Here is a 69090-nt window from a genome sequence, read left to right as displayed (position 1 = left end):
CCCGACCACTGGCTTTGTGAGCATGGACGCTGGGCAAAAAAGCCCTTCTGCATTTGCTACTGAAGCTCGCTCAGGGGCTGCCGGCGTCCAAAGGCTCTTGTAGAGGGCCTAGTCCACTTGATAGATGGGGAAACTGAGGCTCCTGGGTGGGACGCCCTGCCCGGGGTCCAGCGTGCAGTCCACGCCAGGCCACAGCCAGGACCAGGTCCCTGGGCTCACGCACGCTTTTCCTCCCGCCGCCTCCACCTATGCCGACCTGGGGCGAGAACTCGGGCAGAGGGCGTTCACCTGCTGCCCCCGTGTGGCCGCTGCGGGCGCTGCAGCCGGGTCGCCGCGGGGCTGCTGGGGATAGGTCGCGGGGAAGGGACGCTCTCGGGTGCCAGGACCCAGGTGGATGTAGGAGGCCGCAGGTCGAAAGATGATGAATCCTGACAGCTCAAAACACTCCAGCCTACGACTCCTAGGAGTTCCCTGAACGCGTTCACTTACAATAGGGCAATCAGGCATGCTTCCGGGAGGCGGTGTCCCTTGACCTCCCTGCCTTGTAGAGGACAAGGCCACGGCTGAGTTAAGTGCTGGCCTGAAACTTGCCAGGCTTCGGAACCTGATAGAGGGGGGGTTCCCAGCGCCCAGCAGCTGCCCCTGCACCTCACGGTGCCTCCTTTCTCTCCGGGTGTGGGGAGGAGAATTGGCACTCACACACCTGTCTGGAGGACTAACTGAGGCCATGTTTGAAGCATCCAGCCCAGCCCGTGGTCCTGGGCGGGTGCGCTGGGCCTCCCTGCGTCCGTCCCCTGCATGCATCCCCCGAGAGCAGAAGGCCACTGGAGGTCCGGGTCGGAGCGCCCAGCCCCACTCACACAGCGAGTGTTTCCAGCTAGTGCCTCCCTCGTCTGTGCAGTCGGCGTCCGTTTGAAGGTCCGTGGGTCGGAAGTTCTCCACGTAACACTAGGGAGCGGCCTCCGCTTCCACTCTCCCTCTGAAGGGGGCGGGCCTCAGACCTGGGTTCCCACCCGGTGCCCTGAGCCTGGCAGCGACAGGAACACCTGTGTGACTTCATTGTAGGATTTCTACCTTCACCTTCCGTGTATGGCAAGTAACACTGGCTTCCACCTAGGGTATAGGGAAAGAAAGTTTCCTTCTAAAATAAACTTGTTTAAGTGAAAAAAAGGGGGCTAATTTATTAGTATATTCTTTTAAAGTCAATGGGGTTTTCTGGGTGGAAAGGGCAAAGGGGGGAAATTGGGACAACTGTCATAGCATGATCGATAAAATATAATTTAACAAATAAATAAGTAAAGTCAGCACAGGTTTAGAGCTCACAGCCGTGACAACAAAGGCGGCGGTTGGCGAGAATGACGACAGCTGGGAGCGGAAGACCTCCCCCCTCCCTCCCACGGCTAGGCCTGAGGCTGGAGCCTCTCATTCCCGTAGCGTCAGCCCCCACGCTCAGACTGGCGGGCACCGTGTGCTGGAGCCATTGCCCATGCAGCCTCTTCCTCCGTGGGGAGACAAGCCCCATCCTGCATGAACGTCAAGGGAATTAATGAGCACACTGGGTCAGGGTGGGGCTGGGGACAGAAAGACCCTTCTGGCTGGAGCAGTCAGGAAGGCTGCCTGGAGGAGGCAGGCCTCGCACATAACGGCTGATGCAGAGAGACCCAGAGGGAGCATAGGGATATTGCTGGGATCTCCAACCACTATTGGGGCCCCTGAACACCAGGCCACGGGTTGTGGACCTTCTGCTGCAGTCACAGCTGCCCTCCCAGGTCCCAGGGAACCCCAAACTCCAGCCTGGAGAGATCTCTGCCTGAGAGCAGGGAGAAATAGCAAGTCCCCCTTCCTGTGCTCCCCTCACACCCACCGGCCCCACACCCGGCCAGTCTCTTAGAAAAATCTCCCTGTTCCCGTTGCCTCTGCTCTAGGCAAAGCCCTGTCCTCTGGAAGGAAACCAGCACTGATGGAAGAATCGTCCCCATATGAGACTCTCGGCCCACCCTGGAGTTGCTGCCCGGAGGGCTCGGTGCCACCGTTACTCCCGCTGCAGGTGCAGAGGGGGGCGCCCAGGGAGAGGGAATCCCACTTAACTCAGGCGTCTTGACTGCAGAGCCGCCTTTTACAAACTGGCTCCCCGTCTAGCGCGAGGTTCTGGGGGCCGGGCCGGGATCTCCTCCGTGCCTGGCGTGGGCCCACCATCCATCAGGCTCCTAGTGAATTTTGTATGTGTGAAACCAAGACACGAATGAATGACAGTCTGGTTTGTGAGTGGCCCAGAGACATCAGCCTAAGACTCCGTGACACTGTGGACCTGGGAATGTGCAGAGTGGCTTCGGTGGCTGCCCCTGGGCGTGGAGGTGGAGAACGAGAAGGGAGGGAACCTTACTTTTCTGCTTAATGTTTATGTTACATATAACAATGCGCATATGTTAGGACGTGTTATAATTATAATGTGTTACCGTGTGCATGTTCAATAAGTGAGCATGGAAGTAAATAATCACCTGGTGAGCTCCTCGAATTCATGGGCTCCTGGCCAGCGGCCCCAGGATGGAAGCAGCAGGTCTGGGGGTGGCGGGGGATCAGGATGAGTTTTCTAGGTAATTCTGTCCCAGGTGGTTCTGGACCACACCTTGGGAACAAAATCACCGGCTGGGCGTTCTCTCCACAGCGCCCCAGCTGGCTCATTTGCATGGTCTTTTGCATATATTTGCATGACTTCTCTGCATTAGCCCTTCTACTTGGTCCTGAGGAAAGCTCTTCCCGTTCCCAATCCAGGCCCGGGGCTGCCCATCATCCTCAGACCTGGACCAGCCCCGGCCTCCTCGTTCCCCGCCCTCCCTGGGCGCCCAAGTGTCAGTCTCCCGAGACCCCACCTCCACGTTCTCCTAGGGCCCCAAAGCCTGGCACACGCACCACTACCCCCAAAGGCCTTCCGCACCCGCCACTGAAGGTCTGCAGGGAATCCCACACTCCCCGGGACCTGCCCGCCCCTAGACTCCCCAAACTCTGGTTTTTCTGGCAGCAGTGCTCCTTCCTGTGTACTGAGCACCTGCCGTGCGCCCCAGGCTGAGCCCGCCACCGGCCGCCTCACCCCACCCTGTTAGTTCTCTGGAGACCCCAGGAGACCAGACTCCACCAGCTAATTTTACAGATGAGGACGAGGACGCTGAGCCTTCGGGAAGTCACGTGACCGACCAGAAAGGCCCTGCTCTTTCCATCTCACCAACTTGCTTCCGAACCTGCCCTTGCGGACCCTGGCGGTGCGGCTCAGTTGGTTGGAGTGTCGTTCTGTGGACCAATAGGTTGTGGGTTCAATCCCCGATTAGGGCGCATACCTGGGTTGTGGGTTGGATCCCTGATCACGTGTGAGAGGCAACCGACCGATGTTTCCCTCTTTCTGCCCCTGGGGGCAGACTTCTGACTTCTGCTCTCCCTGGGACAGGGCTGTTGAAACGGGGCCGGGCCGAAGGCCCAGGAGGCAGCTTCTGAATAAGGCAATGAGAGTGTTAGGGCCCCGACGAACAGGACTCTCAGGCTGATGCGGAGCGTCCGGAGCGTCCACGAGAATCAGGAGTTGGGGGCCCTGTAACCTGTCCCGTGCTGGGGGGGGGGAGTGGGCAGTGTTTTTGCGTCTCCACTGTAAGGATCATCGAGGCGACCCTCCAACCGAACCAGGCTGGTGGCAGTGAGTGGCCGCCTGTCTCTGCCCACAGGGCGTTGAACATGGTTCTGGGGCCAAGGTCAATCTCCCCACCTCACAGGTAAGGAAAGAGGTTTGGGTCCCACAGCTGCTGAACCAGGATTGGCCTGTCCCTCGTCCCCAACACCTGAGGCTGGAGTCTCCTCTGACCTCTGGAATGTTCGTCTCCAGCTGGGGCGTCAGTGGCCCCGAGGTCCAGCCCGTGCCGGGGCCTCAGCCTGGTCTGGCAGTGCAGGGGCCCCTCCTCCCCTTACTCATAGTAGGTGCTCAACAAATCTTTACCGAATGAAGGAATGAGCAAATGACCCAGGACCCTTTGAAATGCGTGTGGGTGGGCAGAAGACCAGGACCCAGGAGGGTCAGCTTTGTCAGCTGCTCCACCTGCAAGGCTGCCCCGGCCTCCCTGGCCTTCTATGGAGCCCCCGCCTCTGCTCACCACCCCCGGGGTTCTCCCAGGGACACCCCTCACTCAGAGACAGCTCACAGGAAGGGGTCTCCCGCTTCCCCTCTGCCTGGTTGGACACAGGCCTGGGATTTCTCCCTCCTGGGGCCCCCAGAGCGTCTGGCTGCTTCCCCACCCCCACAGATGGGCCAGGCCTTGGGGGAGACATGTCCCCCAAACCCAACACCCCTCTTGCTCTGCAGTCTGACTTAGTGAGCGAAGGCCTCCCTCCCTCTCAAACTCCAAGCAGCTGTTGTCTTGGTGAGTTCAGTCTCCTTCTTCGTGCCAGCCATTGTCTCTCCACCTTTCTCTGCCTCTGACTCCGTCACTGTCTCTGAGTCTCCCCCGCCCCCACCTTCCTCTCCCGCCCCCACATCAGTGCACAACACCATTTGCATCCTGTCGCCACTCCCTGAGCCCTCTCCCAACTCTGGGGACTAACCCTTGGCTCCTGGACCAGGGGTGAACAGGGAGGCTCAAAAGGAGGGGAGGGCCCTGGCTCTGGCTCAGTGAATTGAGTGCCGGCCTGCAAACTGAAAGGTCGCCAGTTCTATTCCCAGTCAGGGCACATGCCCGGGGTTGTGGGCCAGGTCCTGACTGGGGGCATGCGAGAGGCAACTGATCAATGTTTTTCTCTCACTCTCTTTCTCCTTCCCTTCCTCTCTCTCTAAAAGTAAATAAATAAAATCTAAAAAAAAAGGAGGGTGAATTCAGACAGGCCTCAGACAGGCCTCTGGAGCTGAGCGGGGAGGACAGTGAACAGAGTGGTGCCCTGCTTGGCAGGGAAGGCCCCGCATGCACGAGGGGCAGGTGTTGGCCTCCAGGCCCTCGTTCCAAGGGGACACACCCCAGAAGGGGGTGATCCTGGTGACAGGTGGGAGTCGGGAGCCTGGTCTGATGCAGCTCTGAACCGGCCCCCAGTGGGACGTCTCAGCCCTGGGCCCCTGGGCCTGCCTCTCCTCTGTTCGTAGGGTCCCCTTTCGGCCCCCCTACCAGTGTGGGCACCCGAGAGCTGACGACAGCTTCCATCCAGCAGGGGCCGGCTCTTGCTGCCCTGCCCTGTTGCTACGGCGCCCGCAGCCGCAGTGGACAGCTGTGGTGGCTGTAACCAGGGAGCCCTATCGGCGGCCCCAAGCTGGAGCAGGGAGTGACAGGGATCGCCCGTGGTCCCGCCTGGCGTCAGCAGCAGGGCCCAGGCCAGAGGCCCCAGGACCCCCTGCCGAGGGCTCCTTCCCCACAACATCACCCAGGACTGAAGGGCCGAGGACCGGAGCCCTGTTTAGCACTGAACGCCCTCTCGTCCTTGCTTGTAGTAGGTGCTCAACAAATCTTTACTGAATGAAGAAATGAGCAAATGACATAGGACCCTTTGAAATGTGTGTGGGTGGGCCGATGACCAGGACCCAGGCCTCTGGCTGGGGGCTCCCCACTGAGGCACGTGTTGAGATTTTACACCTAGTTTTAGGCGGTCAGCGAATGGAGTGAGGAGGTGGCCCTGGAGGGTGCCCGCGATTGCAGGGGGATGAGGGGAGAGTTGGGCACCCTCACGGTTTGGCCAAGTGCCAGTTCTGATCTCCCCGCTCTCTCCAGAGACCTCCTGCCACCTTCTAAAGGGCACGGGGGTAGGACCCTAGGTCCAGCGTCAAACTTTAAAGGAGGGGAAAAAGAGATGAGATTACCCAAGATCACACAGGTCCCTCTCTAGCCTCCCAGTCCCCATACCTGAGATCTATCAGGTTGCCCTTTTTGGCCTGGCCGCCAGGAAGCTCAGAGGTCAGTTCTCAAACTGTGTCTCATAGGATAAGCCCATCAGAATCCTTTTAATAAATAAAGAAGGCAGCTGTCATTGATTTGGGTCTACTCATAGGCCCTGCACTGTGCCTTGTCAGATCGCAAGGCAACCGGTTGAGCCCACACACTGAGCATGTGAGACAGACGAGGATCAGACTCAGAGACGTACATCAACTTGCGCAGAGTCATGCCATAAATGGTAGCAGCAGAATTCACACCCAGGGCCCTTGGCTCTCACCCCCAGACCTTTCCTCCATAAATATTCGTATGCACATGAATGAATGCCAGAGCTCTTGTCCGTGTGCCCTGGTGCCACCCCCGTGTCCCTGGGTGCCACCCTCCTCAACTGCACTTGCCCTCTCAGCAGACAGCCCCTGGAGAAGCTGTGGGGGTGGGGAGCTGGGCATTTCTGGGTCCTCGGATGCAAGTCTGACTGTCCTATGAAGAGACGCTGGGGCTTGCGCTGAGACAGAGTCTGGCAAAAAGTTTGTGCTGGATTTATTGGGGGGGCGTGGTGAAATTCTTTGCTTTCTCTTTGAATTTGGGTTTTGTAGGTGAAGTCCAACGGGGCATCGAGGTATGCACGTGAGTGGGGGGTTGACCCAAAGCCTTCCCTTTCAGTGCCTTCACGGCAGCGTCCCCGACCTTCGGACGAGGGGCACACATTCTCGTTCTGCAGTGGCCCCCGGAAACTGTGCGGCCGGCTCTGCGCAGTGGAGGGAAGAAGGGCTGGGAGGGGGGAGCAGTTCCCCGGGACTCCCTCTGCAGGGGCTGGCCCTCGGAGCTCCCTGCTTTTCCGAACACGACGTTGTCATTACAAACGGGAAATATGTGGACCCGTCGATGCCGGGGGAAGGCAGTCCCCAGGAAGAGCCGGCAAAACGGCCTCGGACCCCATGCCAGGAGAGAGTGTGACCAGGCGAGGCAGAGTTGAAGGCCTTTTCCATTTTCCTTCAGGCGAATTGAGTTCACCAGGGAAATATACATGTTTCGGAAGCGGGTGGGGAGGAAGCGAAGGTGCACCTACATGAACCAGGCCTGATGGTGGCATTTTAGGCAGGATAAGGGCGAGGTTTTCAGCTTCATTAAACCACACCCTCTTGCTCTGGGCGGGGCCCTTTGCTCCCTTCCTCCCACAGGAGATGCCCATCTTTCTCTCCCTGCCCCCCTTCCCTTCAGCTGTGGCTGAAGGGGGAAGCGGGAGGGCAGGGCAGGGATACTGGGGAGGGGCGAGGAAGGACCGAGGTATCTAAGGTTCTTACACCCCCAGATACAGCGATCCCCCTGTCAGCACCGCCTGGAGAGAGGGAGAGAGTGCAGGGGTGGGGGAAGGCGGGTGGGAGGGCTGTGGCAGGGGAACAGGTGGGAGCAGGAAGGTGAGTCAACAAGGAGCAGAGCAGAGCTGCAGCGAGCAGGCTTGCAGCTGAGCCTCCCAGCCTCCTTCGGCTGTGGGCTGCCCCTCCACTGCACCCCCCACCATGCCCTCCCCTCCCCCGCCAGGGTCCACACTGGCACTTGGCTGTGACATTCCAGAAAGTCCTTGCTTTGGGCTTTTGTCAAAACTTGCCTCTGCCTTGTCCCCCAGATCTGCCTGCAAGCTCACAAAGAGACAGGCCTGCTAGAGGAGTCACTGACACTAGCGACTGAGCAAGTGCCAAACGGGTGACCAGGAAAGCATTGGGAAGGGACCAGGAAGTGCCCCCGCATCGCTGCGGACGGGAAGCCCTCTGAGGTCCTGCCCTGCCCTGGTGGGTGGTGGGCAGGCGCCCTCTGTGGTGTGCTCCTGGTTGAGGGCTCCTGGTCTGAGCGAAGCGTGCCCAAGCCTGAGGTCGCTTTGCTCACTGCTGCCGCCCCAGGGTGCCAGCGCTCTGCTGAGAATAAAGTGGACTGGACAGCCTGAGACCCGGGGGGGGCGGTCCTCCCAGGGCCTGCAGAGCCGGGCGAGGGACATCTCTGAGGGGCCTCTGGGGTGGGGGTGAGACCCTGAGTGCTGTCACCTGGCAGAATGGTACCAGGGGTCATTCTGAGGGTCCTTCTGAAGGTCTTTCTGAGGGTCCTTTTGAGAACGTCGCAGCTGGGTAGCCCCTGCAGGGCCCTTGAGGCGCGCTCGAGCAGACCTGGATGGGGCGGGGAGTTCCGGAGGCAGCCCCGCCCCCTCACTCAGCCCCGCCCCCTCACTCAGCCCCCGCCTGAGGGAGGATGGGAGTGACGGGGAAGCTGGCGACGTTGCTCCGGCTCAAGCTGGCGCCTCTCTTCTGGGCCCGCGTGTGCTCATCTGAGGCCAAGCCCATGTCCCACCATCTCTTGGGGCTTGGTGGGAATTCAGTGAACTAAAGGATGCAAACGATGTCGTGCAAACCAGAGACATTAGGATGAGTTATTTGTTGGGGGACTTGGATCCCAAGGCAGCCTCTCTCTCCAGGGAAGATGCCTCGGGCCCTGTGGTGCAACTGTTAAAGCGCAGGGGATTCCCCATGGCGGCCACATTGCTGGCGCTGGTCAGCTGTGGTCAGTCTCTAAGCAGCCCACCGCACTTCTCAGCGGGGGAACTGGCCTGTGGGCTCCCCAGGTCTCCTGAAGCAGCCAACATGTTTGCATAAACGATTCCTGAGAACACGGAGGGTGCCCTTTTCTTGCGCATACAACGAATGTTCGGTGCCCAGTTCACATGCAGAGTAGAGTCAGAGCTGGAAGGAGCCCCCAGACCCAAAGGTTCTGTGGTAGACGGCCAAGCTACGGCCACAGCACCACCCGGTGCCCATGCCCTTCCCCATGTGGCTTCACCAGGCTCCCAGGAGCTGGGGTCCGACTGGCCACCCTTTGAATCTAGGTCAGCCTCGTGACCTGCATTGGCCAACAGGATGACCAATGAGGTGGTGGTATACAAGTTCAAGGTGAGGCTCCAGAAACCTTGTAGCTTCTGCCTTCACCATCTTGGGTTGCTGCCCTGAAACAGCATGAAGGAATCTGTGGGAGAAAAGGCCCCCAGAGGAGAGCTGAGACCCCCTGGCGAGGTGTGTGTGTGTGTGTGTGTGTGTGTGTAAGGGTAAACCAGTGGGCCCTCCCTGCTCCCCCTGAGTTATAAAGGGTTGGCTGGCATCCACACGGGGTTCTCCTGTCCGTCATCTCTGGGGGGACGGGGAGGGAGGGCTCATCCCATCCTACAGATGGTTAGACTGAGGCCAAGCTGATGGGCAGCCTGCTGACAGCCACATCTCGAGAAAGCAGCAAAGCTGCGACTCCAACCCACTGGGGCCTCTGAGGCCCACTCAGCATCCTTCCCACTGGCTCCCACGGAGACTGGGAGGCATCACAATTCTCTGCAGGGGCCAGTCTCTCAGAAAGGGGCACACACACACCACACATGTACCCACAGCACACACACACACCACATGTACATACCACACACATGTACAATGCACAGACCACATGCAGACACACTCACAGCATGTTGGGCTCTCTCTCTCTTCTTCCCAGCCCTCCATTTTCAACCAGCCTATCCCAATGGACCATATACTTTATTAAAAATATATAGTTACAAACTCCATTGTCAGTCTGGGCTGGGCCCAGGGTCCCGGAGGGACCACAGGAAGGGGTGGCCTTTGTCCTGCCCTTCGGGGTGCCATGTCTGCACCCAAACCCAATGCCATCCAGGGGACAAGATGGCTGGCTTTGAGGGCTCTGAAGGACCAGCCAGCTGGGCAGGGCCAGGGCAGGGGTGAGGCTGGGTGGGCGGGAGGAGGGGTGCACAGAGAGGGCTGCACCCCCTTGTCCTGCAGGTACAAATGGCAGAAGTGGATGCGGTGCCTCCATCCCTCTCCATTTAGAGATATTTACAACAGAAAGTCATGAGCAACAGGCCACAGTCATGCAAAAGAAACGCACCCCTCCCTCCTCCCCCCACACTAACCCCTGCCCACCCCAGAACCCCGTGATGCCCACCCCCCCAGAAGTCCAGCCGCCTTCCCCAAGGTTCTGAGAACAAAGGGGCCGTGTCCTTGAAGGGTTGATGGGGAGCAGAGGTGGGGGGTCTGGGTCCCCGAGCCACCAGCACGTAGGCACTGGGGGAGCTGGGGTGGCAGGGCTGAGGGTTCCTGGGACCTTCCCAGGCTTGGGTTCCGAAGCCAGTAGGGAGGGGCCCCCAGCTTTAAAGCCCCGCCTCCCTCTGGAAGGTCCATGGAGCCAGGGTCGGCTCTGTCCTGAATGTGGAGGGGGGGGTCCTGGCATCCCACCCCGGCAGCAGAGGCTCTTGCAGGAGGTGACGGGGCGGGGCCCGGAGGTCAGATGGCGGACTCCCTGCGGTAGGAGACGTTGTCCAGCGGGAGGGTGGACTGCATGCGCTCCAGATCCAGGTGGCTGCCGAACTCTAACATTCGGATGATGCCCGCCTCCTCCTTGGAGCCTGCCTCCAGACCCAGGCCTGCGGCCACAGCCGCCGCAGCCGCCGCCTCCTCCTCCATCTCCTCTTCCTCCTGGCTCATGAGGGCCAGCTCGTTCTCATAGCAGAAGGCACTGGGCGGGGGCGGGGGAGCGGGCAGCACGGTGATCTTGCTCTCCTGCAGTTCCCGGGCAGAGCAGCAGGGCGTGCCGGCCACCTCGTAGGTCTTGTGGAAGCGTGAGTAGTCCACCTTGTAGTGGCTCTTCTCCTCAAAGACCACGGGCTCGAAGCGGTGGCCCCACAGGATCTCGCTGGCCAGGTAGGAGCTGCGGGCCTGGGTGGTCATGGCCGTGGCCTCCACCATGCCCTCAAGGATGACCACGATCTCGAAGTCCTCGGACTCCAGCTCCTCCTTGCCCATGCTGTACAGCGGGCTGTCCTCGTCAATCTCGTGGACGATGATGATGGGCGACACCAGGAAGATGCGGTCCAGGCCGATGTCATAGCCCACGTTGAGGTCCCGCTGGTCCAGGGGCAGGTACTCGCCCTCCTGGGTCATGTAGGGCTTGATGAGCTGGGCCCGCACGTGGGCCTCCACGATGTGGCTCTTGCGCAGGTTGCCCACACGCCACATCAAGCAGAGCTTGCCGTCACGCACCGAGATGACCGCGTGGTGGCTGAACAGCAGTGTCTGTGCCCGCTTCTTGGGCCTCGCCATCTTGGCCATGATGGTGCCGATCATGAAGGAGTCAATGACGCAGCCCACGATGGACTGGACCACCACGGCGATGACCGCCAGTGGGCACTCCTCCGTCACGCACCGGAACCCGTAGCCGATGGTCGTCTGCGTCTCCACCGAGAACAGGAAGGCGCCCAGGAAGCCGTTCACATGCATGATGCACGGCTTGGGGGCTGCCGGCGCGGCCCCGCTGCTGCCTGCAGGGGCCCCCGCCGAGGCCACCGCTGGGCTGGCCTCCAGGTCACCGTGGAAGAAGGCGATGCACCAGAAGAGGAGGCCGAAAAAGAGCCAGGAGACAAGGAAGGCCGCGGAGAAGATCATGAGCATGTAGCGCCAGCGTGTGTCCACGCAGGTGGTGAAGATGTCCGCCATGTAGCGCTGCGACTTGTTGCTCAGGTTGGCGAAGTAGACGTTGCATTGGCCGTTCTTCTTGACAAAGCGGTTGCGGCGTTTCCGCCGGGGCACGTGGGCCTGCCCGTTGCGGCTGTGCCCGAGCATGTCCTGAAGCCGGCGTGGTCACCTGGGAGGACGCGGGGCCTGGTGAGGGGGAGAAGCCAGACACATGAGGTGCTGGGAAGCAAATGCCCGCCATGGGGGTGGCCTCTCCGAGGGCCCCCGGGAACCCTGGCTCCTGTGACGAAGCACCGGCCAAAAATGCTCAGAAAGAGAAGAGCCTGGACCGGCACCCGAGACTTCCTCCGCCCTGACAGTAACCGTGGCCCTGACAACAGGAGGGTCAGGACCTGAGCCGGTGCCTCCGGGGCTGGCCCAGCTCCGGGACTGGGGCCTGCCAGGCCAGAAGCTGAGCCACCAGGACCCAGGTCCTAGTCCTAGGCCCTCACGCTGCTCCCTCCAGCCCTCCTTTGCCCACATTTCCAAGCCAGAGTTTCCTGATGTCCATCTTGGCTGCACCCTCCCACCGAGTCCTGTGGGTGCTCTGGTCCTGCTCACCTCCCTGGGTTCAACCTCTGCCTTCTTAGGTCTTTTGGGGGTTGGATGTTCTCCTGTGGTATCTTAGATGACTGGCCACCCGTGGGTCTTTATACTAACTTGAAATTACATAAAAATTTAACTCAGTTTCACAGTTGCACTAGCCACATTTCAAGTACGAGTGCCCACGGCTCATGGCTACCCCACTGAATGGGGCTGCTACGGGACCTTCCCATCACTGCAGCAAGTCCCACTGGACAGTGCTGGGACCTGCAGCCTCTGCTTGGTTCCCGTCCTGTCCCCAAACTTCTTGGGAGCAGTGGTGGGTGAAGACGCCCAGGAGGGTCAAGACAGAGGAAGTGGGAACCTGAGCTCTGGCTCCTGTGTCGGTACTGCTATTCCCGTGGCACAGGGAAGGGAAGAGGAGCTCAGAGAGGGGAGGTGACCTACCCAAGGCCACACAGCTGAAAAGTGGGTCCAAACGCACGTGTGTCTAACTCTTCAGCCCTGGGAGCCGTCCGTCCACACGATAAGTTCATGGTGTGGAGACCTGGGCGGGGAGGTCACACACCCACTGCCCAGCCGTATCGCCTGCGGGCAGTGCTTCCCACTGCTTTGAGCCTCACTCTCCCATTTGTAAAATGGAGATCAAACCCTAACCCTCACAGGACTCAAGGAGACAGTAGGCGCTCGGTTAGAGCCAGTTGCTCTCCCGCCTGTGTGCCTGCTTCCTGGGAGCAGAAGGAAGCTGGTGAGAGGCAGGACTGGGCTGTCAGCATCCCCAGCTGTTTCAGCAGAGGCGGCCCCTCACCCCCTGAGTGGCGAGTGGCAGGTGCACCAGCTGGGCCCACGGAGGACAGACCCTCCCTCCTCCCCTCCCTTCTGCTGGGGACCCAGGAGAGAGACGAGGCGGCCAGGGCCCCAGCGGCTGGCGGGGCTGGCCTGAGCCTGGGTTCCTGGTAACATTTTGGCCCAGAATTATATAAGGCTGAAAGTTTCTATTTTCTGTTCTATTCTTCTTCCTGATCTAATTGTGCATCTGTGGCAATGTTTATACACTTCCCCGGTTCAGGACAACTCGGTTGCCGCAGCAACCGGTGCGCGCCAACGCTGTAATTTAGAGATCAACAGCTTCAGAGTCTGCCTCTTCCAGGGAGAAACGCCCTCTCTCAGCCCAGGGAGAGTGAGCCTGCCCCCCTCCTCCCCCATGGCCACCCCACCTCTGTTCTGGGTTCTTCTCCCTTCTCCCGGGCAAAGGAGATCCCTGGTCCCACAGTCCTGGATGGAAGTCCAAGATCCATCCTGTAACTTGAGCAAGTTACTTGGCCGCCCTGGACCTCAGTTCCCTCATCCGGAACATGGGATCGGGGACACCACTCAGTCTGCAGGCCTGGTGGTAATGTGGGTTCGTGATGCTGGCCCTCGAGGGGTCATGAGTTCACCGGGCATCCTGGGCTCTCTCCTGCTCCTCCCCCAGGGTCCCACCAGCCAGGGTGCCAGGTGCACCTTCTAGGCTAGAAACAGTTTTCGGGGAGGTCTTCCTTCACTGACCGTCTCTGCCCCTGCTCTGCCCCACTGTCTGGAATGGCTCCATTAATGCCACAGAAGGACCTTGAGCAAGGGGGATTGGGAGATTGCCGATTTCAGGACCCTCGTTTTACACCTGAGGCCAAGGAATTCCAAGTGGAGACAGACTTGCTGAGGGTCCCGGGGTGAGGCAGGCTGGACCAGCCCCGAACCCGTCTCCTCACCCCACTCTGGAGGGTCCGGAGGAGGCAGGAAGAAGACCCCGCTCCTGCCACCTGTCACATTCTCCCTCCGATTTGGTGGCACTGCAGGTCTCCTCCTGGCCTACAACTCCCATTGCAAAGCACAGCTGATAAGCGGCAGCAGCCCCAGGAGTCCCAGCAGCGGGGCCGAGTCTCCAGAGCTGCGCCCTCTCCGTGCGTGGGAGACACACATGGGAGACGGAATGGGCAACACGGGACAGCACCTCCTCAGGCGCAGCTGAGGGCTCAAAGTCCTGGCAGAGGCAGCGGAGGGTGGATCTCGCTATGGGGGAGATCGTGGCAGATCGAGGGCAGTAGGTGTCCCCTGCTGCCCACAGACCCCGGGAGGTCAGACTCTCTTCTCTCAGTGAACGTGGCAAGCCCACGTTTTCCCTGTCCCGGCGCAGTGGCTTCGCCTGCACTGGGAGTCTATCCATTTTTCTGTCTGTGTGACCATGGGCAAATTACTTAACCTCTCTGGTTCCTGAACCCCTCATCTCTCGGTGAAGCTAATGACAGCCCTTCCTGAGTAGGGTTGTGATTTAGAATAAACCGGACTGTGGATGCCACATGCCCAGAACACGGCTGGGGATGGAGAAGCGGTCACTCCTGAGGCTGATGGACCCCCCGGGGTTCAGTGCTCCAAGCCATTTCTCACGGCCCCGCCCAGTTAGTTCCGACACCAGCACTTGGAAGAGCAGTGGCCTTGGAGTCTCACAGTGCTGGGCTGAAAGTGGGCTCCGGCGGGGTCCTTGACACCTCTGAAGCTCAGTGTCTTTTTTAAAACACACTTTATTTTATTTATTTTTAGAGAGGGGAAGGGAGGGAGAGAGGGAGAGAAACATCCATGTGTGGTTGCCCCTCACTGGGGGCCTGGCCCACACCCCAGGCATGTGCCCTGACTGGGAATTGAACTGGCGACCCTTTGGTTCACAGCCTGCACTCAATCCACTGAGCCACACCAGCCAAGGTTAAGTGTCTTCATTTGAGAGAGAAGATAGCAAAGCCCACCTTGCAGGGTGGTTGTGAGGGCCAGGCACAGGTTGTCAATTGTCATTAAAGCACAGGCCACTCGGCGGGTGCTCAGGTAATGCTGCTCCTCCCCCAGACCCCCTTCTGAAGCCTGACATCCCACACACACCTCGCCCTCCCCCAGGGCAACGGTGTGACCTCACAACACCCACCCGGCATTTAGCACTGGTGTTCTGGGTGCTTTCCCAGGATCAGTTCTTCATCCTCACCGTGACCTCAGAGGAAGTCGCCTCTCTCACCCTACTGACCAAATAAGACACCCCGGGCACAGAGAGGTCCAGCAGCTGGCCCCAGTTCACACAGCCCATAAGCAGTGGACTCTGGGTTTGGACCCGGGCAGTCGATACCAGAGCACGTTCGTAAGACGCTCTGCTCTCCTGCCTCGGAGAAACGCTGTCACGTTGCACGTCCCTCCCACTTAGCAAACATTTGTCACTTTGTGCAAGGTTCTGTCACGCCAGTCCTGCTGGGAAAGGACAAACTGGGTCACAGGGAGTTGGAGCCAGGACCCAGGTCCCTGATTTCAGGTCCAGCCGGAGCCCGCTTGCACAGGTGACTCAGGCTCCGGGGCGGCTCTGAGCAGCGGGGTGACCCAGCTCATTCCGCCAGCTCTGCTCCCGGCCATTTGGCCTGCAGGTGAACAGGCTTAGAAAGCAAGTTCCCCAGAAAGTCCCCACAGGCCTTCCGGTCCTGGCCGAGTGGCCGGAGCTGCCGGCCGGCCGGAGGAACGAGGGCCACTCCTCCAGCCTGTAAGCGTGGCCTTGGCTGCGCTGCCCACACCCGGCCCCTGCCTGCGGGGAAAACTCCCTGCACCCCCCCAAAACTCCCCTCCCCCAGCGGGAGCCCCTCCTACTGGCTAGCCCACCCCACCCGGCACAGGGCACCCCGAACATCTGTGCCCCTCTTCCCTACAAGGGTTGGAAGGTGACAGGGGCTCCTCAAAGGCTTCTCTTTTCCAGACCCCAGTCTCTCACCGAGGGAGATTCGTTAGCCACCGCCTTGCTGCGAGGCTGGGAGTCTGGTCTCCTGCACGTGTCCTCCGAAGTGGCACCTTCGGTCACTGTTTCCCCACGCGCCTGACCCACAGGTCATACACGGCCTCGGACTCGCCCAGCCCCCTCGGCTGCGGAGAGATGCTCCCCACGTAACGGGCAGAGGCGAGCCCTCCCCCGCTGCAAGCTCTTGGAGGATGTCTGTCGTGATGTGAGAGAGAGGATGAGGGTCTCTGGTCCCGTGGGGGTCCCCAAAGGGCCCTTGGAGGAAGTGGCATTTAAACTGAGACCTGAGTGATAAGTGGGAATCAAGTTGGTCATGAGAACTGTGTGTCACAGTGTGAACGGTGGGGTGTAGAACATTCCAGAAAGAGTCTGGTGTGTCGCAAATCTGCGGCAACGCCAGGTGGCAGGAGTGGAGTGAGCAGGAGGGACTGTGGCCCAGGTGAGGCTGCAGGAGCCGGGGCAGGAGGCAGGGGGCAGGGTTGTGGGCTTCATCCTCACGGCTGTGGGCAGCAGGCCGGCCCTGTTTCACTGGGTTTGGGCATTTACATGGTCTTGGGAAACCCTTACGACAAGTGGGAATGAGGAGTAATGCCCCGTGAGCCCCTGTGTATCCACCACCATTCGTAAGAAAGAAAACACCACAACAGAGCCCCAGGGCGCCCCTGCCTGTCCGAGGTGGTGGGGACCCTGGAGTCAGGAGTGTCTGACACTACGTGGGGCCCAGTGAAAGCAGGAGGCCAGCCAGGGGCCCCTGCTGCTGCCCAGGCAGGCGACAGTGGCCGCTCGGAGCTGCCAGGGCCGTGGCAGTGGAGTGCCAGAGAAGTGATCGGATTTGGGACGATTCGGGACGAAGATCCGGGGTGGGGGACTGGATGGGGGAGCTGGGGAGAGGGATGACAGGGTTGGTGGCGGCGGGGGCTGAAGGAGGACCAGGTCTGAGGAGTGACACCTCCCAGTGTGCGGTGGCCTCAGAATGTCCTAACGAAGATGTCCAGGCGTGTTGGATGCCAGGTCTGCCGCTTAGGTCTCGGCTGCCCAATGACGCTGTCAGGGGCCAGGGCGGACAGGCCGGGGGCCAGACTGCTGGACGACTAGAGAGGAGGGCCCAGCCCCGGCCCGGCCCAGCCTGCAGGAGGAGCAGGCTTGCCCCAGCACCGGGGGCCAAGGGGCAAAAGAGCGGTGGGGGGGGGGGGCTCGGGGGGTATAAGCGCCCGAAGCCGGGGAAGGGCGTGTTTTAGCCGAGTTGCCCGGTGGGCCCTGACCAGCCCAGACCACCAGAGGCCACCGGCCCACCTCCCTTCTCCACTTGGATGCCCTCCCTCCCTCCCCCACCAGATGGGGCAGAGACTCCTCTTGAGCCAGGAGAAGGGGAGGTGCTGGGGTCAGGGTGGCTGTGCTGGGCCCGGGCTCCCTTCCCCAGCGCAGGTGGCCTCACACGGGCTTTGGCCGTTGTCCCCATCCTGGCACCTCAGCTAGTGGGGGGTAGGGGGCATCAGACATGAAGATCCCAGTCCCTTACCCTTGTACTTGGCCTCTCAGCAAAAAAGTCTCGGGGAGCTGGGGCTGCTGGTCAGGGGCCAGGGTCGCCCAGAGCTTTGGGTGGGTGCTGATGCCCCTCATTCCCAAGCACAGGATTCCCTGGATTTTCGACCTGGCCCAGAGGCTGCACCTAAAAAGAGGCGCGGGCAGGGGGAGGACTGGGGAAGAGGAATGAGAGCCGAGGGCCAGGCTCGCGCCCTCCCTTGCTCTGGGTGGCCCTCGTGGCTTTGGCGAGCCATGGAACTGCCCCTGGCACCGTGTACGCTCCTGGGACCTCAGCAGGCAGACAGCCGCACCCACGGGGAGCCGGGCACCTGGCTGGCCCTGCCCAGCCCGGAAGCAGCTGGCCGCCCGCCCTGAGCAGCTCACCACGCAGCCAGCAAAAAGAAGGAGGGAGCCCTGGAGGAGCGACGCGGGTCCTCAAGATGTGTTTTCAAGTTGAGAAAAGGCAGCAGTGGTGAATACCAAGTATAGTAGCTACCATTTGTACAAAGAAGGAGAGAAAGAAATTTATAGACACACATATTTGCTTGTCTGTGTCGTCTACGGAAGGAGACCCAGGCGACGGCGCCTCCGCTGCCTGTGGGGAGGGGAAGCGGGTGGCTGGGGCTGGGGCGGGAGGAGGAATTCTCACTGTAGTCCCGTGGTGTCTTTTTAATTTTAGAACCATATGAATGTATTACCTACAGAAAAAAGACACATAGAAAGTTTTAAAACCAGCGTGTACATATGTGTATGTTTCTGAGAAAGATCAGAGCTTTCATAAGGTCCTCAAAAGGGACAGCGATCCCAGAAAGCTTGAAAACGCCTCACCTACATGCTTTGCAGCCATGGGAAAGTGCCTTAACCTCTCTGAGCCACACCTGTAAAACGGGGAGGAATAACGCTCACGTCATAGGCTTGTTTCCAAGAGGGACACTGACACTGGGAGGTAAGGGCTTATGTACTGTAAAGGGCAGAGCCCTTCTTGGAGGGGGTGGATTCGAGTCACCTCCCATTCTCTCCACAGCCCCCTCGGGGGCTCCTCTGAAACACCTTCCCCCCAGCAGCTCTGCCCGGGGCCTGGCTGGCCCTTGCTTCCTCTGCGACTCCTCCAGGCCCGAAGGCGCCTCTCGGCTGCCCTCCCCACTCCCCCTGCTCCATCCTCTACTGCACGCCCTGGGCAGTGCCCAGGCTGAAAATGCCACCCGGCCCCTATCTCCCTCCCAAACAGTGATGAGCAAACTTGGCTCCCACTGCCGAAGTCTGCTGGATTTCTGTCTAAGGCACAGCACACTCGGCACCGACCAGTCGCCCCTCCCCTGCCTTCTCCATCTCAGTCTGTGGCGACCTGAGGGCCTGCTGCCCGGGTGTCATCCTTCGACCAAAGCCAACAGCAGTAACAGTGGTGCCACTTACATTTAGTGCTTGCTGGGGACTGGGTCCTGGCCACCCCTTTAATCCTCATGACACCCTGGAGGGGGGTGCTGCTGTTTTCATCCCTGCTGGGGGTTCGGGGGCTCCCCCAAGCAGGAGAACCCCGAGGAGTGGGACCTGGACGCCGGCCCCACACCCGGTCCGTGTCGCCTGCACGGGGCGCCCCGACGACTCCGCGGCCCCTCCCCGCACCTCTGTGCCCCTCTCCCGGTCCGCGCCTCTGCCCGCAGGCCCATCTCCACCAGCTTGGGACCCACGGCACTCCTCCTCAGCGTAGAGCTCTCGGGGCCCCTCGACTTCTCCCCTCCACCCCTCACCCCGACTCCCAGCCGCTTGGGCCTTTCTTCTTGTCCCTCGGACACACCGAGCTTGTTCGTGTCTCTGGCTCTTTACGTGGGCTGTCCCTTCTGGTCGAAATCCTCTGAGACACGGCTGCTCCCACCCTCCCGCCACGCAGGCCTGGATTCAAAGGCTGCCTCCTCCCGGAGAGACCCGCCCCGCCTGCCGGGCACTCTGTCTGGTCTGCGTCCTGACCTCCTTGCAGCTCCTGTCCCACGCCATCCGCAATCTCCTTAAGTGCAGGGACCTTGACGCTCTGCCTCACCCCAGGCCCCAGACGCCGAGCAGACATGTGATGACTGACAAAGCAACGAGATAATTCCAGCCGGTCATAATTCCCATAAAGGACCCGAGCAGGGCGATGTGGCAGAACGTGACCAAGCCGGAGCTATTTTTGTCACTGCAGTCAGGGAGAACCTCTCAACAAAGGTGGTCTCTAAGTGGAGGCCAAAAGGAGACCTTCTGTGACACTGGCGCAGGGGCAGGACACCTGAGGCCTCGAGCCTCTGCCTCCCCCTCCCTCAGAGCGCTGTCCCCCAGGTGTCCTCCCAGGGGGTCAATGGGGCATCTCAGCGTCACAGCCAGGGTCCTAGGCTCGGAGGAGAAGCTCCAAGGACTGGAGTGAGGGGCGGCGCGGGCAAGGCCCAGCAGGGTGCGGGCAACAGGTCTTAGGAGGTCAGAGGCAGCGACAGCAACACTCGGGCCCTGCTCCCACCCCAGCTCACCTGCGGCCATGAATGCCTACTACGTGCAGGCAAAGTGCTGCAGCTTATGCATCACTTCTGACCATCTGCCCAGCTGGCTACTGAAGCCAGAGGCTCTCAGGCTCCATTCATTCATTAGCTCATCACCCCAACCGTATGCCGAGCTGCAGCGGCATCTGCCCTCCCGCCTGGTGTGTCTCCAGCACAGCCCAGCGCCTTGCCTCAGAGGATGCTCCGCAAATCACTATGGAATGAATGGACATTTACCAAGCACCTACTATGTGCTGGGGGAAGAGAAGTGAGATATGGCCCCACTTTGCTGAGCTCCACGTGTTAAGTGTGTGGCGACAGGAGACAAAGGGTCTGCGCGGCCACGGGGCTTAGAGAGGAGGTGCCCAGGAGGGTGTGAGCAAGCAGGGAGCGCAGAGGTGAAGCAGGTCTAGAGAGAGCGGGGCCGGGAGCCAAGTGTGCCGCTGGGCAAGGAGCGGAGGGTCTAAGGACACAGCAGCGCCCCCCAGGTTTCTGGGTACTTATGTTCTTTGGAACCAAGCACCCTGGAAGAGAGGGGTCTGCACACCCAAGCCCCCGCCAGTGGCACCCACGGGAGTTCTCCACAGAGTAGCAGCTTGCAAACTTTTTGACTAAGACCCAGAGTAAAAATAAACGTACCACATACCACCATTCATTCCACAATGTGTATTTTAAAGGCTGACACAAAAGCATCAAATTAATGCTTACCCTCAGTACCTGCAAAGTGCTTGCTATTTTCTTTGCATTTTGTTTTTAAAAAAATAAGGAGTAAACTCACTAAATCAACTTCACAACCACTGATGGGTCAGGACCTGCAAGTCATTCCGAAAGCATGGCCCTGTGAGGTGTTCAGGGGTTGCGGGTGGGTTGCAATGGGGGTCTCAGCTCAACTTGAAGCTGTGGCTGATGGGCTTGGACCATGGGCTTTTGCGGGCACAGCCAAGGGGGGAGTTGTTGGAGGTCACAGGGATACCTGGGACAGGCTGTCAGACCTTTAAGGCCGCAGGACTGCTGTGCTGGGGCCCAAACAATAGGGACTCTGGGTTCTGGGTCCAATCTCGTCTCCTGAACCAGTGTTAAAGCCCCTGCTGCCCCCTGCTAACATATGCCACTCAGCAGTTGCTTGCATACCTCCAATGACAGGCAGCTCACCCCTTCCTCAGGCAGCCTCCCAGAGTGTGGGGAGTGAGGCTCTGCCTTGCTGAGTGCAGGGGGTAACTGGAACTCTCTCCATAGCTGGCTGCACCCTCCCCTCTCTGTCTCCTGGCCTATCATCTCCGGGAGCCATCTCCAGCATGAGGCCACAGCCCACTCCGTACCCCATCCGGTTCCCTCTCTCCCCTGTTGCCCAGTTCCTGCTCCATGTTTAGGGGACGGTGCTGAAGCCCAGCCAGAGAGAGGCTCTTTCCGAGGTCAGGTGGCTCAGGATCTGCAGCTGCAGGCCTGGCGCTGGCCCCAGCCAGCCCTACCCCCACCCAAGCAGGTCAGAGGACTGAGAGGGCACAAGGGCAGCTCAGCACAAAAGTCGGGTGCTGACACCCAAGACAGCCAGAAAGTCAGTATCTGAAGGTGGTGGCTGCCAGGTGTGGGGGCTGGAAGCCCAGACATCCGCCAGATGCTGCCCCCGAGTGGTGGGACCACACAGCAGCTTGTGTCAACAGCTGGCCACGTTACACTCACAGGCTCATGGGATCTCCCCAGCATCCCCCAGCAGATGCAAGGGCACAGGCCCACCCTTATGGCTCAGGGCAAGGAGGCTCGGAGAGGAGAAAAAGCTGCCCAAGATCACACAGCCACTCAGGGGTGGAGCTGCACTTGAACCCAGGCCTGCTTCCCATCCACAGGCCTCGGCTGGGACAGCTGAGGGTGAAGGAGATAAGCCTTGGGGGTGAAGTGGGAACAGGGGGAAGTGGCCACCCTTCCTGTCAAGAATAGGCTGGGACCCTCGGGCCCCAGAGTGCAGAACAAAAGTCAAAGGAGGAGGCAGTTATCAATGAGCAGAACTCTCTAGAACAGCGGTCCCCAACTTTTTAACACCATGGACTGGTTTTGTAGAAGACTATTTTTCCATGGACTGGGGGTCTGGGGAATGGTTCAGGGATGATTCGAGTGCGTTACATTCAGGCTCACCTCCTGCCGTGAGACCCAGTTCCCGACAGGCCCGGACCAGTACCGGTCTGCAGCCTGGAGTCGGGACCCCTGTTCTAGAGACAAGGGGGCTGCCTTGGGAGATAGTGAGCTCCCCATCAAGTGGGGTGTGGGAGGCTCTGATGCCTACATGTCAGAGTAGTGGCAGCCCCTTCTGTCCCCGTGTTACCCACAGCCAGGGCCCCTCTAGTTCTGTGCCTGCTACCTCCCCCGTCTGGCCTCACGGAGCTCCTGAATCACTGGCCCCCATCCCACCTGTCCCAGGCTGGTGGCACCTTAACTCTACAGGGACTTCTTAGGCCAACAGTGGGAGAGGAGGAGCTCCTGCAGGGAGTTTGGGGTGGAGGTTGGGAGACGGACATGGGGTGGGGTGGGGGGAGACAGCTGAGAAGTCCCAGAGAGTCCCAGAGGCCGCCTAGACGGTGCAACCTGGCGCTGACTCCGCCACCACCCCCTCCCCCGCTCAGTAAAATAAACGGGACCAGGCCATCACAGTGCATGGACGTACTCTGTCCTCCCTGGCCACGAAGCCCCCACGGGGCCACAGCGGGTGGGGGGGTAAGGGGGAGTCAGGCACATCTCCCGGCACCACAGGTGGTCTGTGTTTCACAGAGGACCTAAGAAGGTTCCTACGGGGACAGTGAGCCGGTCAAGGTCGGGTGGTGTAAGTGGCTGAGCCCAGACGCAATCCCTGGCCTGCCTGAAGTGGCAGCCTTCCTAATTCAGCTGCAGCAGCTGCGTCCCTTCCCTCTCTCCGGCCTGGGCTTTGCCCAGGAGTGGGGTTGTTGAGAGGAAGCCCTTCCCTTTCCTCTCCAAACCCGGCTGACACAGGGCATGTCTGGAGACAGACAGGCGTCCGCAGCCCTGGGGGTGGGAGGTGGAGCAGGGACGGGAGTCCAGGTTCCGGCCAGCCCAGCTCTGCCACCACCACTGTACGAGCTGGGGCACATCGCCGTGGTCTCTGGGCTCACCTGCTCCCTCTCCCACTGGAGCGAAGGTGAAAAAGCAGACGAAGGAGCAAATCGGAGTTGCCAGGTAAAGCTGGGCAGAGTTTTCTCCACTGTTCAAAGGCCTGGGGGTGCCTCTGCCCATCTGTCCCCCTGTGCTCTGCCCACCCGAGCTGGCCTGGGGCAGAGCTCCCAGCAGACAGGTCACCATGACAACGCTTCCTCCCTACACAGCTGGGGTCTGGACCACGGAGGCCCACCTTCCTCAGCAGCCCCTGTCCTTGACCCACCGATGCCCCTCATGGGCACCTCTCCTCCCACTGCTTACAGAGGGCAGATGTTCCTGACGCTGGCACTAGGGCTGGTCAACAGTCAGCCAGGTAGCCACAGGGAGGGGGGACACTGCCTCGGGGAAAGAACGGGGGCCCCAGGCTAGAAGAGAGGCTCGCTCCCTCCTCCAGGAGGCCGACTGGAGGGTCCCAGGGCAGTGGGAACTTCAGCACCGTAGGCCAAGGGCATGCAGCCCTTCCACCTGTGCCTTGGGTGAACTCTTGCTTTTCACGGAGCCTCAGTTTCTTCCTCTGCCAAGTGTGAGTGATGGTCCTCACAAGGTGGCAGGAGGGTTAAGTGAGGTCATGAATGCAAGGGTGGCACACAGGGAGTTGTCCCTGCAGCAGGGCCCCTAAGGAAGCCTCTTTGTCACCCCAGCCACCGAGCAATGTCACCATCTATCCAAATAGCTCTCGTGTGTGTGAGTGTGCATGTGTGAGTGTGTGCACATGGCTGTGGGTACGTGTTGGGAGGAGACAAGGCCCAGGAGTGCAAAGGGACATGCAGGGGCCACACCCTGGCATTCTTCCCACCCATCCGCCTGGCCTATGTCCTGAAAAGAACCATGGTCTGAGAATCGGGCAAAACCCACCCGTTCAAATCCAGTCCCACCCACTTTCTACTTGTGTCCATCCAGCCACTCCCCCGGCTGAGCCTCGGTTTCCCCTTCTGTAAAGGGAGAGAGTGGCCGAGGCCCCAAGTTTCAGGTTTGCCACAGGGGCCACACAGTGGGACGCAGGGGCGAACAGGCCCGGCCTCTGGGAGTGGGAGGCAGGACCCACAGCAACTTGGCGCACACCCCTCCCACCCTGCCCCCCCCCCCCGGGCTGCACCCACCCACCGCCGCGCACAGTGTGCGCGCCTGCAAGAGCGCGCGTGCGTGACTCAAGGTCTATTCATAGCTGCGCTCCGCCAGCTGCATCGTCACAAGCAGAGGGGCCTCAGCCCATATTATTATTTCAATTACCATCTGAATTAAAAGTTTGAGCAGCGATCAGCCCACGTAGCGAGGGGAAGAAGGAGCAGGAGAAAAAGAAAGACGAAAAGGAGAAGAAGGGCTGGGCCCGGAGATCCCCCCACACCCCTCAGAGGGCTGAGTGGCCGGGGAGGCTTAAAGGCTATGCCGGCCCCCAGGGTTCCTGCCTGCCTCCTGCCCAGGGCCCAGGGGCCTCGTGGGCACGGGAAGAGCACTCTGGGATGGCAGCCCAGTGGTGGCTACTTTGTGGAAACAGCTCAGAAAACCAGATTCTCGGTCACATGGATGGGCACACCAACCGCAGAGAAGGTGAGGAACTGACCTGAGGTCACACAGGAATTACACCCAGTGCTGCTGGCTCCAGGACCCTGGCGCCGAGCAGGTCCCACCCACAGTTTCCCCTGACTTCACAGGCAGTGTGACATTGGCCTTTGTGGGTGGCTCTGGGGCAGGACCAGGGAGGGCAGACGTGGACCCGCTGTGCTTGCTGGTTCCTCTTTCTGTTCCCAAAGCTGACCCCCCTCCCCACAGCCCTAGCCCGGGGCCCACACCCTCCCAGCCCTCTGCGGAACCACCCAGCTGTCTGCAGCCCCAACCCCAGACCTTACGCCCCCATCAGGCTACGAGCCCCTCCTAAACTGCTCGTGCAGGCCAGAGCCCTGGCTTAAATCTACCTCTCTGGGTACTTTTGGGCAGGTCACTCTCTGTCTCTGAACCTCAGTCTTCCCATTTGTCACACGAGTTCTCCTTTGATCGTGTCTTCAGAATGGAGCCCCCAGAGGTCCTAGGGCGAGAGTCAAGCTATAGGGGCAACAGACCATCTCCTGCAGGCTCAGGGTGGGACATTCTCCGCTCTTCCTAAGGAAGCCCCAGGGACAGCCCTGAGAATCAGGCTGGCGGGCACTCAAATCCTGGCTCCTCCACTCCCGGCTGTGTGACCTTGGGCAAACCACACAGACTCTCTGAGCTGTGGCCCCCCGTCTGCAACACTGGGACGTGGGTCCGACATTGTGGGGTGGCAGGGAAGACTAAAATGGAAGAGTCTGCCAGAGCTCCTGGCCCAATGCCTGGTGACAGCATGAGTTTCCCCGCTGGGAAATGGGTAAGTGATGGGAGCTGCCTCCCTGCTCCTCCTGGGGTATCAGAGACTCCCGGGACCTCGGAGGGGAGGTGTCATTCATCCCCGGCTCAGGATCCCCGGCAGGTACTCCTGTGGTTCTGTGTGAATGGCTCCAGCAGGGTGGTTGAGGAGCTCCCTGTCCCACAGAGCATGCGCCTCCCCTCTGGGGACCTTCTAGAAGGGCCACAGTCTTCCAGCCTAACCCTGCCTCCAGCCTGCCCCGCCTGGGACTGCCTGCAACTGGATTCTGGATGAACCTCAGAGGGAGCTTTTCAACTAGACCCAGTGACGGATGGGATCCATGTCCAGAGATGGTGGGGACGGGGCCAGAGAACAGGAAGAGAGATGGAAGGGGGCCCAGAGAAAACCAGAACCGGGTCAGGGCGGGCCTGCCACCCGGCCCCACGAGGCTGTGCATCTGCCTGTCTACTCTCAAGCAGGGCTGGGAGCCAGGAGCCCCGGGTTCAGGCCCCAGTTCTGCTTGTCCACCCCCTAAACCATCCCTTTGACCTTGTGTGTAGGGGAGTCCACTTCCCTCTCTGGGCCTTGATTTCTACTTTTGTGAAATGAGGGCACCAGGCCAGTGATTTAAGCGCCAAGCCTTCTGTCTGAATTGAGATGCTGTCCTGCTGCCCCCGCCAACATCAGGGCCTGGCTCGGCCCCACCTCCAGCCCAGCACGCCAGGAGCCTTGGAGCCCCCGGGGGTCTGTGCTTTCAGGGCCAGAGACCCTCTCTCTTCCCCTGCCCGGCCTTTCACATCTAGTCCCTTTGAAGATTCTGTTGTCCCATCTCACAGGTAAGGAGATGGGGCAGAAGGAATAATAAAGGCACCTCCTCAAGGTCACAGAGAGCAACTCAAACCCCAGGAGTCCTCCTCTGTGCCCCTGAGAGCAGTCAAACTCAAGGCTATCTTTTCTCAGGAGAGCCCCCACGATCTCAAGTGGCCAACTGCTCTCCATACAGATGTAGTCTCTGTATGGGGCAGGGTGGCCGGCTGCCCAAGGTCACACTGGACACAGTGAAAAACTGGGGTCCCGAGCACAGGCTCCCAGACTCCCAGGCCTCATCTAGCCAGGGCCACGGCAACTCGTCTGGCCTCCTGTTCAACCCTGGGGGCTCCCCAAGACTGAAATCCTTGTCTCTGCCCTAGGTCCCATTAGGCTGCTCCTGGAAGCCCCCGCCCCGGCCTTCGGGGCTCAGGCAGGAAGAGTGAGCAGGATGACAGGAGAGAAAGTTGAGGGCTGGCCACTAGTCCCCTGGCCACCCCCCACCCACACCCTCCCTCCCCTCTCCCTGCGCAGGGGGAGCTGTGGTGATGTAATGCACTCGGCTTTGGTCTTGGTGCCAATCTCAGAAGAGAGACGACAGATTGCGTGAGCCAAATTTGGCATCCTAGGGGGGGAGGCATGAGAAGTGGGGATGTGGAGGAGAGGAGGGAGGAGCCTGGGGAGGTGGGGGAGAAGCCCCCTGCCCAGCAGACCCCAGAGGCACCTGCCCTCCTTCCACTCCGGCCTCCCCCTCCACAGCCCACCTGGCCTTGGGCCCCCACCCCTCACTCTGAGAGGCCAGCCTGGCTGCTTCCTGGCCCCTCCAGCCCCGGTGCTGTCAGCCCTGTGCACCCCCCACCCCGCCACGAAACACACCGTTCCAGCTCCATTTCCCATCGCTAGTCTCCTGGTTACCATGTTGCTGGTTGTCATGTCGCTTACATGTCCTCGTGACTCAGTGGTCCCCGCAGAGGGGCCCCCTCCTCCTCACACCCCCTTCAGCTCTCGCCCCCGCCTCCCCCGGATCCACATTAAGAAGCAGCCTGCCCTATGAGCCTACACTGTTCCTCCTCCCCGTCCCTCTTATCCTGAGCTGAGAAATCTTTTTGCAGCATCTCCTACTGCTACTTCATTCTCTGGTCCACAAATGTCTGTCAAGAGCCTACTATGCTCCAGGCTCGTGCGAGCTGCTTTCAGAGATGTGGCGAAGTCTGCAAAGCCCTCAGCAATCCAGTGAAGTCAGTCCCATCACCCCCATTCTCCAGTTGAAGAAACTGAGGCTTAGGGAGGTCAAGACAGCTACCCAAGGTCACCCAGCAGAAAGTCAAGGCCAGCGCTGTCTGTCCCAGTCACCCCAAAGGCTTTTCCTGGGACAGGAGCTTCCTTTTCAAGGGTAACCCAAGGGATCCTGAAGAACAGCTCCTGAGTCCCAGGTCATCCTTGTAATTCCCGGACCCTCCCCTCTGTGGTCAGCTCTCTACTTCCAGACACATTGCCCACTCTCCGGCAGCTGTGCACCTTCCCAAAGGGGAAATGAGCCACTACTCCCATTTCCCTGCACCTTCCCCAGCCTGCGAACGGCCCTCCGCTCACTTGAGCCCGGGGGTCCTCCTTGGAGGTCAGTGCGCTGCTCTCATTCCACAGATATGGAAGGTGAGGGTCAGGGAGCAAGGGACTTGCCCCAGGCGCTGGTTTCTGGCCCAGCTAAGCTGATTTCTAGGAGCCTGAGTGGAAGATCCACAGGGCCCTCTGCCCGGTGTGGAACACCCCAGAAAGAGTCCTTCCTCCCAGCGGAGAACAGACTTGAATGTTCTTGGCTCAGCAATCTAAGCTCTGGCTTAGATGCAGGACAGCTCAATGGCCACTAGCCTTGGCTCCCGCCACAGTGCCCCCAGCCCTGACCTCACTGCCCTCTTCTGCCTTTCACTCCCTTTATCCCAGTGCAAGCCAGGGCCACAATGTGGCCCTCGGATCCCCAAAGTCCTGCAGTGCTAGAGATCACAGAGCTGGATGTGAGGAAGCAAAACAAACATTGCACACACGCACATGCACACACATGTGAACATGTGAACATACAGGGCACGGCTCCTCGGTGGGCCTTGCCTGTGTGGCCTCCCTCCTTGAGCTCTTGGTCCCCTCAACCTGCTGCTTGACATCACACTGCTCTTGAGGCCCTTCCCTGCCAACTTGGCCAGGCCACCCTGCCTCTGGCCGTCCCCCCTCACTCCTGCCTACTGCCATCTATCTCCCTGCCTCCGCTCCCCATCCTGGAGCTGGGAACCCGGGGCAGGAGTGTGATGGTGCTGGCGGGGGGCACACTCAGCCTGTCCTGAGGGGAAGTCTCCCTGCTCCTGGGTTCATCTCTCTAGGGAGGAAAACGCTGTTGGCACCTCTCCCCACAGCCAGACTCGACCACTGTAAGGTATGAAATGCCTCGCTTACTGGATCCCTGTCCCATCGCCCTGGGGTCACCAGGTCCAAAGTAGGTGCTCAAGACATGAGACATGGGATTTTGTTTTCTGTCAGATGGAAGGATCATTTGCAAATAGGCTGCAGCTGGGGCTGTGGAAAGGAGAGCCCTTCCACCCCCTTGCCACAAGTCACCTGCCTTGAAGCTCCTCTGAACCCAGCGTGACAAGTGGGGGTGGGAGGAGGCAGGGAAAGGTCGGGGATGGGGCAGGAGGTCAAGGCCAGTTCTGCCACCTCTCCCCCATTCCTGGCATCAACCCAGACCTTGCTGCTCCCGAAGACAGAAGGACAGAGCTGACAGCTACTGGGAAGTCACAGGAACCCGCGTCAGGACTAAGGTAAAGATGCTGAACAAGCGCACGCGGGGCCAAAGCGGCCGGCCCAGAACACACAGACACGCAGGCGGTGGGACAGACGGACGGACAGCGCCAGCGGAGGGCGCGGGCCAGGCTTACCGCGGGGCGGATGTCCGATGAGTGTCCGGGAGGCGGTGAGCGGGCAGCGGGCGCTACATCCCCGGCGCGGTCGGGCGGTGTCCCCAGCAGAGAGGGGAGTCCGGGCTCCCCAGTCCCGCGAACCCGGTGGTCCGGCCCCGCCCCTCCCCCGGCTGCCGGCGGGTCTGTCCGTGGGTCTCTGGGTCCCCGCGTCTCGGCGTCACCGCTCAGTCCCGGGCCGCTCGCCGCCGGCCACCCAACTTTCAGCGCTGCCCGGCGCCGCACCCTCGGCGCCGCCTGGGCGTCAGCATCCTCGGGCCCCGGCCCGGGCTCAGAGCGCGGGGCTCCGGGGGCCCATGGCTCTCGCTGCCCCGAGCTCGCGCCCCCCGCCGCCGCCGCCGCCGCCGGCCGTCCGCCCGCTGTGGCTCCGCGCGGTCCCCCGCCCCGCTGCGCTCGCCCCCGGCCGAGACCCCCGGGGCGGACCGGCCGGGGCTCCGCCGCCGCTTCCCCGCCCGCCCTCTCGGGTCCCGGTCCTCGCCCCGGGCGTCCTCCGGGCTCCCCGCCGCCTCCTCTGCCCTCTGTCCCCTGCGCGTCTCAATTCGTCTCCCGCCCCGTCTCCGTCCTCCTCCGCCTCTCGCTCCCGCGCACTCTCCGCGCGGCCCCCGCCGTCTCGGACCCCGGCCCCGCCGCCGCCGCCGCGTCCCCGGCTCGCCCGGGAGCCCGAGCTCCCGCCGCCCGCGGCGCGCCGAGAACTCCCAACTCGCCGCGAGCCGCCCCGCTTTGCGAGACTTTCGCCCCTCCTCACACGTGACCCGCGCCCCGCTGCGGGGGCCGCACCCCGCCGCCGCCCCAGCCCCGGAGCCCCGCGCGGCCTGGGGGCCCGGCGCGCCCCTTCCCCTCCGCCTGGCCGGGCGCAAGCCCCCTCCCACCCGCTGTTTGCGCGGGGCAGGGGCGGGGGCGGGGGGCTGCGTGGCCCCGCTCCTGCCGGAAATCCTGCCCGGGTTTTCCTCCTGCCTCCAGGAGCGCTCCTCCCAGAACCCATTCCGATCACCGCTCCCGGGTTTTCCACCCCCCCAAGAGGCAGGTGGAAAAGGTTCCTCGTGCTGGGAAGGGAGTGGGTGGGAAAGAGTCAGTCCGCGCAGGGTCCCCGGGCGTCGGGCCACTCCCCTCAGCGGTCCCCTGCCCCTCCTGAAGTACCAGCAGTTAAGGACCCTGGGCAGCCCGCTCCGAAGACAGCGATGGTCCTGCTGGAGGGACCCTCACGATCACCTACGGTAGCACCGCCCCACTTTACAGACTGGGAGACTGAGAACCGAGGGTCACAAGCTTGCCAAAGTCACCCAGAGGTGGCACCACTGGTCCGAACCTCAGTCTCGTGTTCTCTGCATCCCCATTACTTCAAAATGTCTTTATATGGGAGGGTCGTGCTGTTCTCCTCACCGCCCCCCCACTGTACCCCAGGACTGGAAGACCTCAGCACCCTACAGCCCCTGGGGAGCCAAACGCTTCCGAGACCATTCTGCCGCCTCACTCCAGCCCTCTGGGGACAGAGCATCTTCTCCAGGGTGCTAGAACCTAACCTGCAGTTAGACAGTCGGGAGCACTTCCCAGGGAGCCTGGCCAATATCCAGTGAAGAGAGGGAGAGACTGAGGCACCCTGGAGCTGGACTGAGAACTCACTGACTACGAAGCCTCCTGCGGCTCCCCTGTGCTGATCCCTGGAAGATGCAGCTGGCACAAGGACCACAGGGCACTGAACCACAGCCCCGCTTCCCCTCCCCACCCAAAAGGATCGAGTCCCAACTGCCCCGGGTGACGTGCAGCCAGGCCCCACCTTACCCCACACCCCATACACCTACACGTACACCCTGATTCCCACAGACTCCAGAACACACCAGATGCTTCCACACCCCTCTGCCTTTGCACGTGCTGTTCTCCCTGCCCGACACGCTCTTCCTCCCGCTCTGCCCAGAGACTTTCCTGCTGTTCTCCAAGTCCAGCCTCCATGCTGCCCCCTTGGGAAGATCTCCTGACGCCACTGCAGAAGTTGTTGTCACCCACTCATTCATTCATCCAGCACCGGGCACTAGTCTGGTTCTTGTTAACTGAGCTTGGGAGTCGGGCCAACCCGGGCTCCAAAGCACTTAGGAACTGCATGATCTTGGGCAAGTATTTTATTTAACTGGTCTGTAAAATGGGGGTCCTGAGTCCCTCCCCTCACAGGGGCAGATCAGGTGAGGCAGATGCACGGGAATGTGCAGCTCACGGTAGAGGCTCCGTAACCGCGGCCACCCCTTCCCAGTCCTCCCTTCAGCACTGGGCGGACCTCCACAGCGCATGTCCCACCCCACACCCATCTCCCTCGTTACCGGGCTGTGCCCTCGCAGGTGGGCAGCCAGGACTGAAGGTCCATGGCAGGAATCTTGGGGTGCGAACGAATGGGGGAACACAAGCCCTCTGAATGCCAGCACAGTGGCGGATACGTGCCTGCTGCCTGTCACACCTTTCCACAGGTTGAGCAGAGGAGGGCGCAGGCGCAGGGGAGGCAAATAACCTGTGGTCTCTCTACCTGGCCAGAGACCTGGCCTGGTGGTCGCCCGAGAGTGTGGGGCAGGAGGGGCAGGAGGGGGAGACGGAGGAGGGGTGTCTGCAGCTCCAGACTGTGTGTTCCTGTGGGACCAGACCTGATTCGAAGGCGCTGGGCACCAGTTTAAGGAGGGGGTGGGGCAGGAAGGGGCAGCCTGGTGGCTGTGATGTCGCAGGGGCTGAGAAGAAACATCTGGGGGCGGTCACCTTGCTTGGCCTGGTGCTGCAACCTGGTGCCCTCCTATAAGGAGGGTCCTGTGGAGGCTGAGGGTGGATGGGGAGGCGCTGGGGAGATGCATGAAGGGCAGCTCCAGGCAGGGAGAATGTCGTGGACTCAAGGCCCAAGGGTCCCTTCTCCACCATCCAACCCTTACATGACGTGACCGTGGGCAGCTCACCTCTCCTCTCCGGGCCTCGGTGCCCTCACATGTAAAGTGGAGAGGATCATACCCACTTTAAGGGGCTATCCTGAGGGTGATTAAAGTCTAAAGAGGAATCTGTCCTTGTTCATCACATGTTTGAGTAGCTTCCAGTAAGTAGGGGTGGGGAGCTGGTGGGGGGTGGGAGGCAGGCATGCAGGGAGGCTTGGGTGTCAGAACCTGGATGACCCTGGGCAACTTGCTCGTCCTCTCTGGGCCTCAGAGCATCATCGAACACAGAAGCACCCCCTGAGCACACACCGCGCGCCCAGCGCTACTCGAGGCTTTCACAGGTGCCGTCTCCTTTAAGCTTTACCAGAACTCTGAGACGGGCCCTGCTGCCGATGGGAAACTGAGGCACAGGCTGTATCATTAAGAGTGGTGTGGCCTGGGTGGCCCAGGACAGTGATCTGGAAGGGCGAGGCCCGCTCTGACGTTTGATGGAGAGTGATGATGGTGAAACCTCTGCCCGGCCCGAGCATCCCACTCATTCTCCATTCGCATCTGCTCCTCACAGCACCGCTGGGAGGTAGAGGCAGCAACCAGCCCTTCCACTCACCTGCCTGCCCGGGTCAAAGGGGAGGAAGCTGCACTGAGCCGTGGCGAGAGGAAGGGCCTTGCCCAGGGTCACTCAGCAAGTAAGCACCTGTCTGGCCCAGGGTTTGAACCAGCTGCTAGCTTCTGGGGAAAGGTCACTGCAGGCCCGCAGGGCGCTCACTAATGGGCTCACTCTGAGAGGCGGATCAGGCCTCTCGGGTCCCACGGGGGCCCTGAGGGCTTGTGCCGTGGGCCCGGAGGACTGGATAGGAGAAGCACCTGGCCAGGAAGGTGGGATATCAGGGCAAGGGCCACTTCGAAATGGCAGAGTCACAGAGTTTAGAGGTTTTGGCCTAGAGAGCTCCTTAAAGTCCAGCCAGCCAATCCTACAGATGGGGCACACTGAGGCAGCAGCTGCTTAGATGAGAAATCAGACCAGGACACAGCTGGCCTATCTCAGAACTCTGCAGCCTTGAGCGGTGAGGACAAGAAGTAGGGAAAGGGAATTGGGGGATCCAGAGGGCCAGGACCCACCCTAGCAGGCTGTGCCCTGGAGATAGAGGACTGCAGGGGTCTCTCCCACCCTCTGCTCCCACCCTCGCCCACCCCCCAGTACTCAGTAGTCACCAGGGTGGAATATTTTAGCACCTATAGAAAAACTGCCACAGACGGCCTGTGGCAGCTGTTGCTAAGGAGACGCTCCCAAAATAGCCCCCCTCCGCCAACCTTTCCCGCTGCTGCTCCTGCTGTGGGGAGGGGAGGAGGGTGGCACACACGCCCTGGCCCCAGATTCACCCACCCGCCCCTGCCCCTGGTGCCCGCAGCCGTCAAAAACCTGGGCAAGTAGAAGACCTGGGCAGCCACAGGTCTGCAGAGGGGGCAGGAGCAAGCCTGAGCGTGCTTGCGGCCTCAGCCACAGTCCTCAGCTGGCGGAAGGTCACCGACCGGAGGGAGGTGGGAAGAAAGAAAGCTCCGCAGCCAAGACCCGCAGTAGGGGGTCTCCACACGCACAGTCACGGGCCTCACAGTCTCACACGCCCTCCGGGCACACCCCAAGTAGGACCCGCAGATGCCCACCTAGATGTGCACATACACCCTCAAAGACACTGCGTGCATGGGGGAATACAAATGCCACACGCACACAACACTCAACACACACTTAAGGGCACATGCCACACAGCCACAAACACACACATTCGCATACACGTACACACATACGTGTCCCAAGTACACACACACCAGCATATATACACATGTATACGCACACACAGCAATGCGTACACAGCCTCACAGCACATGAGCACACACCTGTCCACACATGCCCAGCGCGGGGCACTCAAAGGGGATTCAGTGGTGTTAGCCATGGGCTCAGTCCAGGGGCCATGTCCTAGGGCCTCCAGGTTTCCTCACTTGGTGAGGAACCTCTGCGGCCCAGCCACATGGCAGAGATTAGGAAGAGGTGCAGAGGAGGTGGGTGGAGGGCGATGTCTCTGCGAAGCCCTGTATTCGGATGGTCTGGGGGTCGAAGGCTCTCTGGTGCCCGGGAGCGCTGTCCTGGACCCGATCCCTGGGAACTGGAGCAGGGGGAAGGGGATTCTCACCTGCAGCCTGGTCACCTCTGGGCATGGAGAGAGAGTTCTGAGCCCCGGGTCCCTGTGCAGCCGGTTGGCAATGAGGCTGCAGCTGGGGCTGGGATGCTGATGAAGGCAAGGAGGCAACAGGGTGGCCACGGTGATGGTCCTCCACACGGGTAAAGCACTTCACAGTTGGTAAGCCACTTTTACACATTATTTCACATACTTGGTAAAAGCTACTCTGAGTGGTGGTGTTCCCACCTCTGAGACCCAGACGGGATTTTGAAGACCACACAGCAAGTTGCTAGCAGAGCTGGAACCAGAACCCAAAGAGGCGCCAGCACCCAGCCTTACGTGCCTTCCACTTAGCTGCGCTGTGTGAGCCCGAGAGCAGGCCATGGGGGTGCCCCCTTGGCTCTGCCCCTGATTGGAAGTCAAGCCAAGCCTTCCATCTCCCCACCTGGAAAGCTGAAGAGTGAATCCCCGGGGGTGTGTTCAAGCAGTAGTTTGTGGCCGCAGCCGGGGCTGGGGAGTGGTGCCTGCTGAGTGCCCTCGAAATGCGCGCGCAAGGACGAAGGGAGTTCAGTCGTTTCCCTCCGCACTGGGCCAGCCACAGTCTCTCTCCAGCCGCGCTCTTTGGCTCCGGTTTAAAAATCCGGGTTCCGGGTCTTCGCTGGCGCCTCGACTCTCGGGAGATGGGAGAGCGGCATGCGGTTGCCTTGGGAACCTCGCCCGGGCCTGGGCGCTCAGCTCACGACTTCAGGCGGCGAGCGCTGGGCGCGCGCCGCACTCGGAGAGTGGCTTTCCGAATCTCAGAGACACCTGTCGCCAGCGGCCAGGGGAGATTCGCGTCGTGGCTAGGCTTGTTATGTTTTTCTTTTTATTTACGGTGTAACCTAATACATACATCTGAAGAGTACAGATGGTGATGTATATATACATCGTGTATTCAACACTCAGATCAAGGTGCAGACAACTTCCAGCGCCCTGGAAGGCTTCCTCCAGCCTAGACGTTATTTATAATTGTCTTCTTCATCTTCTTTCTTCTTCTTCTTCTTCTCCTTCTCCTTCTCCTTCTTCTTCTTCGGGAATAAATAGGTAAGGGAAGTGATCGCCTTCCAAGAACACAAGCTTCCGTTTCTTTTCCCGGCCGTCCATGGGCCCCACGTCCTGTAAAGAGGAGCGAGGGCTTGCGTTTGTCTCATGGTTTACTCTTTGCAAAGCGCTTTCGACACTGAGCTAACCTACTGCCCTACGCAGTCAGTACTATTTGGTTTATACCCGGGTTACCGATGAGAACACTATGACTTGGGGAGATTTGACTAAATCGCCTAAATGATAGACCCTGAGACTCCAGCGAAGGTCTTTCTAACCTTGACGTTTATCACAACCCACCCCCGCCCCGCCCCGCTTTTCCCTGGTCGTTGGCCTCTTTTAAAGAGGAATACAACAAATAAAATGCACTGGGAGAGCGGGTTGTATGATATTTCTGCTCCCTTTGTGCGTGTAATTCCTTCTACTTGGGACTCTTTTCCTCTAGGTTTTGTCCTTGAGGCAAACAAGCTCCTACTCATCCTTCAAAACCCACTAGGGCATCCTCTGGAGTTTTCCTAACTGAAATCCTCCCCTGAGACTCTCCCCAGCCCAGGGTAAGACTCCTTCCTCTGTGCTAGTTCAGTACACGCGGAAGCGCCCACCTCCCACAGTGCGCCCAAGGGCTCCCCGCGGCTGCCTCTGAGCTCAACCTGCAAGGCGCTCCCCCCACAGCTGGTTTTCAGGAAATATTTGGAACTGACAGCGGAGAAGAGGTTTTGGAACATTGGTTTCCCCGCTTTGCAAAAATGGGACCCGCAGTGGCCCTGTCACGTGTCACTCAAAAGATATTCGAGGAGAGGAGGAGGGCTTCGCAGGGGCGGGACCGCGGGAGAAAGGCTGTCCTCAGCCCACCGCATTCATTTAGGGAATGGACTCGTCCGCGGCTCTACCGCAGACCTCCGGCCGCCTCGGAAGAGTCCATTCCCTCCGCGGGGAGCGTCCACTCGCAGAGGCCGGGAGAACCCCGAGCGACCCCGAGGGACCCGAGGGAGGTCCCAGGACACCCAGCCCACAGCTCCCCCTTCTTCCCAGGGCGCTGCGGGGCAGAGGCACAGATTAAGTGGTGAAGTGTCCTCAGCGTGGGGATTTGCACGCTTTCCTTCCTTCCGCACCATTGGAAGCACCTGGCAGGATGGATATTCGAACACAGTGATGGAAGATGCCAAAGGGCTACAACAAGGAAGGAGAAAAAGGTTATGCACACTTAAAAACATCCTCCCCGGGGATATGTTTATTGACTTTAGAGAGAGAGGAAGGGAGGGAGGAAGAGAGAGAATGAGAGAGAGAGAGATCAGTCTGTTGCCTTCTGTGCTCACCCCAACTGGAGGCAGAGCCCGCAACCTCGGAATGTGCCCAGACCAGCGACAGCAACCTCAGCCTTCTGGAGCTTCAACCAACTCAACCACATGGCCAGAGCTACATACATTTTTTTAAAAATAGTTGAACAAGTCCCCCATTCTTTCCTTCTTAAATCTGACTTTGAACATACGTTTTGCTTTGTTAATGAAAAAAGAAAAAGAATCCTTGCCCTTTGAGCTGAAGGAAATTCCCCTTCTGACTTCTTCTCACTTGTGTTGTTACAGCAGACGTATTATAAGTGTCAAGAAAGTGAGGCACGAAGGGGTACGGGACTTCCCTGGAACCACCTGGCATCAGGGACAAATAGAATCTGATGGTGAGTTGCATGAAAGGAGAGAAGGTAGAATCTGATGGTGCAGGTGGCCATGTGGCAGCATGGGCTGGAGCCAAGAGTTTTAAAGGAGGAGGATTTTACCTCTTCTCTACGGGAGAGCAGAGGGGGGATTTTGAAAGCTGTTCCACCCTTCCCTGGCTGGTGTGGCTCAGTGGACTGAGTGCTGGCCTAGGAACCAAAGGGTTACTGGTTTGATTCCCAGTCAGGGCACATGTCAGGGTTGCAGGCCAGGTCCCCACTAGGGGGCGCACAAGAGGCAATCACACACTGATATTTCTCTCTCCTTTTGCCCACTCTCTAAAAAATAAATAAATAAAATCTTTTAAAAAACACAAGAGAAATGTTCCACCTTGAAGATGGGCTAGTTATGAAAAAGGCGGTTTGATTATTAAGGAGAGACTGGTAGAACTTTGGGGAGATGAGTTCTACGTGTCCTGGCGGGGGGGGGGGCAAGAGACAAGTTTGAGCCTCAGTTTGGAGCCTCATCTGGAAAGGGCCATGAGTTCCCTGTCTTGAGACACAGAGGGTACAGATATGATAGGGAAGACCAGATACAAAGAGGCCCAAGTAATCACTCAGCAATACTTCTGACTTCATTATCCCCATTAACAGATGGGAAAGCTGAGTCCACGCTCCAGGCCGCAGTGGCCAGGACGAGATCTCGGCCCTGGGGCCGCTTAGCCTGAGTTCTTTTCCTTTTGCCCCTGTAGTGGTCACTCTGCAGACCTGCCCTGGCCTTGGCCGGTTCCCTTGCGGCCCCTGGAGAAACAGCAAAGAGGAGCTTTCTAGCCTTGTTCCAGCCTCCGCTGGCACTTGAGTTGCTTCTCAGGAGGGCAGCTGTTTCACCAAATGGCAAATGCACATGCTTTTCCCAGGCTTGGGCAGGAGGTGGGCGCTGAGAAGATGCCAGCTGGTTGGGCAGCGAGAAGTGTAGCCACACCTGAGGTTTTAAATAGCCACCACCTTCTTGGGGAACTAGCGGGAGGCAGGGCATCTGGGCAGGGTGGTGGGGGGAGCAGCGAACGGAGCAGCCCATTCAGAACCTGCCGCAGCCCCAGGATGGTTGGTTGTCTGGCCCCTCCTACCAGAGGCACTTGGACCGACCGACTGCCTCACCTCCTCAAGCCTCAGCGGCCACCACCTGCAAAGTGGAACTGAAAGGGTACTCAGAGGGTGCCCGTGGGGGCCAAATGGAGGGAACCTTCCTAACTCGTCTGACTCATGCTGGCACCCAGCAGATACTCACCTCTCGATTGCTGTTGTCACCCAGCCTCTGTGACAGGGCGGGGGTCCCCACTGCAGCATCCCCAACAAATGGGACCTCACCCCCATCCCCCCACTTCTCATGACAGGGAGCTCCGCACCTGCCATGACACTGCACCGTGTACCGTGACGAGCCAGTTGCATGAACCTTGAAGTCAGAGTGTGGGCTGGAATCCAGGCTCCACCGTTCAGTGTCTGTGATCTTAAGCAAACTACTTACCCTCTCCGTGACTCAATTTCCGCAGCGTGAAATGGAAATAATAACTGTGCCTCCCTGGTGGTGCTGTTCGGATGAGGGCCTCTCAAGCTTTCGCGTGCACACGAATCACCCAGGGGGCTCGTTTAACCCAAGCTTCCGATTCAGCAGGCCTGGCCGGGGCCGGGATCCCAAGTTCCCAGAGGGTGAAGCACATGAGCTGGCCCTGGGACGACGTTCTGAGTTCCCGAGGACTGCCATGCCCAGGACGTCGGGATGAGGGGTCATGAAGGGGCGTGAGTAGAGCTCGTGGGAGGCCAGTAACTTAGGGAGGGATTAAGGTCCCAAGTGGGAGAAGGGAAGAGGGTAGTGGTGGGTAGGCCCCTTGGCTCGGATGGTCCGCTCCTACAGAGGCAGAGACCAGAGAGGGTGACTGAACTGCTGAGGCCACACAGCACTGGGAGGACTCCTGCCCGGCCCTGGCCCTGCACCCTTCACTTCACCCTTCCTGCCTCCCTGCTTTCTAGCTGACAGCCCCCACCCCGAAGCTCCTTAGAGTCTTTCCTGGCCTGTGCTCCCGCTGTGTTTTTTAAAAGATTTTATTTATTTATTTTAAAAGAGAAGTTGGAGGGAGGGAGAGAGGGAGAGAGAGGGAGAAAAATATCAACTTGTGAGAGAGAAGTGGATCGGTTGCTCCTCACACCCCCCCAGCTGGGGGCCTGGCCTGTAACCCGGGCATGTGCCCTGGAGGGGAATCCAGCCAGCGACCCGACCCCTCCATCCCTCGGTTGTGGGCACAAAGCCCAGCCGCCGGAGCCACACCAGTGAGGGCATGTGCTCCAGTTCTGCGTCTCGTCACACCGAGAAGAGGGAGGCAGGAGGGAGGTCACCCTGATGCCAACCTAAGGGTCCCGAGGTTCCCTCCAATGCTCCCATCTGATAGGTCAGGTCAGGACAAGGCGGCTACGCGAATAAACATGGGGGCCGGGGACGTCCGAGGTCAAACCCAGGATGGCGACGACAGCAGTGGGTCACTGCGCACCGGGTGCTTCCAGCCGGCCAGGCTCGCGCGGCACCGGCACCGAGGTTACCGGCACTAAGTACTGACGAGGGAACTGAGGCACCGAGGGGGCCGCTGGCTTGCCCGAGGCCATCTGCCGGAGGACCCGGGTTCTGAGGAGGCCGGGCCGGGCCCAGCCTCTCCGCGCGTCGGCGGCGGACCCCGGGCCGGAAGCCCCCCGCCCGGCCAGGCCGCCCCGCCCGCCCGCCCGCCCGGGAGCCCAGGCTCTGGGCCGGGCCGGGGGCGGGACCTCGGGCGGCGGCGCTTCCTGGCTCCCTGGTCCGCGGCCGGCCTGGCCACGTCACCGCCCGGCCGAGAGCGCGCTGGCTGAGCGCTGGCACCTGGCGGAGCTCGGAGCTCGGAGCTCGGAGGCGCGGACGGGGGGCCGCGCGACCCACAGTCTGGGCCGGGGACGTGGCAGCCGCGTCGCCCGCCAGAAAGTTTCCCAGGAGTTGGCTGCGCCCGGGAGCGGGGCCGGCGGGCTGGACCATGAACGTGTTCCGTATCCTCGGCGACCTGAGCCACCTCCTGGCCATGATCTTGCTGCTGGGGAAGATCTGGAGGTCGAAGTGCTGCGCAGGTGAGGGGCGACCCGGGCGGGAGGCGGAGGACCCGGGGCCCGGGCCGCCGCGCCTCGGCGGGCCAGCCCCACACCCCCTGCCTGCAGGGTTTGGAGGGACCTCTTGACGTCTGCTCAGGGTGGGGACTTCCGCTGGGGGTGAAACAGTTTGCACAGCTCAGCTTCCAAAGAAAATTTAAAGTTGGACCGTATCAAAGAAGGAGGACCCTGGAGATTGTGGAGGAGGGTGGGCACGTGCTTTTCCTTCCCTCACAACGCCCGTCCCCCTCCCCCTTTGCCAAGGCTAGTGGGAAGAGGAGGGGGACAAGGGTAGGTGACACCCCTCCCTCGAGGCATCCCCTTTGCTCCACCGGAGAAGCAGGAATTGAGGCCCATTGTTCTCTCCACCCTCCCTCAGGCCTGGGGCGGGTGTGGGGGGGGCAGTTCAGAAGAGGTGGGAGCACGGAGGTGCCTCCACGGAGGTGCCTCGACGGGCTTTCTTTCTGTCCCCACACCACTCGCCTGCCCCCTCCACATCCTCCAAGGACCCCCCACCCCACCCCCTCCCTGTGCTGTGGCACAGGCGTCTGTGATGTGGCAGGAGCCAAGCCTTGCCCAGACAGGCACCTGAGCAGAAGCCTGGGGAGCACAGGAGGGGTCTGGCTGCCCTGTTGGGGGTTTGGAGGGTTTTTGGAGCTGGACCGGTGCTGGCCACACAGGCCCGGTGCATTCAGAGGCTGCCCAGGCCTGCTGCAGCCGTCTCTGTCTGTGAGGTCCTGCCGGCATCACCCTGGGTTTGGCACGGGGGTGAGGGGATGGGCACATGAGTGTGGGCTCCTTGTTGGGGCCGAGGAGGCGGGGAGCTCACCCTGAAGCCTTCTCTGAAGGCTTCTGGGACAGAGCAGGTCTGCGTTGGGTCCTAGAGGGTGGGCAGGGCGTCACCCAGGAAGGGTGCGCTGTATGAAGGACAAGGGGGTGCAAACGTCCAGAGGGCACAGAGAGCGCAGCAGGTCCCTGCGAGGGGGAGCGGCCCAGTTTGGGGCTGGTCCGGGAGGGAGGTGAGGCTAGGGAGAGGGTGGTCCGCATGTGCCAGGGTCCTGTCCGCCAAGCTGGGACTGGGGAGCCACAGAGGTTTGGGAGTGAGGGACTGGGTTTCCGAAGGGGGCTGCAAGCTGTGTGGAGGATCCGAGAGCCAGGGCAGAGGGAGCCGTGTGGAGACCCCCAGTTTAGGAGGCTTGTGGGGATGAGGGCTGGGTGCTGATGGGAGGGTCACTGCAAAAGGAATGATTCCAGATCAGGAGGCCATTCTGATTTGGGGTTTCTGGAAAGACAGGCACTCACAGCCCCCACTCTGCCGAAGGGGGCCAGAATGCTGAGACAGGAGATGGGGGTGCAGAAGGCTTCGATGAGGGGAGGAGCTTGGCTTGGACTTGTCCCTGCACTGCCACGGAGGACCCTAGGCTGGGTGCACAACCATGACCAGGAGGGGGCGCTGGACTAGGCCCCTGGCATGTAGCAGGGGCGTCGCAGGCAGGATCCTGGCCTGGGAAGCTGGCGATCCAGCAGTGGAAGACCGCCAGCGAGCAGCGGTTTTGTAGCTCAGCGATATGGGAAGTGAAGGGACAGCCGGTGGCTGTGTGCAGAGGGATTGACACAGGCCTGCCTGAAGTCTGCAAAGGTGCGGTGCCTGGATGCCACCCCATCAGCCTGAGCAGCAGGGCATGATGTGACCCCACTGACTCAGCTCTGAAGGCAGCAAGGGACTGGGGCTTTGTCTGGCTCTGCCCCTGACTCAGTGTGTGACCTTGGGCTTGGGTTTTTTCATCTGTCAATTGTGAGGGAGGGCGGCACCTGGTCCTCTGTCCCCTCTGCGCTTAGGAGCCCTCAGGGACTCCGGCCAACTGCGGGCCCGCGTTCTCTTCCATATCCTGAGTCTCCGTGCTCAGCTGGCCTTGGTGGAAACTAGTCATTGCTTTCAGAATTGCGCGGAAACCATTGTACTCCGGATACTCCGGATCATCGGGGCTCCCGTTCACCGAGGAACATGCAAGTGAAGCCCAGGGGCCGGACAGGCTGAGGATGGAGATGGGGCAAGGGTGGGGGGAGGCCGAGTCAGAGGGCCAGCCAAGGGTCCCCCACCAGGGCTGGGCCCAGACCCTGCTGCACGGGGCTGAGGGCCTCCTGGCAAGGCCTCTGTGAAGGTTCAGTGAGGGGGAGCGGCAATGGGCATCGCCCAGAGCTGGTCCGCGTCACCTCCCCCAGGGGCTCACTCCCACCCCGGCTGCAGGGCCAGGCCCCCCGGGGAGGCACTCGCGTTCCCCCTGAGTGCTCCTTAGTCCTCACACCCGTCCTGCCCACATTTTACAGGTGACTGTGAGGCTGAGGCTTGCCACCCTAGTCGGAAAGCTGGGGCACAGACCCAGCACTCTCAGGAATGCTAGGGGCTTCAGCGGTGTTCATCTTTGGTCACCAACAAGACCGCTCACCCCACCCTGACCGGACTGGTGTGTGGCTTAGTTAGTTGGACTTTGTCCTACAAAGCAAAAGGTCATTGCCAATTCAATCCCACTCAGGGCCATGCCTGGGTTGTGGATTCGGTTTGCGGGGCATCTGCAAGAAGCAGCTGATCGATGTTGCGCTCTCACATTGATGTTTCTGTCCCTCTTTCTCCCTCCTTATCCCTCTCTCTAAAGATAAATAAATAAAAACCCTGTGCATAGGAAGGAGCCAGGCCCCGAATCAGGTAATATTAGTTCTCGGTGCCCAACTCGGCAGTCGCTGCATTACTTTTAGGATAGAATGCCGTGGTGTTGCCAGGCCTGCAGGGAGGGGGGAGGGAGGAGTGCTCATATGTGGGGCCCCCAGTGGGTGGGGGGCAACCTGGACAGGCCCTTGAGAGCCATGCAGAGGATTTGGTTCTTTATTTTAAGGGCCCTTGGGAGCCACTTAAGGGCTTTAAGCAGAATTTTATTTTACAAATAGCCCACTGGCCACTGGGTGGAAGTGGGGGAGGGATGGGCAGCAGGAGAAACTTGCGAAGGCCCGTTGGGGGGGTCACTGAGGTGGGGAGGCTGGGCCAGTGAGGGGCACCGGGGTGGGAGCTATGGCCACGAGAAGCAGGGAGTGGGAGGGGCCAAGGGGAGAGACGCAAGGATGGCTCTTGGTTTTCTGGCTTTAGGGTTGAGGGGTGTAGTGACCTTTACGAGGGAAAGGAGACAGGAAAAGAGGGGGTTCAGGAGGGTCTGATGAGTTTGGTCTGGCAGGGATGTGCAGGTCAGGACAGGGAGCAGTGTCCACAGCTGGGGCGTCCCTGGCACGTGGGCTGTGACGGCAAAGGGCACAGGGAGATGAGAGGTTTAGGTGGCAAGGGTTAGGCGGCGAGCAGGACAGAAGCAGCCGGAGGAGGTGAGAAAGCAGTGGCGTGGACGGCAGTTCAGGGCAGACGCGGTTGGGGATGGTGGGTTGGGTGGGTTGGGTGAAGACAGAGCTTTGGGGATCATCAGTAGGGCTGTGGGGGTGGAGCACCCCCAACCCTCAGGAGAAGGGGCATTTCCTGCTCCTTGGGCGCCCCAGTGCCTGGGGACCGTCGTCATGGAAGGCGGCTGGACGCTCTGGAGAGCTTTCCTGCACAGGCTCCAGGCCTCTTCACCATGCACGGGCTGGGGACTCCGTGTCCTCATTGTCTCCTGTCCCCCTCTGGCCACAGGCATCTCTGGGAAGAGCCAGATCCTTTTCGCCCTCGTCTTCACCACCAGGTACCTGGACCTGTTCACCAACTTCATCTCCATCTACAACACGGTCATGAAGGTGAGGGGCGGGAGGCCGTGGCGGTGGGGCCTGCTGAAAGGGGACGCTTGGGCAGCCAGGCCATGGGCCAGGTGGGCCTGGTCAGAGTCCTAGCCTTGCTGCGGGACCTAGGCTTGGGCGAGACCTCGGGCCTCTATGTGTACCTCAGTTCCCTCCTCTGCGAAATGAAGATACTAGATCCAAGTTTTGTTGTGCAAATTAAACAAGGTAATAAAAGTAAATGCACAGTAGCTGTCATATATTAAACATTCAGTAAATGTTAGCTATTAATACTGGTTAAAAATATAAGCAAAAAAATCCAACATGGTGCCCTGAGCTTTCAAAGAACTTACTCAACCATCCATCCGACAAATACTTGTTGAGCACCAACTGAGCCAGACACCTGAGCAAGACATACGAGGCTCCTGTTTTCATAGACACTACATTTGAACTGGGGGGAGAGATAATAAAACAAACGAGAAAAACTTTGGTTAGGGTTACGGCTAAGGCTACACAACTAACTAAAATAGGGTGATTTGCCCTGGCTGGTGTGGCTCGGTGGATTGAGCACGGGCCTGTGAAGCAGAGGGTTGCTGGTTCGATTCCCAATCAGGGCATGTACCTGGGTTGCAGGCCAGGTCCCCAGTAGGGAGACGCATGAGAGGCAAACACACATTGATGTTTCTCTCTCTCTTTCTCCTTCCATTCCTCTATCTAAAAATAAATAAATATTTTAAAATATAAATAAAATAAAATAGGGTGATTTGCCCAGCATTTGTTTTGTGCTGGGCTATGTGCCAGGGACTTGGAATTTAGATTCAATTACTTAAAATTTTTTATAAGTAGGGTTACAGCCCTGGCTGGTGTGGCTCAGTGAATTGAGTGCTGGTCCACGCAAACCAATGGGTCACTGGTTCGATTCTCTGTCTAGAGCACATGCCTGGGTTGTGGAGCCAGGTTCCCAGTAGGGGGCTCATGAGAGGCAACCACACACTGATGTTCCTCTCCCTTTCTCCCTTCTTTCGCCTGTGTAAAAAAAAAAAAAATTATATATATATATCCTTTCTGAAGAGGTGACATGCAAGCTGAGAGCTAAGTGACATAAGGAACCAACCAGCCGTGTGTAGGTCAGAGAAAGTGCGTTCTACGCAGGAGTAGCTGGTACAAAGACCCGCAGGATGAAACAAGCTTGGTGCCCTCGAAGGACAGACAGAAGGCCAGTGTGGTGGGAGCGCAGCAGGCGAGGGCTGCCCGCCGGTGGTGGGGAGACTGGGTGAGGGCAAGGTGGTATGGTGACTGGTTTGGATTTAACTTCACGATGGGAAGTGTTGCTTTGAAGGACGGCCATTTTACAGAAGGAGAAACAGCATCTCCGGGTTTCGCTCTCACGTCACAGGCCCTGGGCAGTAACTGCGGGACTGTGTTGAAGTGAGGCCTTTTCTAAGCTTCCGCCTGCTATCCCAGCCCTTTAAGGCAGTGTAGAGCTGTGCAAGGAACCAGGTTCCAGAGTCAGTAAAATGGGATGTAACTGCCTAGATATTAGTAACAGACTTAAGAGTTCTTTCGATAAGGGTTTATTTTGTCCTCACTCATAACGTGCAGTCTGTGGGCACTCCAGGGCTGAGGTGGCAATTCCTTGTAACCTCCTGCTCTGCCATCTTGAATGTGACCAGGACACTTGTGGGTGTCCTTCGGTTGCTCAGGACCCCGTGCTTGGTTTGACTCTGCTGTTGCCATCTTGAAATTCATATTTGAACACGAGGCCCTGTCAATGACATAGTCCTTATGGCTGCCTTAGAGTCACAGAATGGATACTAGAGCTCCTTCCATCATTTGGGGCAGGAAGGAGAGAAAGGGCAGTAGGATGACTGCCAGCTGGGCAAACCCTGTTTAAATAGCCTTTCACACACTCTATCCAGTGACTTCCATAGACATCACTGACCATCCTTACCTGCAGAGGAGGCTGGGAGTTTTTAGGTGGGCACAATTTCTAATAGGAGTCCTGTTTTAAATGAAGAAAAGGCTACATGGGAGGGAATCCTACCTCTCTTGCAGGGCTACCAGAAGATTACAGGAGATAATGTGTGTAGATGTAAAATGCCTAATACCCATAGCTATTTAACCGAAGTGAGTTCTGTCTCCTCCATATCAAAGATGTCCCTTTGCGGTTCCAGGCGTCTTGTTCCTAGGGCTGGTGGAAGGGAGGCTGCTGTTTACTGTGGGATGTTGAAGTCAGTGTGAACCTCGGTCTGACGCCCTGAAATCACTGTCCTCTTAAATTTAACACACAAGTAGTACACACCACCTGCTGAGTTCACCCTCTGCTTGTTGTGCCCTGCAGACCTAGCCCCTGGAGAGGCTGAATGAGGTCTAGGAACCAGAGGTCAGTTTCCCTGTTTTTATGAGATGGAGAGGTGATCGGCACTTCCTGGACTCATTCATTCATCCCAGCATTTGTTTTGTGCTGGGCCCTGAATTAGGAGCTGGAAATTCAGACGTGGACAGGACATGGTCCCTCTTATCTGTAAGAGGTACCATCCCCTGCTGGGGGACAGGCTGTCACTCCAACACTTACAGAGCCTGTGCTTGTGGGTGGCAGTATTTCTACACAGGGCTATGGTGACAGCACATGTGCTTCATTCTCATGAGAAAAGACTGAGGAAATCACCTGAGTTTTTAAAGTACAAATAATTCTCTAGGCCAGTGTGGTCTGACCACCAGCTTCAGCATCACATAGAAACTTGCTAGGAATTTAAATTCACAGGCCCACTCAGACCTAGTGAAGCAGAAACTGGAGGCAGGGGCCATCTGCTGTGTGATTTGGATGCACATTCAAGTTCGAGAACCACTGGCGCAGAAGGTTGGAGACCAGATCCTGAAATCATATGCTGGAGGGCCGCTGCTATTAGAAGAGGGCTTTTCTGAAGGAGCGGTGATCAAAGGCTGTTAATCCCTGTGAAAGAAGCTAAGTCCCCAATGGCTGCCTAGGAAGTTGAGGTTTTAAAAGCACCTCAGAATGCCACCGCTAAAGCCTGTCACAAAGACCGACCTGGGTGGGCTTTTCTGCCTACAGCTTTACAGTGAGGAGGGGCCCGGGCACCTTCAGTCTTCATGCAGCACTGTCAGTCCCAATTAGGAACACTTAACAAAGGGTCATTAGCAGCAGGTTCTAGACCTCTGGGCCTAAGAAAAATGGCAAACCCATTTCACCTCTTAGTGGGACCTTAAGGCAGGACGCTAGCCATTAGGTTTGGTAGGTCCCAACTCAAGGTGGCTTTGAAGCCCAGCAAGTAGGCTGGGAAATGACTTCATCAATTCCCACCTGTCTCTATTTTTAGGTGGTTTTTCTTCTCTGCGCCTATGTCACAGTGTACATGATCTATGGGAAATTTCGGAAAACCTTCGACAGTGAGAATGACACATTCCGCCTGGAGTTTCTTCTGGTCCCAGTCATTGGCCTCTCCTTCCTTGAGAACTACAGTTTCACTCCCCTGGAGGTAAGGACCCCAGGGTACTAATGCTCAAATGCAAACGTGCTCCCTAACATCCTGCCCTCTGGACTCTTATAAAGTCTGTTTTTTTCAGTGGGTGGGGATGGTGCTGGTGGCTTGCTTTGTTACAACCGTGACTATTATTGTTAAAAGAACTATTACTCATATTGTTAAGCTCTAAATTTAAGAACTAGCAACAAGCTATTACCACTACTCGATTTGAAAATGGGCACATCTAGTGAGGTTCACACACAAAGCATCACAGGGCCACTTACGGCTCCTGAGACCTTCTGTCCAACAAGTGATTGGTGGACGCCAGAGCACGGTCCAGGCCGAGTTCAACTCAGTGAGTCTGAGCTGTAGCCCAATAGGCACCTCAGGAGATCCTGGTGCCGGTGTTCACGAACTGTATTCTGAGAAACCATGGCCTCAATCAAGGTTTTACAATAAAATTCAGCAACAATTAAAAATTGTGAAAAAAGCATGCTTTTTAAACGGGGTGTAATGATATATTAAAATATTAAAAACTATGAACACTATCTTTTACTTCACTGTATTCCCTCCAGTTAATAGTTTAGTAATTCTTTTGAAGAGAGGGACCCCTTCTTGGTGTTGACCAACTCTCTCTTGCTATTATCTCCTTGGTTTTAGATCCTCTGGACTTTCTCTATCTACCTGGAGTCAGTGGCCATCCTGCCCCAGCTTTTCATGATCAGCAAGACGGGAGAGGCCGAGACCATCACTACTCACTACCTGTTCTTCCTTGGGCTATACCGGGCACTCTACCTAGCTAACTGGATCAGGCGGTACCAGACTGAGAATTTCTATGACCAAATTGCAGTAGTGTCTGGGGTGGTACAAACCATTTTCTACTGCGACTTCTTCTACTTATACGTGACCAAAGGTAGGTACTGGGAGAATACAGCAGTCTTGTTGGCACTGGCCCAAAGTGCTCACCTGTGTAATGTTTGAGGGAATATGCAAGTGTGAATAAGGCAAGGCTCGTGCTGCTTATCTTAATGGGCGAAGACAAACTTGTATTTTCAGGAAATGGTGCCACAAAAACACAGCCCAAATAGGATGTACAGAAAGACCCATTCTGACCTGAAAAATACAGAAAACCATTCCGGGGACAGCTTATAGGTAGACCCCAAAGCAAGAGCCAGCTTGGTGTGATTAAAGACAAAAAAGGGTAATATGGTTGAGATCTATAAACCTGGTCATATCAGACATCAAGCAAGATCAGTACAGGCCAGGGTAAGGGATTTACATTGCACTCTCTACTGGAGTCATTTCAATGACCAATCCACAAGCAGCCAAAGCAGGAAACTAGTTTTAGGGAATTACAATCATCCAGGAAAGGCCATCAGTGGAAATTTGAGACATGGACAGATATGTTAGTTCAACTGAGGGATCGCTGATGGAATCAATGAATGTGGACTAAGGCATCAGACACTAAACTTATGGCCTAAGGGGGTGGTGGTACTGGTATTGTCACCAAGATGGAGGTCAGTGAGATTGCAATTAACTTTCCTCCTTGGCTTTATCATCTGAATGGCTGTGAACTGGGCATTAGAGATACTAATATCATGCACAAACTTATAAAGGAGTTCTTTCATCAGTACAGAAACTTCTAATTGTATCTCCCTTTTCTTCTAGTCCTTAAAGGAAAGAAGTTAAGTCTTCCGATGCCAATTTGAGACCCCTAGGAACAAGGACACAAACCCAACTATTTGAGATGTTCTACTGAGCGACTCATACCAATGTTAATGCCAGAAAAATGCTCAGTGTGGATGGATTTCAGCAAAGCACTGACCATTCCACCTACAAGACCTCAGCACCACCTCCCCTTAGAGAAGCAACAAAAGACCTGCGCGAAGCACACAAGTGTGGTGCCACACGTTAACAAGAATATCAAAAACCCTTGAGGCTCACACGGAAAGCTGTCCCTCTGAATGCAAAGCAAGCCACAAACTTACAAGCTTTGGCAAGACTGAACTAGTTTCATACCCAGTGTTTAATCCAAGTAACAATCCTAGGAGGGTGCCACTAGCACAACCATTTACTGAGGAGGAATCGGATGCCCAGGGCTTTACCTGCTGGGCATTGCTTTGTTAACTCAAATTTCTGCACTGCCACCAATCCACCCCACCTTCTTCACATTTTTAGGTGCTAAAGCAATTTCCAACACTCCCAATCCTGGTTTTGAAGCAAATAAAACCTCTTAAGGAGTAAGTACTAACTGCCATTGAACTAGTCAGAATTTTTGAGTAATAAAAAGTTCACACCTTATTGTCAACAGTGTTTATTTATACCTACAAAAGAAAACAAGATGGTATCAAAAGGACAATTTACAAACTAAGAATAACAACATAGCTCTTAGCATCCTGTGCCTGAACATCACACATCTACAAATCTTTCAAGTCTTAACGCAACAGGAATGTGTTCAGAGACCAGCAAGGACATGAATAGAAAGCACTGATCCCAAGCAAAAGCCACCAACCTTTTAGATGAGAGAACTCCACACATGAATTGTTGGGGAGGGATTGGGGCGAAACAGCCCCATAGTTTAACATTGAAATCCTTTTTCTTAAATGAGTTTGAACTATGACCACAAAACCTAGCAGCCCATGAGATCTCTTCTGCTTATGTTCTGAAAGAGGCAGAACCTCAATTCTGAGCAACCGACACGGAGGCAGTTAGTTACTCTAGAGCGCTAGGAAAAGCTGCTAGATTCCAGCTGTGCTCAGGCTACAACAGCTGTTGAGGTTTGGAACACGCTGTTATTTCGACTATGTAACATCCCTGGTGGAAAAAAAGAGAGCAGAGACCTCTCCCAAAAAGAGTCACTTTTAAGACCTGCAAGAGTGTAACAGTCCCTCTGGTGGCACCTGTTTAAAAAAAAAAACAACAAACAATTTTGCATGTAAAAATGTCTACAATGAACTGGTGGTCACTGCTTAAAAATTTTTTTGAGAGGAAGAACACTTTGGTTTAAAGCACAAAGCAGTTCTGCCGTATTTTCCTGTGCCTACTGTCCTCCCTCCTTCGGCCTCAACTTCTGTAAGGGGTGGGGGTGTGGAAAGAGAGTTCAGGAAGAAAGGGGGGAGGGGCAGAGAGATGTCAATTTTCAGATGCATGTATTTCAACTCATGCTGACAACCTACCTGTACGCTGCATATTCAACCAAACTTTCAGAACCCCTCAGAAACAATCCCTTCTCTCTCCCTGAAGAATTTCAAAAGGAAAACAAAAACAAAAAACCTCAAGTATTTAGATATTGGGATCTTACGAACCAGCCAGCACTCTCAGGCCTTAGCCAAAGAATGCAGTGGAGCCTTCCCCCTTTAACTGCACTGAGAATGAATACTAATGTAATGACAGCATTAAACACTGCCTCACACTAGGTATGGAAGAGGTTTCTGCGGCTGTCCGATCTCCCTGTCCTGTTGTAGCAAACACAAGAGCAGAAAATTCTTCCCAGATCTGTTATAGAAAGTCTGAGCAAAACAGTCAATGTTATTACTACACATGGGACAGACTCACCTACCTTCAGATGCAGGAAAAGTACAAGGACAGTTTTAGTCCTCTAACTTTTCCTAAGCACTACCTACCTGTAAAAAGCTGAGTGCAAAAGGATGCCGAGGGAAGTTTGCATCCAAAAGCTGTTACAAAGCACTGCAGAGAACAGAGTATGAAGAGAATAAGAGTTCCTTCTTAACAAACCCTCAAAATTCTTTATTCAAGATAACTTGGCCAAAGGGCTGGGTAGCTGGCTAAGAGCTGCTTTTCTTCTAGCTCTACAGAATTTAAAAAGAAAATTTGCCCACTGAGTATACTGTTTATAATTAAAGGTGGTTTTTACACTGTAAGTGAATGCATACTTAACTGGTTAATGAAGTACATTTCCAGTGAGCACTTATATTCACTCTGCTCACAGCAGCTGTCTGGTTAAAAAGTGAGTTTCACTGATGGTCCCTGTTTATACGAGGAAGAAAAACAGGCAGGTTCCACCCAGATGCTGAGATGCCACATTTAACCACTGCAATAAACACTGGGGGGGTTTTAATTTAAAAGATACACTTAAAATACTCAGACTTGGCAATTTAATTTCTAACCTGACACTAAAATGGTTATTTTTCAGTCACTGGGAAGGGGGAGGGCAGAGTACAAGGGAGACAAAACCAATTAAGAATTTTTTAAAGCTGTGAATGCACTTAAAAAATAAAAATAAAAAAAGAGCTATCAGCCAAAATGACAATGGCAAAGCACTGTCTTAAAAACTCATCAGGCCTGACCAACCCTGTTCCAGCTTGGGAAACATTAAAAAGCATCATGGAAAATGTGCAGGGAGCTCTCCCTCTTGGTTTCCAACTCAGCAATGAGAGCAATTTAAAGCACAGATGCCATCTTCTTCTGCACAACTCACCCCTTTACCCTCCCCACACAGCCCCAACTCAGGACAACAAAAAAGGGCTCCCATAAAAGGGCCTAATAGCTTGCTTTTTCTTTTTAGATGAAAAATAGCTCAAATATCCTCAACATGCAAGAAGTTGGGGGAGGGGGTTTTTCCAGTCGGCTATATATATATATTTTTTACAAAACCTATTATTACAGACTGGATCAATTTGGCGGGCAGAAGAAACGTGGCAGTGAATTCTAACTAATCTGCATGAAAGACAAATCACAATGGTTGGAGGGGAAAAAAATAAAATAGAGAAGGGAACAGAAAAGAAGGGAAAGACAGCGTTCCTTTAAATGTAGCAAGTCTGCACAAGTCACACCACTTGAGTGGTTTCATTTACGTGAAGGAGGAGGGGGAGGAGGAGGTGGGGGGTATTGGTAGGCAGTCTGCCCCATGTAACCTATCATGTTGGTAGCTCCTGGAGGCTGTGCAAACTGTTGTGACATCAGTGGCTGTGGCTGCTGCCCAGACCGGCCTATCCCACTAAACTGCTGGCTAGAGCTCTGTGAACTTCTCCCAGTTGAGGTGGTGCTACTAGCCCCGTAAGTGCCAGCGCCATATTCTTGGGCTGTATAGCCACTGGTGCCATAAGCAGCTGCACCATAGGTGCCTTGACCGTAAGTGTATTGGCCTGCTTGTGCTCCGAAGGCAGAATTTGGACTTCCATAGCCACTGCCATTAGCATAACCAGCTCTATCGGTTTCACTACGATCCCGATAGCTTGTAGAGTCTCTCCGGCCACCATCCTTGACTCCTCGAAGCCTCCGGTCACACTCATCCTGATACATCAGATTGGGATTGTTGGCTGAAGAAGTGGTCCGGTATCGAGAACGACCTCCTGATGAAGGATACAATGAATTTTTAATGCTAGACGTATGATCCAAACATAACAAAATGTAAACACTCTCCTAGGTACAAAAGTATTCAATATTCTTTCTCAATTTTTAGCTAGCCCAGCCTCTGCATCAGTACTTAAAAAACATACTAGAGCCCTGGCTGGTGTGGCTCAGTGGAATGAGTGCCAGCCTGTGAAACATCAGGTTGCTGGTTCCATTCCCAGTCGGGACACACACCTGGGTTGCGAGCCAGGTCCCCAATGGGGGGGCTCGTGAGAGGCAACCACACATCGATGTTTCTCTCCCTCTTTTTCCCTCCATTCCCCCCTCTCTAAAACTAAATGAGAAAAACAAAAAAAACCCCAAAACAACAAAACAACCCATACTCATAATTCGAATTTTTAATGGAACATATTCAACGAAATGGTAAACATTAAGAATACTCAACTTCCTACCCATTTAGGACCTTTCTTTCCTTGAGGATTACCAAGAAACAATCTTTAAAAATGTAGAACAATGGCAAAAAGGTTATGTGACTTAGCACAGGTTGAAAAAGGAAAAAGGACAAACAGCTAAACTCATACCACCACAAAGAAAGGGACCCTCCACTAGTGCAGATGCTTCTCAAGTGTCGCTTTGTGGTCCTAACTGCATCAGAAACATCTCAGAGCCTTTAGGAAAAGGTCAGCTTCCTAGCTCAATTCTAAACCCACTTAAAACGACAACAACAAATCCCCAAACCTATATTCATAAAACCTCTCAAGTAATTCTGACGTAAGAGTTTAAACATGCAGTAAGTGGGGGAAAGAAGTAATACCAAAATGATAGTCAGGAGGCCTATATCCTACTATCCCATTTTGCAGCTAATTTTTAGACCCAATAGCTACATCTGTTTTACCACCATGAAGTGGTGTTAAATTATGTATATTAGAGTAATCATAACCCAGCTTAATTTTGAACACACACCATGTACCCCAAAATACAAAGGTCAGTTTTATCTTATTTACAGAAATATCACACTGAAAAAGTAGGTCAATCACACTATCTTACTTGGAAGCAAAACTATTTTTTGCATTACTTGGAAGCAAAACTATTTGCATTACTTGGAATGCAAAACTATTAAGCACTGTCTTTGTTATTAAGTAACATACTTAAGGCCTTCACAGAATTAAAAAACAACTAGGCACAATGATTACAGAAAGATACCTTGGCAGTACCTGGAAAACTCCAGGACTTACCCTTACCCCCTCCTCCGCCGCCTCCTCTGTGGTCCACCAGCTGCATCAGTTTTGGATTGATAGCCTGATTAGCTTCCTCCAGCACTCTAATCAATTCTCGGGCCTGCTTGAGGTTTCCTGGGGTGAAGAAGGTGTAGGCAGTGCCCTTGTTGGTGCTACGGGCTGTTCGGCCAATGCGGTGCACATAGTCCTCTGAGCTGTTTGGATAGTCATAGTTGATAACAAACTTGACATCTTCCACATCTTCAAAGCCGACGGCGAGTTGGTGTGTGGATTGACGTGGCAGGGAAAGAGAAGGTAAAGGACATGCCAACAACAGGTGGAAAGCACGAATGCAGATGACAGCAAGAGGAGAGAAGATTAAGTTAGTAACCACTCTGAACAGGAACAAAAAAAAAAAAAGACTCATCCCAACAGAGTAAAAGAGGATTACTGATTCTTGGGACATGCACAGGAACTGGCAACTTTATCATCTGTAAAATCCTAAGGGGATCCCACTCTGCCATCCAAACTCCTGCCTCTTCAGTAATTTAATCCAATATACTGACAGGAGTTACACCGTACTCCAGCTCTACCCTTGCCAAAACTGGAACGGAGAAGAAAATGGTACCACCATTAAGTTATAAGGCCAAATCACTTCTACTCTGTTGGGAGAAGCCTGGCAGAATCTACCAGAAATTTAACAAACTTACCTTTAAACCAGTCACAGAGCAAAATGAAAAAAAGAAACTATATACTTTATTACTACATTTTAAGAAGACTGAATCAAAAGATTTTTTTTGCTCTCATATTTTAAAAAACCAACCAAAGCCCAAGTACACATCTAGTTTCCTTTGCGGAAATGTCCAAATTATCTTTCCTCTTTCAATGATCACAAGAGCACATTACACTAAAATTTCACTGTACTACCAAGCCCAGCTCTGCCAAATGAAGATTTTTGCTCAACTCAAGGTTATTATAACTCAGTTAACTTGCTTCAATTATCAAAGATTGTCTATGTAACCTGGGAAATGAAATAGCCAAAGAGTGTGGGAAAAAACCATGAAACCTTGAGACACAAGTTTAATGTTCTGTCCACTGCTGGGAATTGGGCTGAATAACCTCCTAATGCTTAAAGTATGTAAATGTTAGTGTAATGCTTTCAGCTAAATGTATCTTTTTTAACCTACTTAAACAAACAAATTTAAGTATATAACAGAATCCTAATGTTTTGTGGAAAAAATCTGCATTTTACAAAGAATATTCAGAAAATATCCTAGATAAAACACAGATTTTTGCTGATATAAATAATTAAAAAACATTCTCTGTTTGTTACCAGACCGATGCACACTCCCTCCTCCTTTGGGAAACCGCTGCAGCCGATCCCGTCTCTTTGCCTTTTATTTTTGGCGGCCTCCTTTCGAAAACTCCGCCTTCTGACACGGGACCACTGGAGCGCGGGGAGCATGCATCAAGGGTCCGTGGCAGTGAGAAGTCCCCACACACGCTCGCTCTGTGAACTGGCTTAGATGCTTCTCTGTAGCCCCATTTGGTTGCCAAGCGCCGGAGAACCTGGGTTCGGGTAAAAATTTCAGGTCCTCCAACGCCTCCCCCAAGGATAATTGGGGTGATTGTAGAAAAAAATAATTAATAAAAAAATGTAAGTTACATCCAAAGGGTCAGACTGCATCTATTGCCCAGACTGGATTAATTTCAGGGGAAAAGGGGCGATGATTAAGAAAAAAACAAAAAACAAAAAACACAAAATCAGCTATTGTTAAAGGGCCTGTGAAGAAAGGGGGCATTATGTCTGTTTCTTATTACAATAAAGGCTCCTCAGTCTTTACTGACCCCTAAAGTCCTGAAATCACACCAGAAAGACGAGAAGGCAGTCATCACAGGGGGCAGCGTGAGTCTCCGGCTAGGGTCGTTGATGCAATAAAGGAAAAACAAAAATGTACAGGGCCAGAATGGATGTGAGGTGGGGGCATGGGAAATTATGCTCCATGATCACATCTTCAGAGGTAGGGTAATCCTTAGTCAATCCCACTGTGGATGACCATGGGCAGGAGAACAAGCTGAGAAACTGTACTGAGTGCCCAGACATGCTTTCCAAGCAGAAAACACTGGGGACTGAGGTCAACGTTCAGATACTAACACTCGGCAGTATTTCTGGAGGGGTTCAGTAGGGGGCAGACATGGTGCAAGTTCTTCATACTAGAAAGGTGTCCTGTGTGTGCACACAGAGCTGGCTGAGGACACATAAGAGCAAGCGCAGAATTTGATTTTCTCCAGTCAAGCCTGCCCTGATGTTATTTGTGCACGCCACAATATTATCTTGCTGCCTTTAGAGAAGATTCTGTAGCAGGGTGAGAAATTTCAAAAGTTAATGTTTTGGCCAGCTGCCTAGGGTAACAACTTTTTGTCTACCAAGCCCTACAACATGGCCTGAATTCTCCAATCACGAATTGGGAAGAACAAACTAGCCAATGGGCTCATCTAGAGCTGCTTCGGGCCAATGTAGATTTGCCTCAGCCATGTACTGAGTGATCTGCAGCTGATATCAAAGCTTCTGTTAAAAAACAAAACAAAATAAATTCAATACTTTTAGCTTAACAGTGTGTAGTTTAAACAAAAAAGAAAAAAAAAAGAAAAAAGAAAAATCAAAAATATCCCAGTGGAAAGGGAGTAATAAATAGTGGTTTCCTGAGGATGACTATTATAACATTATTGGCATCAGAGAACTTACCTGAAGGGAACATTTAAGAGGCCATCGCTTGACAGGAAGTGAAAAAAGGCCTGGTGACTCAGCTGAAAATTGCACCCCTGTCTATGAGGTAGAAGCCTTCACTTTCCAGGATCTTGTAGGACCTTGGTCAGCATTCTGCCATTTTGGTGGGTTTTCCCCCTCCTTGATTGTTACAAGGCAGCAAACAAAGGGGCCCAAAACAAGCACTGATGTTGAGTAACAAGAAACAGACTCGGGTCTTCCCTCTCCCCTCACTTGGATGAGTGGGGATGGGATGAAGAGTCTTAAGTTATTCTCATGGTAGCCAATTGATATGGTTTAGAAATGCAGGGGACATGGGACAAGTATTTTTAATTGTCTAGGCAAGATGCACAAAGAAGCTACCAGCACATAGCAAGCCTGTTTAAAAACCACCATCACTGAAAGCTTTTATGTAAACTGCTTTCAGGCCTCAGCCTTTCCTCCCAACAGGCCCAAGTTCTAATGGCACAGATCCAGACATGACCTCAGAGGGCAGAGACAGTTTTCAGTCATGGCTGCAGGTCACCACCTCTGAAGGAGGGAATGATGAGTGCAACGTATCAATCAAGTCTTCATGACTTTTGTATTCCAGTTTGCATAGCTGTTCTCTTTATGTTAATATTATAAAGGAATATGGTACTTCTCACCTTACTGGGCAAGAAATTAAATACCTGCCAATAGTTTAAAGATATTTTTGTGACAAAAGTAATCTCATCTTTTTTTAACATGAAAGTTTTGAGTTACCCATTTAAGCTCAGAATAGGCCAAAGTACCACAAAATATCTTTGTATATATTAAATCAAATGAGTCAAAAACTCCAGAAAAACACTAGCCTCAAATTAAGTTCTTAAATTGGACGACAGCATTTTACCAATGAGTACGGGTAGGAGGGGATGACTGAGTACCGATGATAATTTTACTTCAGTAAATCAGGTTGGGTAATGCAGATTCAATTGCCAAATGATAGCATGTCTATAGACTTACTATACCCCAAGAATATATTGTGTTAGCATTCATAGAACTGGACCTCCATATATGCCTAGCAGACAGACCAGTATAAGGGAAAAAAGAACTGGGGGAAAAAACAAACAAACCACCAAACAAACAAACCAACCCCACAAAAACCAAAAGCCCAACCCAAAAACCCCAGCTTCTAACAGCTAGGTTCAACCAGGTTCATTCTCTCCAGCCAGGTAACAAAATAAAACGAGGAGGAAATTGAGCTGTTCAGATGAATGTCTCCTCTCCCTCTAACTGTTGGAATAGACATGCCTAGGCCTTGCTGCAGACCAAAGCCTGTTTGTTAGGAGCATGAAGAGACTTTGAAAACAAAAAAAAAACAACAAAAAAAACACGGGGGGGTGTTTTAAAAAGAAAAAAGGGGGAAAAACACTTCGTATTCTTTTTTAAGTACTTATCTAAATACATGTATATACAACTCTAATTGAAATGACAAATCTTTAAACCAAAAGATACATATACCATCAACAGAGACACCTATCTATACAAACCTAGCCCACGGGAGGCTACGTCTGTGGCAATGAGGATGGGAGCCTTTCCAGAACGGAACTCTGCAAAACAAGAATGATACTATGAAAGCCAAGCCATACATTCAAGGCTAAGTGATATGCTTTAAACAGTATGACCAAATAAACATTCCTAACTATACATGACCTTTACCATACCACAGCATAATTTCAAGTAAAGGCAGCAGAACATACAAGGGTCTTTTAAATTTAAGGAAAATAGTAATTCTTTTGAAAATCTTCATTACACTCTCTTTTAGCGGAGGAGCAAGTGAAGTTACCTCTAATAATTAAACACCACTAAAACGGCTCAACTGGTAACAAAATTATATAAGCTAAAATTCCCCCCTCCAATTATGACATTAAAGTTACCTCCCAAATGAAAAAATATCAAGTTGGATGGCAGGGGACGGACGTACGTTTAAAAGATGTGGAACAAAGAAAAAAACCATAGTTTTCTCTGTAGAATAATAATGATAATAATATGAATAATTTAAAAAAATTGGTATCTCCCCCAATTCCTGAAACAGAACTTGACTTGTAGACCAGAATGCTAGGAGAATCTTTAATTCTGATACTTAGTCTTTGACCCAGGTTTCTCAATCCCTCAGATTTCCTAAGTGACAGAAATTATTTTGTTCTGGTGAGGCAAAACTTTGTGGACTGCTGGATGGGGGCTGGTCATCCCCGCCGCCCCCCCAAAATCAGGCCATGATTAGAAGCTTGGAACTTTCAGCCCCACCCCCTTATCCTCAGAGAAGGGAACAGGGGCTGGAGACCAACCATGCCTACATAATAAAGCCTCCATAAAAATCCCCAAAGTGTAAGGTTTGGGAAGTTTCTAGGCTGGTGAGCTTGTAAGACAAGAACTTATTACATAAAGGAAGCATCAATTTTCAACCTTTTTCATCTTATGGCACATATAACTAAACACCAAAAACATGTATTTTGTCTACCTGACCAAAAAAATGTTTGATTCACTCATACAAGACAGCTTTGCTGTGTTGCCTGTCATTTTGGGGGGACAATCTAAGGGAAAAGAGGTCAGTGCCCATGACTAGTCAGGTATCGGGTTTTAAAAAATCTTGTGGCACACCCACCTGAAAATTACTGGAAGGGTGACATAAGTTGTGAAAAAGTGTGAAGAGCCAGCCTTACTGACCCTAAAGGACAGCGGAGACATGCCAAAAATGCCCCAGATAGGGTCATTTACTCTAGCCTGCAAGTCAAATGTGGCAAAATGCCCATTTTCGCAAATCAAGACTTGTGGGGAACACAGCCGCACCATTTCTCTGCACATTGCCCATGACCGTTTCGGGGCTACGACAGCAGGATTAAACAGCTGTGATGCAACCCCCCCATACACCTCTTCTGAAGCCCAAAATATTTACTACCTGGTCCATTTACATAAAGTCTGTCAATCCCTGAAGTAGAATATGAACAAGTTTTGAACTCACCATTAAGTACCCAATCTCTTTCTGGTTGACTCTTGTCTCCATGGATACACATAGCTGGCCAACTGTCAGAAGAAAAATGACCAATATTTTAGAAATCTTAAAAAAATAAGTGTAGCCATATGAAATTGTGGTTACAGGTGAACAAATAGATGTGTGTGTCCACTTAAAAAGCAAAGGCATTATTAAAAGATCACACAACATTCACAACACCAATTTAGAAATCCCTACGGACCTGAAAACCTGGTGCTAATCAATTATCCCAGGGCTGCACTCACCCATCCCTGCGCATCCTCCGAGTGAGGTCATCACAGCGTCTCTTTGTCTCTACAAATATTATTGTCTTATTTTCCTTTTCAGCCATTATTTCCTCCATGAGTTGAATCAACCTAAAAACAAGACCAACAATAATGTAGTCATTCAGAGGAGACCTCCCTATACATTACGTAGAAACTACGCCTGCCCTATTGACCCCCTAAAGCCACAACACTTTCTTTTCATGTTATTTTCTATATAACTGATAATAATGATCAGAGCTAGGAGTCAAACTCAAGGATCCAGAATCCTTTGCCTTTAACCACAATTTTCTGGTAAGTGACACAAGGGATGAATTGTTGGAAAGCTAGCAACACTTCTAGTGTTTCCAGACCTCATAAAAATTGGCTTCTCCAATGCTTTAATTTTGGAGGACTGTTAAGGAGAGGTTTATCGACACTATCAGAACAGCGGAATCACTCATACTTGTGGTCTTTTTCACTTTCCATGCAGACATCCACAATCTGGAGGATGTTGTGGTTGGCACTCAACTCCAGATTGCCCACATTGATCTGGGTGTAGTCATGAAGGAAGTCCTCTGCAAGCTGTCTCACTTCTTTTGGCCAGGTTGCACTCCACATTAGCGTCTGCCTATCAGGCTGTGAAGAAAGGAAAGGTTTTCTTTTAGGCTAAGGAACTGCAACAGGCAAAGGGCATAAACAGAGCATATTACCAGCTTTACACACCCTAATCTGGTCAACAATTTTACGGATCTGGGGTTCAAAACCCATATCGAGCATTCTGTCAGCTTCGTCCAATACAAGGTAAGTACATCGGCGAAGATTTGTCTTTCCGGACTCCAGGAAATCTATCAGGCGTCCAGGAGTAGCTATGCAGATCTCAACACCTGTAAAACAAGACCAAAGATCCAGCAACCAAGAATCTTCATCCACTGGCCAAGCCTCATTATACTAAGAAGCATCAGCTCTAGTGGTTGTACTAAATGCCATAAAGAACAAGCCACGTTCTGACTCAGTATTTGGAAGAGCATGATATTGAGAATTTATTCATAATTAACCTAAAATTCACAAAGCATCTAGCCATATTGAACTTTACCAAAATAGTATTTTAACCATGCTGAGAAATTTTTACGCTGCTGAAATAACGAATTTTTCTCCACAAGAACCATTTCCCCCTTCAATTTCATTCACAGAAACTGGCAAAATGAGACAAATTAATTCTTGCATGCTAATTTTTGTAAAAATTACCTCGTTCCAAGTCTCGAATCTGGGGCCCCTTAGGAGCACCCCCATAAATGCAAGTACTCTTCAATCTCGAACATTTGCCGTAGTCATCAGCCACCTGCTGTACCTGCTGGGCAAGCTCTCTAGTGGGAGCTAGAACTAGGCACTGAAAGAAACATACAAACACGTAAGATACATATCCCAAATTATAAATTAAAAAAAAAAAAAAAACCAAGTACAAAAGGCCATCTAATTCTTTTTCTACCATCTAATTTGGTACTTTCAAAGTATGTAATGGTAGGGAAGTTGGGAAGGCAGAGATAAGATGTATAAATTTTATTACTTAGTTTTAACTAAATAACTCTCACAAAATAAATAAGTGGCTTTAAAATATTACTGCAACAGCCCTGGCTGGTGTGGCTCTGTGGACTGAGCCTGTGAACCAAAGGGTCCTTAGTTCTATTCCCAGTTAGGGCACGTGCTTGGGTTGCAGGCCAGGCACCCAACTGGGGATGTACGAGAGGCAACCACACATTGATGTTTCTCTTTCTCCCTCCATTCCCCCTCTCTAAAAATAAATAAACAAAACCTTAAAAATATATTCCTACAACAAAACCATGGATTAAGTATTAGAAATACATGAGTAAGAAAATAGGAGAGTACACACTTTTCTGACTTCTGGTTTAAGCTCTCAGCCAAACACATTAGGCAAAAACAAGAATTTATATGCAATGACTAGTTGGCCAAAATGACACAAAGCTAGGATACTAATGAAGTATCATACACACTGCTAACAATGAATCTTGCTCTCTGTACTGATGTATCAAATACTAGCTAACATAATAAAGCTAATTCAGTCATATGGAAATATGTTACACATTACACAATGGAAAGCAATGCATTATTTCTTTTTGTGGACATTGAAACATACTATAACAATGTAGGTATTTATTAATATAGCAAATGCAAGATGAATTTTTAACAAAACAGATACAAATGTCTATTCAAAATGTTTACAGACCACTACTCAAATCTTATAGGAAAACAGCACAAGTAAAAATCAAACCAAAAAATCCTGTTGCCCCATAAACATCTATGAAATTATTGCTTAACCACAAAGAATACACACCCTAAACCTGACTTAAATCCACAGAGCAAGGACCTCACGTCATTCATACCTTTTGTATCCCTCACAGAATCACTGAGCAATTAAGAAATGCTCTTAAATAAATGTACAGCAGCTAAGAGTAGTATTGACTCAAATTAGAGCTCAGTTATTTAGTAGCTGTATGATCTTGGGCAAGTTATTTAACTGTACTGTCTAAAATTCACCAGTAAAATGGGGGTAGTATCACTTCCAGATTATGGAGAACAGGGCCGAGAATGAAATCTGAGAAAGCATGCAAAGCACAGTGCATAAAACAGAATCATTAACTTGCAGCTATTCCAGAATTACAAGCAAGTTGAAACACACTTACGATGGGACCATCTCCTCTTTCCAAGTATGGCTGGTGGTTAATATGCACAATTGCAGGCAGCAAATACTGGGGGGAGGGGGAGAGAAAGAATGACAGTCTTATAAGAAAATTAAGCCATTACCTGAGCTGCTCTAAATTATCACAGTAATTGATAATGCCTAACTGGAAAAATGAAACTAGTACTGACAACTGTGACAAATATGTACAATTATAAATTTAAACACAAAATACAACTATTTCATATAGCTAGGAAACCTGAAATATTACCTATACTCTATGAACTATAATCTTATAAAGAACTGAGAAATACTCATATATGGAATAATTAGAAGAGCAAAGTCAGTCACCACAATGTTAAAAATCTTCCCATGCTGGTACATACCGCTAATGTCTTCCCAGAGCCAGTCTGAGCAATGCCCACCATATCCCGGCCACTAAGAGCCAATGGAAATCCCTGGCACTGGATAGGAGTTGGTTCTGTGAAGTGCTGATCCATTAACACATCCATTACGTATTCTGTAAGAGGATAATGTTACTGCTTTTAAGTAAAACTTAAAACATAGCCAGAAGAATTATCTTATTTATTTTAAAAGATTTTATTTTATTTTTAGGCAGAAGAAAAGGGAGGTAGAAAGAGAAGGAGAGAAACATCAATGTGTGGTTGCTTCTTGCAAGCTCCCTAACTGGGGACCTGGCCCACACAACCCAGGCATGTGTCCTGACTGGGTATCGAACCAGTGACCCTTTTGTTTGTAGGCCAGCACTCAGTCCACTGAGCTACATCAGCCAAGGCCAAAAGAATCATTTTAAAAACTGTTAAGTTTTTGGCCAGATTTACCCAGTTTTACTTTGTTCCACGAGCGTAGTTTTTATTACTCTATCTCTGACCTGCTAGCTACTACCTCTCAGAGGGCTACTGTTGCAGCCACTTACCCTTCCCCTCAAATACTTAAAACCACTGAGAAAACCCTGTGAGAAAAGTATCTCACAGGGCACTGGCCTGTGGTAGTCACTTATTATTTGACAAATTCAAATTGCATCCAGTAGAAAACAATTCCATTCTGCTGAGTTCTAAAGAGTTGAGGCAAACCCCTAGGGGAAGATGAAACTTAAAAACAAACAAACAAAACCCAAACCAGAAAACAGATGAACATAAAAAAAAATCTCTTATGCAACTATTTATTTCTAGCCTTGAGTAGGTTTTTAAAAATAAAACAACTTACATAACAGAATTACCTCTGTGAAAAGTATTCTACTTGGGTTTTCAACAAAATTCTAAGTATGGTTCACAATCTTTAAATAACCTATCACCCATATTTACCACTCAACCCAAATTAACAACGAAGATCCTGGTGAGGACACTTACGAGGGAAGTTAGCATGATGGAAGGCGAACACAGGTTTAGGGCACACATCCCCCCCTCTCACTGTGATCTCCTTCTTCCGGCGCAATTCCTCAACCTCATACTATGGAAGAAAATGAAGCGAGATAATTAGTAAACAATTTATTTTAAACGTATAAAACCTTATGTAGCAATCCAGTTAAATAATGACCTAATTCAAAATTAAAAGGGAAAACATGAGGAGCCTCCCAATTTTGTGTCAATAAAGTAGGCAAGAGTTCCATTTTCCAAACAATATGATAACAGATACCCAGAAATGTTAAGTGGCTTGCCGGAGGTCAGAAATAAGAGGAAAAAAAAAAAATGTAGAATTTGGGACCAAGCCCTCTTTTCTAAACAAGTAACCACAATGGGTAGAGTCCAAAACAATCATAATGAGGTTACAAAAACTGGAGTTCATTAACACCGATATCTTAAATTTAACTTCATAGGCGAAAAGACATTACCTCATATACAGTTAAAACTATATGACAAATCGGTTGGAGGCATAACCAACAAATAAGCACAAGCAATCATTTGGTACACACTTAAACTGGTTCCTCTTATGAGTACTAGCAGTTTGACTGAGAACTGAAGGAAAGCACTGCTGCACTGAAGTACTGTAACAGCAGTAGCAGTGCACGTGTCAATTCCGGCCCCTACGTCTATTTGTGGACAGAAACGGGTGAACCCACCCCACTCCCCAACTCACTGGGGTCAGCCGTGCCACTTCTGGATGCTCCACATAAAAGTTCTTCTCAAACTTGGGGAGCTCACTCAAATCCCACTTCTTTTTACGTAAACGCTCCCCAGGATTACCAAATTTCTTTGGGGTAAGGCCACCACCACCTCTTGCTCCAAATCTATAAACATCAAAAGTTTTAGCTATTAGTATTTTTTAAGAAATATACCTTAGGTGCAGTAAAAACATACAAAAGACAGGACTTTTAGGATTCAGTCAGCCCTCTCCAAAGAGTGTTTTATTTCTCTTATTTGAAGGTATGGAGAAGTTCACATACCTTCCTCTACCACCCAACAATATCGTTAAGGGTATGGTTACAACAGGAGAAAAAAAATCTTAATTCTTATATTTAGAGAAATATATCATGAGGATTACAACCATATTCTGGAGTCTAAAACAGTTTGGATTTTAATTCTGCCACTTACAGTATGATTTTGGGCAAATTATTTAACTCCTCTGCCCCTTAGTTTCTCATGCAAAGTAGAAAAAATACTACCACCTCTCTCAGAAGTTGCTGTAAAGATGAAGTGAGCATGTGTAAAGTGCTTAAAACAGCATCTGTTGTAGTAAGCATTCAGTACCAGCCAATATTCAAACAATAGTTATGGGGTATCAACTATACAAGTACTGTTTTAAGTGGCCAAAATACTAATGTGAATAAAAACAGTAGCCTCTACTTTTGTGTAATATTCAGACATGTAGGTAATGGAGAACATTAGTTTAAACTTAAATTAAGGGCAAGACTGCAACGGATAGAAAAACACCCTTATAGCAAGTTGTCCCATAACTGGCATAGGTTCTTAGACCTCTTATCCTTTTAATACAGTGAAGGGCAATCCTTCTACTAATCTGCTTTAAAGACAAAACAAAAAAAATAAATAAATAAACCTTCTAGGACCCAAGAAAAAAACAAACTGCTAGGTTGGTCTTTACCTTTAGTTTATGCTAATGAATAGCTGAAACAAAGATTTATGACCTTTCTTTCCTATTCATCTCCACCTTTAATTTATATCTCCTTTTTGTTCCCAAGCAAGCAGTACTATTAATTGAACTATAAATTTACCCCCCAAAACACTTAAGGTTTTAAAAATTCAGATTTAAAACCATTTTTTCTTTGTATAACTTTCACAACAGACAAGTTCACTTGGAATACAAATATGGTCCCTAGCAGAATGTGAGACGTTTTACTTTTCCTAGAATTCTAACGCTAAGATGGTCTACAGTATGTTTTCATCCCACTTCTTCACTCCTGAAAACACTATACTGAATTTAATTTCCCTTTTCTATTCCAACCCACTCATAACATCATCTTGCAGATGGTTCCACTTTATAATTGACAGGCAGTAGCTGTACTATTTTAAAGGTCCTCAATTTCCTAGATTTCAAACCATTCTTAAAACTCTGGCTTAAAGACTCAGCTTAACATTTCTCCAAATACAAACAAAGCCTGATGGCAGGAAATTTTCTCAGGGCCACTGAGTACCTGCATTCCACAGGCAGAACTGAGTCCACTGCTGGACTGGGAAGAGAAATCAGGAACCAAAACAGGGTTTTTAGGTAATAGAAAAGCCAAGTCTCTAGGCAATTTTGTAAGAAAGTAACCAAAGACCAAAGACCAATTTTTAAATAGTCTAGTTTATATAAACTGTGGTTCCTAGGTGTCATTTCAATGTTGCTGCTACATTCCAATGCTACCGTTTTTAGAAATTGATTTTAAGGGTGGGGGGCGGTGGAAGGAGAAACACTGATTTGTTTCTCCACTTACTGAAGAAGCACTTGCGGGTTGACTGCTGCATGTGCTCTAACAGGGAACCAACCCCCCCAACACTGGGGATTGGGACAAGGCTCTAAATGAGCTACCAAGCCAGGGATTCTAAGTAAGGCTCCTTTTAAGGGTTATGAAAAAGTAGCCCTTACTTTCTTTTTTGAAAGAAATGTTTTTCCTTTCTCCCTAATGCCTTGTCTAATTATCCGAGATGATTACGCTGATGATACAATGTGAAACATAGGGTTCTTTACAAACCTGTTGTCTTCCACCTTTACAATTAACGCTGATTTAAATATTCAAGTGAACCTTCTAACTCTAGCAGAATTTTTAAGCACATTCACATACCCTTTGAAGATGCATGTATCCTAATTACCCTAGAATACCACCACACTGCTCATTAAATGCTTATACACGTTAGCCTACCACAACCTGCTTTTTTTACTGCTGTGTTCTACTGCATGCATACCCTCAACTTATCCAGCCATTTGAGCTGTTTCCAGTACTCATAAATGATGCTGGTACAAGTATTTTTGTACATGAATGTTGAAGCACGTGTACAAGGACTTCTCTAGGCCTTTGAGTTTAAGGTATAAAGCTTAAGAGAGAAATGACTGCACCACTTTCAACTTTAGGTAATGTTTTTCCTAAGCGGTTGTACTGAAATTCACTTCTAAATTTAGCTATACTGTGAAACACTAAGCAAACAATCCATTTCTAGTCCTCCAAACTTAACACTAAGACAAAATATTTTCCTAACAATCTAGAAGTCAAAACCACCTTTTTTATTTTGTAAATTAAGTGACAAATGAGGTGCTTGTGACTAGTAGTACACCTGATTGTGCATCTGATTGTTGCCACAAAAGGCAAGTTTGGAGAAAACATTAACAAAACACCTACTACGGACAATTAATTACATAAAGTCTCTCAATTCTCGAGAACAATGCAAAGTCACTTTTATTGCAAAAAAGAAACAGGATCACTTAGAATGAGAATGGATCTTTAAGCAACTTTATCGTTTACTCGACGTTAAAGTTTGAATTTCAGTATCTGGGAGGATTTTTAGTTTTAAACCTGTTAACTTCCAACCCTGTAACCGTGGCGTTACTACACTAAAAACTTTCTAGCCCGGAGAAGTTAATGCTCCAGTCCAGTTACAGAAAACAAGAGCGAAACGTGGGAGGAAAAAAAATTACAACCAAACAACAACAACAAAAAAAACCCCTCCCTTCTCAAACACGGCCATTTAGATGGCAAATCCGTCGCTTTATATTCCAAAGTGCGTCCTTCCAATTGTTAAATACGAATAATGGTGATTTTAAAACTAAAAGCCAGCCCTTCTAGCTTCTAGTTTCGAACGAGGTTTCCAGTTCCGTTAAGCGATCTCTGGCGACAGATAACCCAAGGGAAGCCATTTCGCGCTAAGATTTTCCTAGGCTGAACTCCGATATCTCATTCCATTCTCAACAAGAACATCCGTGTTTCACAGATGAACGCTGAGGCCCGGAGAGATCAAATGACTTGCCCAAATCGGCCGGGCTCGAGAGCCGGGAGACAAGGCGAGGCCTGGGCCGCGCCACGGCCGCCGTCCGCAAGGAGTTGGGGCGCCGCCAGGCCACCACCCCCTCGCCAGATCATCAGTGACCCCGGGGCCCAGGCCCACCCAGAGGCTCCCGCACTTAATCGCTATTATGCCCCGGATCGCTTCGCTTCCCAAAGTCCGGAGCGTGGCTCACAGGCCCGCTCAGACTCCCGCTAGTCTGCGGGCTGCCGTCTCCTCGGGAAACTTCCCCTCCCCCCACGCACACCCAGGGCCTTTCCTCTCCTCCACCCCCCCTTACCCTCCACGGTCACGATCCCGGTCCCGGTCCCCAAAGCCGCCTCCGCGCATGGTCCCAAACGGATAGAGATCTGGGAGCGGGGCACGGATGGCCGGGCTCGGGAGGGCCTGCGGCTCCGGTCTGGTGACGACCGATGGCGGCGGCGCCTCCGCTGTTGGGGCGGCGGCAGGCGCGGCGCTCTCTCGCTCCGACGCGCTGTCTCCCGTCGCAGACGCCACCGTCGCCGCCTCTCTCGTCGGAGACGGGAGCAAAACACAGAGAATCGGGGTTACAAAATCAGTGGGTAGGTTTGGCTACGCTCAAACCCGGCAGTGCCGCGGTTTAGGCGTCTCCTTCCTTCCCGGCGACTGCACAAAATGGCGGCCGGCGCTGAGACTGCTCCAACTTAACGCTACGTACGTCGTAGATGATACGTAAACAGCGTGTCGAAATAGGCCCAAGGCTTCGCGGAGCACTACGGCTATTCTTAGAAGCACTTTACGTCAGTTGCGAAGGTGGATGCACTTTACCGTCAGTAAAAGGGAAACAAAGTACGCACCAGGCGTAAAGATCTCGCGCCACCTAAACTGGAATGTGGGGTGGGGGCGGGGAAAGAGTCACTGGAGCGACGTAACATTCTTTGCGTCCTTAGCCTGCCCACTGTTGCGAAGATGCGCAGTGTGCGTAAGGCATTCTGTTTGAAGAATAGAGGATTTTGCCGGGTTCGACCGTGGGACGGAACCAAGGCCTGCGGGGTACAAGTTGCTTTGCAGAGACAATGAGAGCCCTCCATATTGCAGTCGTCAAGTTTCAGGGCGTCCAGATGCCAAAAGCCCTGTAAGGTCTTCAGAGTCCCTCGCTGTGGCCCTGCATCCTCTCTGC

The 69090-nt window shown here is 53.8% G+C and overlaps 3 protein-coding genes across 5 annotated transcripts; 1 reads left to right on the top strand and 2 right to left on the bottom strand.

Moving 5' to 3' along the window:
* Nucleotides 1-9893: 9893 nt before the first annotated feature.
* Nucleotides 9894-29114, bottom strand: KCNJ4 (potassium inwardly rectifying channel subfamily J member 4). 3 transcript variants are annotated; one of them, XM_037160704.2, is made up of 2 exons: nucleotides 29018-29114; nucleotides 9894-11584 (listed from the first exon to the last, which is right to left on the bottom strand). In XM_037160704.2, the coding sequence occupies exon 2, from the start codon at nucleotides 11543-11545 to the stop codon at nucleotides 10211-10213; it is 1335 nt and encodes a 444-aa protein (XP_037016599.2). In that variant the 5' UTR covers nucleotides 11546-11584; nucleotides 29018-29114; the 3' UTR covers nucleotides 9894-10210. The 3 variants fall into 3 exon arrangements, with proteins under 3 accessions (XP_037016599.2, XP_053517910.1, XP_037016598.2); XM_053661935.1 differs by lacking the exon at nucleotides 29018-29114 and adding an exon at nucleotides 19266-19352; XM_037160703.2 differs by lacking the exon at nucleotides 29018-29114 and adding an exon at nucleotides 15753-15881.
* A 10582-nt stretch (nucleotides 29115-39696) lies between these two features.
* On the top strand, nucleotides 39697-51496 carry KDELR3 (KDEL endoplasmic reticulum protein retention receptor 3). The gene is made up of 5 exons (XM_037160069.2): nucleotides 39697-39999; nucleotides 43685-43785; nucleotides 47103-47261; nucleotides 47907-48159; nucleotides 48915-51496. The coding sequence occupies exons 1-5, from the start codon at nucleotides 39909-39911 to the stop codon at nucleotides 48953-48955; spliced, it is 645 nt and encodes a 214-aa protein (XP_037015964.1). The 5' UTR covers nucleotides 39697-39908; the 3' UTR covers nucleotides 48956-51496.
* Nucleotides 49545-68516, bottom strand: DDX17 (DEAD-box helicase 17). Its single transcript, XM_037160068.2, has 13 exons — nucleotides 68230-68516; nucleotides 64594-64744; nucleotides 63867-63966; nucleotides 62883-63016; nucleotides 62501-62566; nucleotides 61047-61188; nucleotides 60525-60685; nucleotides 60265-60437; nucleotides 59802-59912; nucleotides 59527-59588; nucleotides 58055-58114; nucleotides 53795-54037; nucleotides 49545-52558 (listed from the first exon to the last, which is right to left on the bottom strand). The coding sequence occupies exons 1-13, from the start codon at nucleotides 68277-68279 to the stop codon at nucleotides 52053-52055; spliced, it is 1959 nt and encodes a 652-aa protein (XP_037015963.1). The 5' UTR covers nucleotides 68280-68516; the 3' UTR covers nucleotides 49545-52052.
* Between the last annotated feature and the right edge of the window lie 574 nt (nucleotides 68517-69090).

The sequence above is a fragment of the Artibeus jamaicensis genome, unplaced genomic scaffold (genome assembly GCF_021234435.1).
Source record: "Artibeus jamaicensis isolate MK-2021 breed Jamaican fruit bat unplaced genomic scaffold, CSHL_Jam_final contig_233, whole genome shotgun sequence".
Lineage (NCBI taxonomy): Eukaryota > Metazoa > Chordata > Mammalia > Chiroptera > Phyllostomidae > Artibeus > Artibeus jamaicensis.
This window is presented reverse-complemented; position numbering and strand designations above follow the sequence as displayed.

What these genes read in the sequence shown, in the direction of transcription:
- KDELR3 (XM_037160069.2), top strand. Translation starts at nt 39,909, where the DNA reads ATGAACGTGTTCCGTATCCTCGGCGACCTGAGCCACCTCCTGGCCATG. An exon ending in GAGGTCGAAGTGCTGCGCAG is followed by an intron (nt 40,000 to 43,684) that starts GTGAGGGGCGAC and finishes CTCTGGCCACAG; the next exon opens with GCATCTCTGGGAAGAGCCAG. An exon ending in ACAGTTTCACTCCCCTGGAG is followed by an intron (nt 47,262 to 47,906) that starts GTAAGGACCCCA and finishes CCTTGGTTTTAG; the next exon opens with ATCCTCTGGACTTTCTCTAT.
- DDX17 (XM_037160068.2), bottom strand. Translation starts at nt 68,279, where the DNA reads ATGCGCGGAGGCGGCTTTGGGGACCGGGACCGGGATCGTGACCGTGGA. An exon ending in GAAAGTGAAAAAGACCACAA is followed by an intron (nt 59,913 to 60,264) that starts GTATGAGTGATT and finishes TCTTGTTTTTAG; the next exon opens with GTTGATTCAACTCATGGAGG. An exon ending in CGGAGGATGCGCAGGGATGG is followed by an intron (nt 59,589 to 59,801) that starts GTGAGTGCAGCC and finishes TTCTTCTGACAG; the next exon opens with TTGGCCAGCTATGTGTATCC.
- KCNJ4 (XM_037160704.2), bottom strand. Translation starts at nt 11,545, where the DNA reads ATGCTCGGGCACAGCCGCAACGGGCAGGCCCACGTGCCCCGGCGGAAA.